At 45.6% G+C, this 72,089-nt stretch overlaps 1 protein-coding gene across 1 annotated transcript; it reads right to left on the minus strand.

Moving 5' to 3' along the window:
• Positions 1–15,597: 15,597 nt before the first annotated feature.
• LAPTM5 (lysosomal protein transmembrane 5) lies at positions 15,598–53,153 on the minus strand. Its single transcript, XM_090058282.1, has 8 exons — positions 52,977–53,153; positions 31,619–31,712; positions 27,775–27,851; positions 26,766–26,885; positions 25,297–25,431; positions 23,907–24,002; positions 17,447–17,539; positions 15,598–16,567 (listed from the first exon to the last, which is right to left on the minus strand). Exons 1-8 carry the CDS (start codon positions 53,061–53,063, stop codon positions 16,493–16,495), a joined length of 777 nt encoding a protein of 258 aa, XP_089914408.1. The 5' UTR covers positions 53,064–53,153; the 3' UTR covers positions 15,598–16,492.
• Between the last annotated feature and the right edge of the window lie 18,936 nt (positions 53,154–72,089).

The following is a 72,089-nucleotide window of genomic DNA, read 5'->3' on the forward strand; positions in this document are numbered from 1 at the left end:
AGTCAGCTGCAGTAAAGCACAAGTGTAGATGCACCCTGTAGGTAGTTGTCTGCATCAGGAACTGTTACAGTGATTTACCACTAGGTGGCAGAGGAGCCATTTACCATTCTGTTCACAAGATAAAAGAGCTGTGTCTGTTCCACAGTTTCACACTAGTGGAAAAGCAGATTACACCAGTGTAAATGCATTGTGTGTCCACACCCACATTATTCATTCATAGGAGGCTTGAAATTCTATATAAACTTTTGGTGAAAGGATGGAAAGAGGTGCATTAGTCCTTCTCAGAAAATAGTGTTTAAAAGACCACAGGTACCACGAAAATAGTGGTTCTCAACCCTCTAGCCCCACTGGCCAGTTGACTGGTATGATGCCAGCAGACAGGCCAGGTACTTTGGGTGGGGCTGGATCCTATGGATGGGGTTGTGTTATGTGCCCCACACTGCTCCCAAAGCTGAAAATTTGGTGGTGGGGGATTGGTGGTCATGGTAATTGCAACAGCTCTGGAATCCATGAGAATTAACGCTGCCACCAGCCCCTGCTGCCAAATGTATGGACCTGTGAGGACCCCAACAGACTTGATGATATAGCCCTATGGACTAGATTCAGCCTGTGGGCCAGAGGTAGGGTGACCACCTTTTCAAAATGGAAGGGCAGGACACAGAGCCAAGGGGAGGGCGGTGGAGGTGTATGCAGGCTGCCCACTGCAGGCTTGGGGCTCCCCACCCTGCTGCCTTTCCCACAGGAGTCTCACACAAGCTGTGCACCCCTACCTACATGGCAGCAGCCGGGGGCACAACTCCACACTGCTGTCACCCCCACTGCTGCCGGGTGGGCAGGGGGCACCTTGCCCTGGCAGTTCATTCAGTATGGGGCTCCTGGGGGCATGACACCAGGGTAGGGAGCCCCAAGCCTGCAACAGGCAGCCCATCCCACGTACAAATCTGGGAGTTCATATGCCCCCCCATTCCCCCTGTGGGTGTGTGCGCAGTGGCGGGGAGCCTCCCCCACCCATCCCATGTCCCCCAGACAAGCCGCCTATGGCTCTGTCCTGCTCCCACCCTGGACCCAGGCCCCATGCACTATCCTGGCTGGACAACACCCCCAGCTCCTGCCCCACTGCTGCCCTCACCATGGTGGCCTCGATCTGCTACCCCCCCCCCCCCATGCTCCGTTCCCCCAAAGACTTACCTGCACAGCGTTGCTCTCTACACTGCCTAGCTGTATTCCTGCCCACGTGCATGTGTGTGCAGGCACAGACATGCACGCGGTACCCCTGGTGCCTCATTCCTGGCAGCTCCAAGCAGCCTGCAAGGGGAAACCTGAATCCCTGCAGGACACTGGGAATCTGGAATAAATACTGTCCTGGAGTCATGTATCCCAAGACTCAAACTTGATGTTCCCATTCTGGGTCTGTCCTGCCCAGTTAGGGATGGGTGCTCTCACCCTAGCCAGAGGTTGAGCACCAGTGCCCTAAACAGCTGAGTTAAAAGAACCTTTATTTTGAACTTATGCTTATTGTGTGGGAAGCCCTTCTTCCGCAAGATGCATGAGCCACTATCCCAGCTACCTCCATGCAGGTGGGAGCAAGGCTTATAAGGGGAACAAGGTGGGAAGATGCAATAATAAATCAGTTTTTGGTCACAAAAGCATAGTAGCAGCATTACAGAGCAACTTAGTCATGTAAATCACATTATGTATTTTGCAACAGCTATGGCTATATACCCCGTATGAGTGGTCACTCTGCACATACTGTAGCTACCTAGACAGATCGAAAGGTTTTCGTTGATGCACTTGCCAACTTAAGCCATTAACAGACATAGCACAGGTAATGGCAGCACTGAAGTCATTGTCTAATCAATGTATTTTAACACTAAAGGGACTATTTTAAGGAAGGGTTTGGCAGGAAGGCTAAGGTGGAATCCTTGCTTTGATTTATTTTAATATCAATAGTAATAAAATGACACCTATACAAGGTTCTAGGCCCCAGATTCTCAAAGGTGCTTGGGTGCCACTGAAATCAGGGGGAGTCAGGCATGCAAACACCAGTGAGGATCTGCGCTTACACTTTCTAACATATCATGGACACTGAAGTCCTAGCGGCATTAAATAATCACGTCACCAGGAACACAGGCAGGCAGATACCTTCATAAACACCCTGATTTCACCAGCTGAGAAGCACAACCTCAGGGCACTTCAAAAGCTTGCAAACACACAGGCCTGTGGTTGTGATGTTGGGGTAAGCACATGTTCTAATCCCAGCTCTGCCACAGACTTCCTGCACACTAGTCATTTCCCTTTTCTGTCCATTAGCTTCTCTAACATGGAGACACCATTTCTAAGCCTCCTTTGTAAAGTACTGTAAGCTCTGCTGGGAAAATGCATCGTTATATAATGGTGCGCTGTTGGTGAACCCACATCATTTTCCGTCCACGCTCCATGCCTGCTATGACTGTTTGTCTCAGAGCAGTGCTTCAGGGCATTTCCAAGGTCTGGGTTCCCTGAACATGCTCTCAGATCCTTTCCATTTTCCACAAATGAACTGCAGCACTTCTATGGATGTCTGGTTCTTTCGGGCCTTTCAGTGTCTGTGGATTTGGCTTAAGAGCATCAGGATAAAGACCAATCAGATGGGTCATGCTCAGTGCCAAGCCCTTCCTTTTGATTCCAATGAGAGCTGAGTGTGCATAGCACATCCATGAGGCACCCGCAGCCTTGCCAGACTCCATTCCTAATGACTGGAAGAGGACCAAAAGCTTTTTTTTCTTGGCAAGACCCAGAGGCCTTCTGCTAACTTTGAAGTCATCATTAATGCATTTGGATGGGTTCCTTCCTTCCCCTCTCTTACTCCTTTAGAAAGGGAAATTTCAACTCAGGTCGTGTCAGATAAATGCTTTAATATTTTGGTTTAGATCATTTAAAATCTATGCATACATCATGCTGAAGAGACAGTATCTTGGGGGCAAACTATTACTACAAAATATAGTGTTTAATACTAGAATTGTCCAAAACATGAGATTTTCATTGCATGACAAGATTTACTATTTAGAATTCTTTCTTTATTCCAAACTGCGATATTTTGGGATCAGATTCTGTTCTATCTACTGGACTTCTAACTGGATTTAAATGTCAATGGTAATTCTTTTCCAGTACATTCAGGTCTCTGAAGATCCATGAAAGCATCTTCTTCTGTGGCATAACATCACCTGAACTTGAGTAGCAAAGAAGCAGCAAGGAGGAGGAGTCGCGCACCCTTTGCATGCACTTTTCTTCAGGCACTTGAGAGGGGTGCAATAGAATCTCAGGTGCCTCTCTTTGAAATTTGTAATATTATTATTTATTACTACAGTGCGGTAGATCAAAGTCAAATTGCCAAGTTGTCATGCCCAGTGCTGTATATATACATAATACAAAACCATTCCTCTTCTGTTTGTGCTGTCAATAGACAAGGCAACCAGAGTGTGGAGAAAATTAACTATTGTTATTCCCATTCTACACATATAGAACGGAGGGACAAAGAGAGTAAGCTATTTGCTCTGAGTTACACTGAAAAACCATAGGAGAGGTGGGAATTGAACTCATATATTCTGAAGCCTAGTCTACTGCTTGAACCATGAGCCCACCCTACTTACAAAACTGGCCATTTTCCCCTTGTTTAACAAACACGTCTCCCTTCCTCATTGGCTAAACTACCATCTGCTCTGCAAAACTGCTGTACACTCTATCTTTTCATCCAAAAGCAAAGAGTGTGCAGATATCACCAAAATGATATTCATCTTTTTTTTTTTAACTGAACCAGGTCCTCGGTGCCTCTTGGAGACCTGCACTTCAGTAAATCATATCAGAAAAGAAAAACAGGATGACAGTAGCACTTGAAAAGAGTCTTTTATCAGACTCAAAACCAGCATTGATACCACCATCGTTTGACTTATTAGCAGGCTTGTGTCAGCTTGTGTTTAGTTTGTGTTGGCCAAATCATCTAACATTTCAAAAAACCAAAACCATTTCCCGTCTAACACTCAGCCCCCCTGACCTGACTGGAAACTTACAATAAATCTATACATTTTATCAGATTTCATGGCTCTTTTGAGCGAGGCTTTCATGAGGGACTATTTTCAGTCCTGGATATAAAATAATATGCAGAACAGAATGACTGTCTGGCTTACTAAAATCCATGAAACATCAGATCCATTTATAAGGTCAGGTGCTCCGGTATGTGTCTAATTGCTGGAATCATCTTAAGCTATGTAATAAAATCCATCTTTGTGTGTGATGTATTGAATACATTTTAACAGCTTTAATTGCATTGTCAAAGATAATTAAACCAAGAGGCTTAGGAACTTTTAGCCCTCTTGCGGTAAAGGAACAGCTAGGAACACTTTTAATAGGAATTCAATTTGAACTAGGAGATTGTACTACTTAATTTTTTTTTTCAAAGAAGCGTTAGCTTAATTGAGCTGCACCGTGAGAAAGGAATTCTCTCTTTCTCTCTCTTTTTATCTAAAAAGCCAAATGAATCATTGACATTACTTATAATGCTATCTTCTTCAATTGATCTGGGTGATGGGACAATGCTTAATTTTATGGAGCTGAATCTCTTTCCTTAGACCTGCTTGTTTCTGGGTGTTGTTCCAGAGATGCAGTTCACCACATTAGAAAACACTTGACAAATCATTTTCCTTGGCATTAATTGTAAGAGGGTTCTAAACACCTTACCAAGGTAAGGTGAGAAGGATTATCTTGTAACTATTCACTGGAAGAGGACATCAACAGCAAATGCTCTGTACTCAAATTTCCTCTGTGACCTTCAGCAACCTAGTTTAGGCTAAATCCTCTTTCACCTTTACATGCATAAATCAGTAGTATAACTAGGCCTGGGTGAGCAGGGCACTAACTTCAGGTGCTAATGTAGGACGCATGCAAAAGTTGCAGCGGCTGCTGTAGTCCAAGGCACAAAAAACAATTGTTGTGTCTGTACTAAGTGGTAGCCACATGGGCTGCTTGTACACGTGATGGGGGGGGTTAGTTCCCCTGAATTGAAATGGTGGGTTTTTACTCATGGTGATTAAAAAAATCACCGTTTCAATTTATTTAATAGATTTTATAGATTTTAGGGTCAGAAGGGACCCATTAGATCATTGAGTCCGACCCCCTGCCATGGGCAGGAAAGAGCCACATAGGTGTGTGTCCCAACTCCTCTTAAATACCTCCAAGGAAGGGGACAGCACCATCTCCCTTGGAAGTGTATTCCATATTTTGGCAGCCCTCACTATAAATAATTTTTTCCTGATACCCAATCTAAATTTGCTGTCCTTCAGTTTGTGACCATTGTTTCTGCGCCCTGGTAAACATCATATCCCCTCTTTGCTGCTGTCCCCGCCTGATGAGTTTGTAGATGGCCACAAGATCACCTCTCAGCCTTCTCTTGCAGAGGCTGAAGAGATTCAAGTCCCTCAATTGGTCCTCATAGGGTTTTTCCTGTAGGCCTTTAACCAGATGGGTGGCCTCTGAACCCTTTCCAGGTTATCTACATCCCTCCTGAAGTGCAGTGCCCAAAACTGGACACGGTACTCCAGCTGCAGCCTGACCAATGCCGCGTAGAGGGGAAGTATCACTAGGCCTGTGCGAAGCAGTCAGCATTCACTTCAGATTCGAATTTGGACAATTCGGAGGACAGTGATTCAATTTAGTGATTCCAATCACTGCCCCTAATAGATTAGGTCAAATCTGATTCTCTGAATAATTGAATCACTGAATCTCCGAATCACCCAGGCCTATCCACTGCCTGATCTCCCAGCCTGGCAATGGCTACCCTGCCCACCCCAGCTTCTGGCTCTTTGAAAATAAAAGTCCTGACTCACCGGGTGCTTCTGGGTGGGGGAGCAATCCCCACTGGCCCCCATTGCCCCATACTGCATGGGGGGCTCTGCACGAGCCCCCTGCCCCAACCCCCGTGGTCCCAGTCCCCACATAGCTGCCCTGCCTGCCACAGCTCCGGCCCCCGAAAAAAAAAAAACAATCCAAAAACCCCAGACTCACCACTTCTGTGGCAGGGGTGATCCCCAATGCCCCCCACTGTCCTGTGCTGCATGGGGACCTCTGCATGAGCCCCTCAAAGCCCAGAGGCCACTGTAGGAGTGGTAATTCCTGGGGTTTTTCTTGCATTTTTTTTCTTAAAAGGCCAGAACTTAAAGAGGGGAGCAGCCATGGGGGGGCTCGGGGAGTGGGCGGGTGTTGGGGGCCTGGGGGAGCAGGCAGGGGATGGGTCCTGGTAGGGGTCCCCCCATGGTCCCCTCTCCCCTTCCCCACCCCCTATTTACTAGCTCTGAGTTCAGCTTCAGCTCCCTTCTGCAGTGGTCAGGGACTGTCCGAATCATTGAAGCTCTCGAATCAATTCATACCGTTTTTTTCGTCCCCTGATTTGATTTGGATTTGGAGATTCGGCCACCGAATTGGGCTGAATCTCCTCCAAATCAAATCGCCACCCAAAGTGTCAGACAGCCCTAAGTATCACCTCCCTAGACCTGTTTATGATGCACCTACTTATGCAAGAAAGAGTGCAGTTAGCTGTACTTGTTAGTTCATAACATTGGCGACTCACATTCATTTTGGAGTACTTCAACTCCAAGATCCCTTTCTGCAGTTGTGTCACTTAGAATGGTACCTTCCAGGCTATCTGCTGTGAGGACAATAGTGCAGTGCACAGGCAATCTAAGAAATTTTTGAACAATGCTGGGGGCAACTTCCTGGTGAAAGTGTTTGACAGGCCAACTAGGAGCCATGGTCTTCTTGATCTACTGCTCAGAAAAAGGGAAGAATTAGTGGGGAATGTAGTAGTGGAAGGCAACTTGGGCAGCAGCGATCATGAGATGATTGAGTTCAGGATCCTGAGTAAAGGAAGGAAGGAAAGTGGCAGAGTAAGGACCATTGGAGGTGGAAGGCCAGGGCTAATGAGGTTCAGCCCCCCCAAATGCAGGCAGTGGGTAGGGCCACAAGGCAGCTCAGCTGCAGGTTCTGGGTGGCTGCAGCAGGGGTGGCGAGGGGCACAGACACAGCCAGGACCACTGCCCAGCACATGGATAACTGGCTGCCCAGCATGGCAGGCAAGTATTGATCTATTCTATGAAAGGACAGGGCTCAGCTGGGAGCAGATCGAGACCCCCACAGTGAGGGAAGGAGTGGGGCACAGACAGAAACAGGGGTTGGGGTGAGTGGGGCCCTGGGTGGGCTGGGTGGTGGGACAATCAGAGCCTTGGTGGCTTGTCCAGGGGTGCGGGGACTCCCACTGCTGTGCACATCCTGGTAGAGGCCTGGGGGGCATGAGCCCCCCGATCTGTGTATGGGGCAGAGGTGGTGGCTGCTGCACACTGGGCTTCGCTGCCTGCTGCAGCTGCCCTGAGAGAAATGCAACGCCATGTGCCTGCCACCACTGGGCTTCACCGTGTCCCCTGCCCACCCTGTGGTGGGATGCACATGGCATCGTACAGCTCTCAGGACAGCTGCAGCAGGGAGCAAAGCTCAGCATGCAGTTGCAGCCACCTCTTCCATGCACACAGATCCAGGGGTCACATGCCCCCGGGCCCCCACTGGGCTGCATACAGTGGTGGGAGGCCCCCACACTTCTGGATGAGCCCCCCAGGCTCCAATTGTCCCACCACCCAGCCCAGCCAGGGCCCCATTCACCCCAGCCCCTGCTCCTGCTCCTGCTTGTGCCCCACTCCCTCCCTCGCTCCAGGAACCTCAATCTGCCCACCCCACCTTGGCCTTTCCCTTCCTCCAGCCCCTTCCTCCACATACTTACCTGCTGCGGGGGGAGGGGGTGCTGAGCCCCCCCCCCACCCCACATAATTTTTTATCCCTCCACCTATGGTAAGGACCATGGACTTCAGAAAAGCAGATTTTGACTCACTGATGGAACTAATGGGCTTGATCCCCTGGGAGGCCTGTTTGAGGGGGAAAGGAGTTCAGGAGAGCTGGTTGTACATTAAAGAAACCTTACTTAGGGCACAGGAACGAACCATCCTGAGGCACAGAAAAACTAGCAAGTCTGGCAGGAGACCAGCTTGACTTAGCAGGGAACTCTTCAGTGAGTTAAAACACAAAAAAGAAAATTACAAGAAGTGGAAACTTGCACAAACCACTAGGGAGTGATATGAGTATTTCCCAGGCATGCAGGGATGAAATCAGGAACACCAAAGCATAAATGGAGTTGCAGCTGATAAGGGAAGTGAAGGGTATCAAGAAGGGTTTCTACAAGTATATCAGCATCAAGAGGAAGATCAGGGAAAATGTAGGTCCCTTACTAAATAGAGGAGGCAACCTAGTGATAGATGATGCAGAAAAGGTTGAAGTACTTAATGCCTTTCCTACCTCAGTCTTCACAGGTAAGGTCAACTCCTTGACAATTGTTCCTAGCAGCACAGTTTGGAGATAAGGTGAGCAGCCCTCAGTAGTGCAAAAACATGTTAGAGACTATTTAGAAAAGCTGGATGTGTATAAGCCCATGGGGCCGGATGCAATCCACCTGAAGATGCTGAGGGAGTTGGCTGGTATGATTCCAGAGCCACTGGCCATTATCTCTGAAAACTGATGGTGATTGGGAAAAGTCCCAGATGATTGGAAATGGGCAAATATTGTTCCCATCTTTAAAAAAATAAAGGACGAGGATCTGAGGAGCTACAGACCACTCAGCTTCACCACAGTCTCTGGAAAAATCATTGATCAGGTCTCCAAGGAATCCATTTCTAAACACTTGGAGGAGAAGGAACAGTCAGCATGGATTCACTAAGGGCAAGTCATGCCTGACCAACCAGATTGCCTTCTATAATGGGATGACTGACTTCGTGGATGCAGGGAGTGCAGCGAATGTGACATACATTGACTTTAGCAAGGCTTTTGATATGGTCTCCCATAACATTCTTGCAAGCGACATAAAGGAAGTACAGGTTGGATGAACGAACTGTAAGGTGGATGGAAAACTGGCTGGATCATTGGGCTCAGAGGGTAGTAATCAATAGCTCGAAGTCTAGTTGACCGCCAGTATCAAGTGGAGTGTCCCAGGGTTGGTCTTTGGGCCAGTTTTGTTCAATATCTTCATCAGTGATCTGGACAATGGGATGGAGTGCACCCGCAGCAAGTTTGCAGATGACACCAAGATGGGGGGAATAGTAGCAATCTTCAGCTGCCTGAAGGGTGGTTCCAAAGAGGATGGAGCTGGACTCAGTGGTGACAGATGTCTGAACAAGGAGCAATGGACTCAAGTTGCAGCAAGAGAAGTTTAGATTTGATATTAGGAAAACCTTTCTCATGAGGACGGTAGTGAAGCACTGGAACAAGTTATCTGGAGAGGTGGAATCTCCATCCTTGGAGGAGTTTAAGACCTGGCTAGACAAAACCTTGCCTGTGATGATATAGCTAGAGATGGTCCTGCTTTGAGCAGGAAGTTGAACTAGATGGCCTCCTGTGGTCTCTTACAATTCTAATTTTCTATGATGAGCAAGAACTGAAGAGAAACAAAAGCACAAGTTGATTAATGAGCAACTGGAGAGAAAAAAGATAGCTGTATCTAACCACTACTCATTCTTCGGGAACAGCATTTGAATTGCTCAGGAGCTTCCTGTAGATCCCAAGCCATGTTTAGTCTACTCTTGATATATGAGCTGGAATGGTGCTGGAAAGTTTTGTGCCCAAGAGACCATCCCTCTGAATCCCAGTTCTTCCCCAGATGGCCTATACCACCCATAAATTAAACCAAACCTGCTTTAGCTACCATATTAATTAGGCCCAGCCAAGATCTTATCCAGCTGAACCACATGCACAAGGGCACCTAGGATGAGATCTAACTAGGAAAAGCATGGGATCTGGTCACGGACAGTTACTCCACGTCACAGCCCTCACAGAATAGCCTGTCATATTAGCCAACATCTTCCTTTCTGACTAGTCAGAAGTCCCTCTGTTTTAAGTGCTTCCTGACTCCTTTCCCCATCTCCATGTCAGTTCCCTGCACAAAGGCTCCTTGAGTCCTGGGCTGCTACAGAAGTGTTTTATTTCTCAATTGCAATTTTGGCACCAGATTGGGGAACTGTTTACTTTCCTAGCAATTATTTGCCTTCCTGGCACAGAAGTGACTGCCAGCTTTGCTCTTATTGTGTTTGTTTGTCTTTAAGATTGAAGGGAAAACAAAATATCAAAAGGAGAAATCTGACATTTCTTGCTGGCCTCAGTCCCAGGCTTGATTGCTACAGAGCATTGTGACAACACAAGAGGAGCGACCGGCTGGGATTGTGCATTCCAGTGGAAACCTTTCTTGCTCGTGTCATTGTAATGATTGATTTTTGACCTGGGACCAGTTTCCCATTGTTTTAGGTATTGTACAAACCTATAGTAAAATAACAACAAAACACCCCTCCCCAAAGTACTCAAAAACTAAAGGTTAGCTATTATCTCCCACATGGAGGTGGGAAGTTGACCCACTGATAGATGAAATGAGACAGCTTAGCCTGTTATCAAAGTAGGAATTATGCCTATGTTTCTTGAAGTCTAGGTGAGTTCCTTCTCGGTAGGATCATCTTTTCCCATAACTATTTACCTCATGAAAACATATTAGAACATAACTTGGTGGCTGTCATCCGTTCTTATTTTGGCAAGTCTCCTGCTGAAGCCAGTAAAAGTATTTGTCTGTGTTAGAACAATAAGAGGTGAATGAGGACCTCAGAGGTTGGCACATATATTGCACATGATGGTATTGTACTCAGTGTGCATGTCTACATGTTCATTAAAATACCTTTGCTACTGAGCATTAAGCTTATTAACTTTAATATGAAGTACTACATAAAGGTGCATTAGCTCGTGCTAATGCACAGTACAAAAGGCAAACTTTTTTTGTGATGCTTCATGTGCAGTAGACTAAATCTACTGCATATTAGTGCATTTGCATGGTTATTATCATGACACATTAATTCACAGTAGAATAGGCTGCAAATTACACCGCACATTATGGTGTCTCATATAGCCACATCCCGTGTTATGGAAAGAGCAAGACATGAGAGTGGAGGTCAGAAAGTTTATGAAACTATTAGAGACACAGATGTGTGAATTATGAAACCATTCCAGTGCTTAGAGTTTTCCCAGACAGCAGTGAAAAGAAACCTGGGTACAATTTCCAAAGGTCTTAAGTCACTTACTGTTTGAGTCACTTAGGCCTAATTTCTCAAAAGTATTTAAGTGCCCAGTTTCCTCTGCTTTCAATGGATGTTAAGGCCCTAAATACCTTAGAGGAGTTGGGACCTAGATGCTTTGGAAAATTTTATTCTTTATTAGCAATGACTTTAGCCTGAAGATGCTTCATTAAAGTAGCAAAGTACCATAATATTATCCCCTTGTACAGATGGGGCAACTTGAGGCCTAGGAAGTAAGGCATCTGCTTTGGTCACTAGCAAAATTAATCCTATTTTCAAATCTATAAGACATCCACAGATAATTTACTTTTTGTATCTCTTGCATTAAATGATGGCAAAAGCCAAACCCATTGACTGACCAGCAGGGTTTGAAAATTAGACTTTTGAAATTGAAAGCATCTGATGACTTCTTGGCAAGCTCCCGCCTATTCATTTAATGCAAAGCTGCAGTAGGAGTCACCACCTGCTTCCAAAGATATATCCCTGAAGGGTGCAAAGTTACATCCTCTTTTATCGTGGGTTACAAAGGGTAGAAATCCTTTTCTGTGTATTGGTATTAAGACAGTCTCCTCAGGTGTGAGCCTGACATATTTCAACATATGTCAAGTTTGATTTTTTTAAAACATTATATCAAGTTTATGCCTCTCCTCTAAGCTCTTTCCTATTTGTATTTGGTAGTCACAGAGTGATTTAGTAGCAAAGCCAAGAGACCAGTCTAGACCCCTGACACAAAAGATGGCATATGACTCATGCCAATCATTCATTGATGGCCAGTTCAAATAGCCATCTGTTCAAGGAGAGCTTTCAATTACATTGGCACCTAGTTCATAGTGGACAGCACAAGCAAGCAGCAATGTACCTGTGAATTACTAGCAGAGCCATAACCCATTTATCCTTGCTGCTGATTTCTAGGACTAAATTCTGCTTTCAGACATGTGTAGCCTGTAGCTTCAGCCAAGTGTTGAACTTGGGTCCTAAGGTGGGATTTTCAGAAACACCTAAATAAGTTAGGAACTCAGGTCCCAAATTAAGACAGTGTCCTTCTAAACCACTTTTGAAAAGCTTTCCCTGAAAATGCTATCTTCATCTGAACAGTGAGCATATCAGTGTCCTCAGGATCCATGCTTAGTGGGCACATCTATATATGCGCTCCAGCGCTGCACGAGTTGCTTCTGATGCTATTGCTCAGTAGCATCAGTGTCCTGGTTCATATCCACTGATGCCATGTCGCTGTACCTCATCACTACGGCAATGTAGCGCCTCGTGTAGATGCACCCACTATATCCTAATGTTTTATGCATCAAATGAGTTCAATTTCTTAGTTAAAAGATTTTCTTGCAACTGTCAACCCAGCAAACTCTTTCTGGGGTCCAAGTCATGTGGGATTCATGGCCTGCCTTGCATCCTCACTAGTAAGTAAGTTTCTCAGGGAAAAATGAAGCCTTTCGACACAACTCCATTCCCTGTAGTTTATGTTTTTCATGACATTTGATATCCCAGCCAAGATAAGGGCCTTATTACACTGAGTGCTGTATAAACTTGTAGCAAGAGACAGTTCCAACCCCAGAGCTTGCAAGCAAACTGATAAGACAGTTGAATGGTTAGGAAGAAAAACAGAATTGCAGAGGTCTTCTTGAAGTCACTCATCACTAGGGCTGGTCAGGAAACTTTCAGTGAAAGGTTTTATTGCTGTTGTTGAAAACTGATATGTTGAAACAAAACACAAATGCCCTTCCCCTTCCTTCCTCCCCAATCAATCAATAAATAAGCCAACATATTTTGTAGAAACATATCTGTTTCAACTAAACTTTGTAAGGTTTCTCAGGTCCAGACAAAACCAAGGTGGGCCCAGTTTTGCCAATACCTGAGTGGTCAAGTATGTAGAAGTTGCAGTTATAAGCCCTGTCGGGTGGAGAATCAAGGATCAGGTTACCAGGTTGAAGAGTCATAACATCAGCACCAGAATTGTAGCAGGCAGGGAGTCCAGGAACACGTCAAGCCAGAAACCAAGAGCTTAGCAGAGTCATCAGAGTCCAATCTAGAAACTAAAAAAACCTAGTCCCCACGTATTTTCTGTTTCTCTCCCTGGCCTTAACAGAGTAAGTGGCTGCTCAGGTGTTATGAATCAGCCATTTAAATCTGAGAGTGGAGTCTTGGGCATTGACAGAAGCTTAGGTGTGCTCAGCCAACATCTGGGAGTATCCCCAGTGTTTGATTGGGGAAGACTGCTTTGTTGGTCAGACCAAGCCCCATGTTCAAGGCTGCAGGCCTGATAAGCTCTTGCTCCAGTAGATTTGGAAATGGGGTGTGATTGGATTTCCCACTAGACTCTACAGTCACGTCTACCAATTAGTCCTTCAAAATGGAATGCCCTCAACAAAAGTGACCCCTCCAAGTGCACAACAGCCTGGTAATAAGACCCTTTTCTGGGAGATTAGAGATATCACCTCAGATCTTTACTACTAATTTGGTCGTGTCATACTGTTACCTTAAACCCAGGGCCTCAGCCTGCCTAGCATAGCCTTTCACCACTTTGTCTGATGAGCATCTAGGTGGACACAGGTGATCAGGACCTTCCACTGGGGCCTAGTCACCCACTCACTCCTGGTACCAAAGGATCAGCTGGCTGGGATCAGCTGACCCCTCTTAAATGGGTCCCTGACCCAGAAGAAGGCAACTTGTCATGCTGGGTTGTGGGTGGCCATGTCTGGGAATCATCCAGGGTCTGGAATAACAACCAAGATCAGAAAGTGCTCACAGAGCTCAACTATAGGAGAGCTGGGAAGCCAAATCTGCCCAAGGAGCTGAGTCAGAGATCTGGAGAGTCAGGCAGAGTACAGAGTCAGAAGACTAGCCAGGTCAGGTATCTGAGAAATCAAACTAGGAGTTGGGTTAGGGAGAAAAAGGGTAAGGCCAAACTTGGGGTCCATAGGCAAGCTGGATCGGGTAGCTGAGAGCCAGCAGAGGTCTAGGCGACAGGGTAGACATGTACCCAGGCTGCCTTGCTCTTGGCTCATGATAGGGCCAGGAGGGCTGGAGCTTGAACTGGCCAATGAGCTAAAGAGAAATCCCAGGGCTCCAGAGAGCTCGCTTTATTTATTGGAATTGCTCAAATATTCCTTTTTGTTTATGTTATTTGGGCAAATAATATTTTATGCCAGAAGAGCCTTGCTGCAAGGTGTAGGATGGCTTACTGGGGAGATGGGAGGGCATTGAGCGCGCTCAGGTGGAGTGTGGTGGTTCGTGTGGGTTTTCTTTAATTACTTGCTGGGGGCTACTGATGCGCTGGAGGGACTGATTAGGTGCAGAGGCCCAAGGCCTGATTTTGGGGCCTAAAGACACTACTGATGCGCTGGAGGGACTGATTAGGTGCAGAGGCCCAAGGCCTGATTTTGGGGCCTAAAGACACTACTGATGTGCTGGAGGGACTGATTAGGTGCAGAGGCCCAAGGCCTGATTTGGGGGCCTAAAGACACTAGGGAGACCAGCAAGTAGGTGAGGGAAGGTTCTGGCCGGGCCAAATCAAGAAAAGCCGGTGCTGAGCAGTGCAGAGAAAGCCACCCAAGGTGTCAGCCCAGGAGAACTGAGGGCTGACACCCAAGTAAGATCAAAGGCATAACAGGTGAGATCAAGGGAAGCCAAAGTAAAAATAGGTCAGGACTGATCACCAGAGGACATAAGCCCTATAACAGAACGTAAGACCAGCAACAACTTTACTCAACTTTGTTTGTACAGTGCCTCGCACAGTGGGAACCTGGTTTGTGAACAGGGCTCTTGGGCTCTGCAGGGTATTACTCAAAATACCCTGCAGAGCCCAAGAGCCCTGTTCACAAACCAGGTCCCCACTGTGCGAGGCACTGTACAAACAAAGAACGAAAAGGCTGTCCCTTTTCCCAGGTGCTTATAAGACAAAAGACAATGGATGTCAGGAGATTGGGAAACATACAGAAACAATGAGACATTATCATTGTGATTCATGCTTGGCAAAGAATAAGAAGCTGAATCGAGTCCAAGCATTATTACTGCTTTTGGAGAGTCTCATCTTACTGACCTCCGCTAGAAATGCCTTGTTGCCACACATCTTGCTGCCTCTCCACAGCTGGGAATGCGTGCTCTTTTTTCTGTTCCGCTCCTTCCTGTCATGGATATTCTTCTCCGCTGCATGCACAGTGTGTTTGTGGTCCTATTTTGGAAAAGCTAGTAGGTCTACAATGTACCATATCACTCAAGGAATCTGCTCTCGGCATTCCCCTGAGTTTCAGGTAATAAGCCCCTCAGTACCACATGATTGTTTTCACTCATGTTTACGCTTCAGTATTAACAAAGCTCTGGGAGAAGGATTCAATTTCCTTCTCACATATCCTCAAAAACATTGCTTACTAAATTCTGAGCTACCATATAACAGAGCACATTTTGACTGGTGGGATCTCTTTTATTGCGGGGGATATACAAAGGGAAGGAAACCAGCTAGACTCTCCAATGGCACATGAATTTGTAGACTGGCAGCTAGATGTAACATCTTTTTACTTGCAAATGGGGCACATCTGATCTGGAGTCAGTGAGCTACAATAAACCTACAACTCTGCAAGAGTGTTTTCACATAGTGACTTTTAAGAGGACAACTGCTAAATTGCAATGTGTTTCAGACTGCAAAGGATGACACTTTTCCAAAATGAGACAGCAAACGACTGAAGCCATTCCTTTTTTGGGTTGGTTTTTTTTTTATTGATACTTGTCTTTCAAATCACACACAAAAAAAGCAAAAAACAAACACTGAGGTGTGAAATGGGAGTGCAATATCATGACCATTCCAGCACTTCATATGTCCAGGGAACACACTGTTAATCAATGCCAGAAGCAAAAAGGCCAATAGCTGTTTTACCATGCGTTAAGGATCTTCAGCCTTTTGGTGATTCCTTTCCCTTAGGTCCTCATTAAAATACACTAATCAACAAAGCATCTTTCAGAATTGTGCTCTCTCCAGTAAAGGGCATTTTGGTTCTGCTTCCAATTCCCCAGGTCTGATTCTTTTCTCATCTTTTGTGCTGTAAATCAGCAGTACCCCTATTGAAACTAGTGAAGTTACACTGGTGTAAAATCACCGTAAGAGAATCAGGCCTGAAATTGGCATTTTCACATCACCCAGGAATTACTATAAGCTCAAGTCCACTAAAACAAACTGAGTGTGGTGCAATGAAAGCACGCTTTTGCCATAAAGGAGGAATTTCTCAAAGAACTGGAGCATCTGCTGGTTGAGGCACTAAAGCTAAGGGGTATCTGGAGCAGCGTAGACCTCTTCTTGTCTCAGAGGAAGGAGCTTAAACTCCTGAGTATGGTGGTGGAGACTCCTTAGAGGGCATTTCTAAGGCTTCATCATATGATGGCAGCACAACCTGGAAAGAGGAGAAGATCAGACTTACTCTGGAGAAACATGAATATTGATCTTGGTTTTTTTTTTGGCATTCCCTCATGTTTCTGAAATGGTCTCTCAGTATCTCTACACTCAGCCTCATGCGACTGTTAATATGATGACCAATGAAATGCATCATAATACTGACATTCAAATTAGACTTTGGATTTAACACCCCACTAAAATGAATAGGGATGTATCATACCTCAAAGGCTCCCATCCAGTAACATGCTTGAATTTGAATTGAATAGCTTGAATTGAAGCAAGAATATGCATGCTTGAATTTAAATGTGTACTTAAATACAAGCATGCAAGTCATCCTGAGGACTTCACTGGGATTCCTTGTAAGCTTAATCACATGCTTAAGTCCTTTACTGGATCAGGACCTTATTATTTTAGGTTTGCAGAAGGCATCAAGGCATCTCTGCATTAGTTCATACCAGATATCTTCTACAGAGGAGAAGATTTAATTCACCTGTGCATTATTCCAGATTTTACATTGCTACCATTATAATTCTATTGCCCTAAGTCATATTACATCACATGAAAACTGGAATAACACAGACTGAAGAAAGAGCAAGTTGGTACTTTATAACCTAACTTGTTCACAGAGGCATGAGCCTATTAAAGCTCATGCCTCTCTGAATGAGTTGGTCTATAAGGTGACACACTGCCCTGCCTTCTGCCTAACTTCATAGTAACATGGATAACTAACTCAGACTGTTTAATGTTTGTAAATGAAAACTTCTCTGTGGCTGACTGTGCTGCCAGAGGGGTGTAGGCAACATGGATAACATGCACTTCATCTATCTGTGTCCTGTCTTTTTGTGATGAAATCCAGGTGCCACTTCTCTGAACTCACCTTTGCAGCAAACTCTGGCACAAATTTCACCTCCTGTCTCCTGCTGGCCTTGATGTACTTGTAGCATCTCCAGACACATTTGAACATGAAGGCCTGAAAATGAAAGGGGAAAATACACCTGTCATCACATTGCTGCGTTTGGATGCCATGGCTTTGCCAGCTGCAATATCACCACAGACCTGCCATAGCGGGGCCCTCATCCCTGTGGATCAGAGCTGCCTTAAAAAGTGGGTGCTAGATAGTCTTACATCCTAAATCTCCTGCATCTGCCTAGGTATTTCATTTGGAAGATGAAAGCTATCTGTGTGCTGAGTAGCCCATAGATGGCTTGATTCTGCAAGATGAAGTCAATAGCACTACTTAGGGCGTTAGAGTCAAGCATGTGCTTAATGGCCTGGCTAGATCAAGGACAAAGGTGCTCAGAAAGATTGAGCCCAGAACTACGAGGAAAGTAAATGTGTTTCTGCTTTAATTTTACTTTTCTGAGTGGGCACTGGCCCAGGCATTTCAGTTGCAGAAAAGCACTGTGAACCATAAAGTCTACAACCCATCCAGTTAGCAGGGAGGCCAAGGCTCCCCTTCCTACAGGAACTGATTTGAAAGGTCTGCTCATTCAAGGAAATATTATATTTTCCTTAGTTCAACTGGTTTTTTTTTGTTGGTGAAATACCCTCTGCCCTTGGAAGGCGTTATGGAACACAATAAATAAATAGAGTTTTTTCTAAGAAAATGGATCAATTGACAGATGGTGGCACCAGAAAATAAGCAAGGCCTGTGAAACATACCTTATTAAATCAATATTTTCCTTAGTCTGTGTAGCGAGGCAAAGTCGTGTGCCTCTTATTTTTACTGGCATGAGAATGCATGTTAAAAAGATTAATGCTGGGATTTTCAAAGGAGCCTAAGGGAGTTAGATGCCCAAAGCATGAACCACTGAGACAACTGCATTTTTCTGTAACAATGCAGATCACAAAGCCCAAGATGAAGGGTATGAGAACTGGGGACAAATAATCTTGGTTGATAAAATCTGGCTATGGAACAAATTTCCAAAAGGAATGAAGCAATGTCAGGGTCTGGCCATCTTTAAGAGACATTGCAAAACCTTTCTTTTTAAAGAGGCCTTTCTACTCAAAGACTGTCATTCACAACAATGGTATTCCCACTGTCCAGTCAACTCAGCCAATCTGATGCTCCCCCCTCCCTTATTCTGAAACAAATGAACTGAAAATCAAGTAGGTAAATTAAATTAAAAGCCCATAAACCTGGCCCAAAAAGAGGGGTGTTTTTCCCCCAAAAGAGAGAGAACCATCAAGTCTACTAGGGATTTAATTTCTGCTAGGGATTTATGTGGAAGGAAGTCAGATGCTATGAGCTCCTATACAAATGCAGGGAGGCTGCTCCAACATGCTGTAATTACAGCACATCATATCAGACTCGACTAATCGAGTCTGTTGGAGCATGGTAATTACTGCGCTCCAGCAGACTCCAGCATCACATCTAACAGCATCCCCATGCTGAAAAATGGCAGTGGGGCGCTTTAAACCAAAGCTCATTTGCCGAGCTTTAGTTCAAAGCAACTCGCTGCCATTTTTTAGAGTGCGGACGCAGATTCACGTGACGGTACAAATGTTTCAATAGCACAGCTCTCAGAGCTGCACTAATTAAAGCACCCCCTTCCTCCCCACTAGCGTCCCAGAGCATGTCTATAAATACCCTATGGTGATAGATAGCACTAAAACAACCCTAAAAGAAAGAGAACAAGAGAGAGTGTGCTTCCACTGAAATTCAGGGTGTGCGTTCTTTTGACAACCTCAGCCTATTAGAGAAAATCTGCCAGTGACAGTACAGCTGAGGATAACTATAGGGAAGGTGGTGATGGAATTCGTCAGATCTCAGTCTGGTGTGGGTAACAATGGATTCCTAAACTGAAAATCAGCATCTCCTCGACAGTTATCCATGTGGCTAGTTGAGGAAGAGGGAGCCTTTGAATTCTTGATCACTGCATGTTTGGATAATTCAGAGAAAGGTAGATTTGAAAATCTGTCATTAGAAATTGAGTCAGAAATGTAGTTAAGGCGGGGCCACCAGAAATGGACTTGCAAGTGCCCATTGTTGGTGGCATCCTAAATCAGGACTTCTGCAACCTTCTGCTTGCAGTGGCAAGGGGTGAGCAGGTTTTGTGTTGGTTAACAATTCTATTAAGATTAAGTCTGAGTCTAACAGCTGTGTGAATACATACAGGATATTAAGTCTACAATTTTCAATATGATCAGAAGGAGTTAGGCACCCTTCTACCACTAGAATTCAGTGGGTTTGAAGATGTAACTCTTTTAAGCTCCCTAGAGTATGCCCATCTGAAATCCAGGACGTCCTTGTTTCTGTGGTGCATGAGGGAAGGAATGGTCCTACTCAAGGGCCTGGTCAGATGCGGGGAAGCTGCGCTGGAGGAAACGGTGGGAGGCAGGAAGCAGTGACAGCTGGGTAGAAGGAGGATGAACTGGGTGGGCAGTCACTACAAGAAAGGGAGGTATTATCATGGGCTGACAGAGGGCTGAAAACGTACTGCTTTCTGATGGTATGCTGAAAAGAGATAGGAGTTACAGGTGGATGAAGAAAGGATGCCAGAATGAGTGAGGACTAAAACTGGCTATGTCTAAGGCATTCAGATCCAATGATACTAAAAAGATATGTGCTCTATGGCTCATTTCCCTGCCAGTTACTGTGTCACTTGGAGCTCTACTAAAGCTGCCATAAGGCAGACAATCCCAATTAGTTACCTGGCCTACTCAACTCACCTAGCAATTGTGTGGCATTTGCAGTGTGAAGCAGTACAAAAGCACCATTCGGATCTTTGGATGGGCAAGGTGCTATCAAATATAATGGGACACGGTTCTCAGCCATCAGGCCCAGGTAGCATTGGACTGAACTGGGATGGAGGGTTGTGGGTGGAGGGGTGGAGGGGAGAGAGCAATTTCAGGAATAGAACAACAGGGCGACACCATGTCATATTATCTTCAGTGCCAACAGTGGACTGGTTGGGGAATGTCAAGATGGCAAGGCCTGGCCTCGTGATAATAATATTAGCAATACTCAATACTCACAAACGAATGTGAAAGAAACCCTTACTGCCTCCCATTCCCCACCACAAATCCTAGCTTTACTACTGACAAGTTTCTGCACCCTTTGTATTCTGGGGGTTAGGGGGCTATTAGCTATATGATGCAGTGTATTCACACTGCAGTATCTAAAGTATAGGTACATGGGGAAGCATCTCCTTTATGGTATGCCACACAGTCATTGCCTATCTCCCCTTTCTCTTGAAACCCTTTCGCTTCCAGAGAAATCAGTCATAATTCATCTGGGAAGTAGATCAGTTTTTCATGGCATGCTTGAACCTTGAAGGTCTATCAGGCTAACATAGGTAAGGCACACCTGAACAACGCAGTTAGCATTCATATTCAGCTACCTCAACTCCCTGGCTCAAGTGATCAGGTATCCTCTTATTGCTGGGTTAACAGGGGACACTTTTCAGCAACAGTTGTACCTCTGGAAACTTAACCATACTTCCAGCGTGTCTCTCTTGAGTCCTGTGCAACAGCAACAGCAGCCCTGAGTATGTCCAGGTGCTGTATAAGGGCAAAAGCCTTGTGCACTTTATATGCCAAAGTGGCATGGATACAGCCAGGTAACTGCAATTTTAGGCACATCCACAGTTCCAGGTTCTATTTCTCCCCATGGTGCAAGAGAATCACCCTGTGTATATACCTCCTGGAAACAAGCAAGTAGGGTAGGAGAAGGACCCTCCTATGTATGCTGGTTAGGGCACTTTTGCAGGGAAGAGAAGACCCAGTTATCAAGCCTTTCATGCAAAGGAGAGTGGAGGTGGGGGCTGAATCTGAATCTTGTGTTTCTCATCAAAGTGCTCCAACAAGGCCAGAGGATAGGTATTACCCAGATTACCTCCAGCCAGGCTGGCCCACTTCACCATTCATTTAATATGCATTGGATAAACAGCACTGGGAAAAGCTCCTGCCCAGTTGGGAGCACAGGCCCTGGCTAAAACCTGACACCCGCTCCCTCTGAGGCGGGCACACAGCTCATTGAATCAGATGCCTTCTACCTTGCCCTCTTTCTTCTGACCTTACACCTCTCCTCTCTTGGCTGTCTAGGAGGAATAGATGCCATGTGCTTGCCCCCCACCATCACTACCCAATCCCTCAACAGTCATCTGTATTTCAGTTCAGTGGGATGATTAGGCCCTTTACTGATCCTGTATTTCAGTAATGGGCCCTGCTCCTGATCACCCCGCCCCTGAATTTCCAGCCCTTGACAACCAGATGATATCACTCTATAGGCAAACCTGACCAGAAGGCCATATGTTTGACACCCTTGCTGTAACTAATAGCCTTCCTATAGGCTGAATTATGTTTTGGTATGGCACACCCATAAGAGACCTCAGGGGCAGTAACAGAAAGTTAGAAGTCAAACAGATGGCTCCAGATGTACAGAAACAACATTTAAATGGAAAGACAATAAAAGCCTGTAATGGGCCATTAAACAAGGCAATGGATACAAAAAGCTATGGGGCTGATCCAACATGCACGCAGATGCCATCCTATGAGGTACAGTGAATTGAAACTGATGGGCCTTAGTAGGTCAAATCGAAAACGTTTCAATTTGGTACTGTGTCCCTCATGAAAACTTTATCACACAAAACCAGTCTCTACTTCCAGTTGCCCTGGCTATCTGTGTTTTCACCTTGCCATCAATTCCTGCTGGAAGGAACTGAAAGGATTATCACCGCACTCAGACTGTGGAGCGCTGAGCAATTTCCCTTTGTGTGGTCCTGGGGGCAAAGTTGTGTTCTGCTGTCAGTTATCAGTAGGAGAAATTCAGCTGGCACTGCCATGGAGATCAGGAGCCCCCAGCGGAGGTGAATATAAGCTGAAATAACATCCTTATAGTGAGATCAATTAGGGGGAGGTATAGCCTTGTAGGGTTTTAGCATAACACCCATCTCCTCCATCAGAAACTCTCAATATTTTACATGTTACAGATGGAAATTTTAAGATCACCTCTTCCTTAGACCCTTAACCAAAGAGAGAACAGTCATGAACCCCGAAACGTACTTCTTCCGCCCTCACTGTAGATCTCAGTCCTCTGCTAATTTACATCTCTGTAATTCCACTGTTATCCTCCATGTGCACCATCCAAGTGCTTACTCCATCTTTGTTTAGACTTCTCTTGCGCACAGTGTGTTGTGGAGCAAACGACCATTTTAAATTCAGTTGCTACCGTTACACCTCCCCCCAGCAAAGAATGAGATACTCCCTGGGTACCAACATCATGCAAAATGTAAGAGGTAAATTATTGAGGCTGTTATAGGCCATATGTTCACCCAGTACAAACTGGCTTAGTTGCACTGAAATGTTATGGGTGTAACACACACATACTGGCACTATACTGGTCCAATATATTTCCTTTTCTGAAGAGTTTATTCATAATCACACCCCTTTCTGCCTATCATCTCTAGTATGAAAAGCCATGGTGTGTTACATACTCATCCAGTTATCCATGTAGTAAATTCATACTGATTTCTATTTGCCAGGATCATTAGGAATTCTGCTGGGAAGCCAGAAGTGCGGTGCCAGACAGGATTCTGGACCACCCCCAGACCCCAGTGCTCACCAGTTATGCAAATATTAAGAAATATGATGAAGTCATGTCTGGAGTGCAATCAGATAAGACATTGTGCTTCATACCAGCTAGTCTGGCTGTTTGAGAAGAATCTTAATAAAAAAATTCTCCAGCTTACAAGTAGCATTTTCATTCAGATAACATCAGATAACATCTGCTAGAATAGCTGAAGAAGTCTGTGGTTTTCTTCGCTGGTCTGAAAGCAGTCAATGAAAAATCTGTTCTCTGAGCTATCAAAGCAGGAAGAATAGAAAACTCCACTGTGAAATAGTTTTCTAAATGGTAAGAGGGATTGAGCAGCTTGTGGTTTTTAATTAAGTTTAAGGACAGCATAGCTGTCCTGACGTTGATGTAGTTGCATTGATTTTCCCCAGCTGAATATCTGACCTCCTGTCCATTGATATGATTTATTCTGGCATGCAACATCAGAATGGTTTCTTATCTTTGTTTCCAAACTCATTATGCCCCTTAAGGTTGACATCCTAGTGACACCTATAAATAGTGTAGAGAGAAAGAGCCTCGTAAAAGTTTTCTTTCATATTTGTTGTCTATGGAGTTATAGAGCAGAATAATGTGAGCAGTGACCCTCTCATATACGTATCTCTGAGGTTTAAGATCTGTCCTGATACACGTGACTCCTGTTAAACTAAGTGAGAGCCCTTCAGTGGCAAGATTTGAGAGGCAGAACAAATTCTTCCTGTTATAAGTCCCGCAATGGACATCAAACTTTACTCACAGCATACCAGTTGATATGGGCAGTTACCTTGAGGAGGAGGACAGCAAGGAATGCAATGGAAAAGATGATCATCACTTTGATATACTCCTCAGAAGACAGCTTCTCCTGGCTTGGCAAAAAGCTCTGTAAAGAAGGGAAGAGTCTGTAACAAGGTATATATAGTCATTCAGATGTCAAATGCGAAATTAGGTGTTGGCACTTTCAATCTGAGTCTTTGCTTTAGCAGATCTCATGGAAGGTTTGTGCGGCTTTAGGACATTTTGATTCATGTGAGGTGCTAATATAATAATTCAAGTGATTTTTTTTTCTTTTCCAGCTCATAACCATGTGTTTGCTAGAGTTTTCCAGCCTTTATCGAGATGTTTACTGACATCTGGCTAGATCTTCAAGACTATCTGCACCCATTCGGATAGGGTTGTGTGGAACAGTATGTCTAGAGGCAAAATCCCTTTCTCAGATCAGCCAAGGCAGATCTGGAGTTGGTCAGGATTTTCAAGGGCTGGTCAGGATTTCAGTGTAAATGTTTAGAAAAATTATTTTCAATGTAGTTACCAATGGAAGCATGTAAGGATTACCTCCAGTAGCTATGAAATCTCTATCCATGGAAGATTTTAAGAGTAAGTTAGACAGATACTTGCTTGGAATGGTTTAGCCAGGAATGATCCTGCTTTGAGCAAAGCGGTTGGCTAAATGACCTCTGGAGGGCCCTTCCAGCCCTATTTTTCTATGATTCTATAAAAGCTGAAAAATCTGAAATATTTCAGCTGAAATAATGCCTTGGTGCCTCAAGACTGTTGTAGTGGGTTTATCTTAACTTTCTCTCTTCTTCAGTACTACATCTCCCATGATGCACCACTAACATACCTCTCGGAGAGAGAAGTCAGGGAAGTACAATAGTTTCATCAGTACAGCATGACCTGGGAGATAGTCTGGCTGGGGAAAAGGGGGACATAAAGCACCATGGTGGCATTTCAGAATAGAAACAGATCAGTTTCCAGGTCAATATTTGGATTTCAGCTTAGCCCAGTCTCCCTCCATTGCAGATAGTATGCACTCACAAAATGTACACCAGCAAAATGTGTTGTAGCATTTAAGAAATGACTGCATAGGCAAACTCTCATTTATGCAGGTAAAGTGAACTGCCAATGACTTCTTGTCACTGAACAGAACAGGCCTTCTAATCCTGCTGCAAAAGCAAGCATTATAGTATTATGCACTTCTTTGCTATAACAGGAAACATTGGAGAAACTGTTTGCTGGCTTGCAAGATATACTAAATCAGGGGTTGTCAACTGGGGTCCCCCCCCCCTCACTCCATGTCCAGCCGCCAGGGGTACACTGATCCAAAATCCCTTGTACTAAATCATAGGATGACATGCATCACCCAGGCTCAAGATCACCGATTATTTATTACCTACCGAGTTGTTCATGGACTTGAAGCTGAGATATGCTGGTACCTCCATGTATGAACTGCAGAGAGTTAAAACACTCAGACAGAAATCCAGTAGCTGCATAGCATGGAAGGGAGCCTTTGTTTGTCCTTGCCGCAGGGACTGAAACATCAGAGATATCAAGGTATTATTTGGGGTTAAAAAAAAAATCACATTACTAGATCTCCTATAAATGGAAAAGCCTGATTTGCTCCAATCTGGCATTACTTCATCTATAACTGCAAATAAATTAAGCAAGCATGATAAATCAGCACTTCAGGTTATAGAAAATGTGATTAACATTAAATGATGAGCCCTCCATTAGGTTTGTGATTCCTTAAGGGCAGCTTCACAGGGGCAGAAGAATTCAAACAGGCTTGAGTGAAATCTGGCCTCGGTGAAGTCCACAGCAAAAGGCCCATGAACTTGGAAAGGGCTCAGCACCTTGACCCTCCCTACCAGGTTGGATAACTAAATCAAGTGGCACCAGGATATTTTATGACCCCACCACAACAGCATCCAAGCACCCCTCGTCTTTACGTATGGTCCTCCTCCAAACAATGCTGCCCCACCTCACGGGATTATCTGCCCAAATCTACAGGTAGGAAACTGCACCGCAGAGTCCAGGGCACAGTCGACATTCTGAAGTTTTGCCAGTAGAGCAATGGTAGGGAAAAGGGAGAAAAAAATCCCTTACTAGAATAGTTACGCTGCCAACAATACCATGGAGACACAGTCATACCATCAAAAAAAAAATCCCTTCGCTGGGATAACATATCCCATTCAGGAGTCTGATATAAATTGCACCAGACCAAGGACACATTTGCTGGTGTAAGCATTATCTCTACTAGGTAATGTTGCTTGTTGAGCTCTACCCACAATCCTGTTTAATTGTATACAAGCCCTGAATGACCTGCCCAAGATTACACAGGATGTCTTTGGCGCAGCTGGGAATCAAATACAGGGTTCCTAATCTCCAGGAAGTGCCTTTACTATTGGACCAGACATCATTTATTCCAGAGGCAAAACAAGCTGGTTCTGCACCCCGGGCAGCCGCCAAGGCTGGGTCAGCAGCACCAGTAGGAGTTGCCATTCTTATGTCTCCTCTAACTCAGTTCCCAGTTGCCCTCATCACCCACCCCTAGTTATGCTACTGCTGTCTCTTTTCTATGGCCGGATCTAGTTTACCAGGTCTGAAGTCCTTCCTCCAAAAGTGGACAATACATGAGCTATCAAAAAAGCACAAGCCACTCCATAAATTAATCTAAGCCAGTAAATGTCTTACTGCTCCTGTGCCATGTATTCTGGGGGTGCCATCACCTATGGTGCTACACACACACACACACACACACACGTACATATGTACATATAGATATAGATATACCTATGTCAGGGCCCCGATATATATGTATTGGGGCCCTGACATGCTAAAATGTGGTCTCATGATTTCTACCTACCATATGGCTAACAGATAGGATTGCAGGGACTTGTATGTAGGAACTGAAGATTGTGAGGAAGCTGAGGAGAAAATCCATGATTTGCAAAGCCATGAATGGAACCAGGAGGCGTTCTCTGTTCTGCAACAAAAGAAGCAGGCAACAGTTATTATTTCTCTGTCAAGTAGTGGCCTACAATTGAGCTTGAATGGCTGAAGGGGAAACTATTAATCTAAAGTGCTGAACAAGATGTGTATTATATGCACATAACCCCACCTTCATGATAGTGGTGTTAAAAACAGGCAGTAAAAGTGGTTGATATTTTATTTTTTTTCATGGAAAGTTTTGATTTTTGACAAAAAATTGAAAATAAAACCATTTCAATTTGTAAAAATATGCAGCTCCATTATGAGGTATAAGTTGGGAGCCTGTGTTTTCCCTTCTATAAAAGCCAGGGATCATGGCAAGACTCCATCTTCCATGACACACTGTGGTTTCTCTTCTAAAAAGGGGAGTTAGTTGCATGATGGCAGTTCTTGACTCTTGTATATTGTGGGCGATAGTCTAGTCTATCTCCGGAGCTTAACCCATAGAGGAGAATGAAGATATGATGCAATCAAGCTATACCTCCCACGAAGCACCATGATATCGTTGCAAATCAAAGTAGTGAAATCGCAGTGGAAAAATTTAATTTCTCAGTAGAAAGAAGACTTTTAATTTTAAAAGATGGCTTAAACAAAAGCCCAATTTCCTGTCAAAAGGTAATATTGAGAAAATATCTTGACTGCCCTACTAGATGTGTCCTGTCTGTGAATAATTTTGAAAGTGACTACTTCAGTGAATTTGACACTGCAAATGGCAGGTTTGTTTGTTTTTTTAAACACCTCTTTATAAAACTCAAAATATGTATTCCGGTCCTACCATATGGTTATGTTGCACAAACTTTTTCAGCAGCTCTCTCAGCTACCCTCTTTTACCCACAGTTTCTCATATCTTCCAAAATCAGTAGTGCTATTCAGAAATGACATACCTTCACCACACCAAGGAGAAGGTTGAGGCTGATGACAAAGAGCATGGTGATCAGCAGGAAACTGGTGGTGATATCAGCTAATAATAATAATAAAAAACGATAGTAAAACAACAGCAATGATCAAACACAACTCAGCACAAACACCCATCACTTAAAATTAAATGTCACCTTTGCATTCAGCAGGAGTTTTTGCTGAGTTAAAGGTTGAAGAACTTGGTCTAAGTCAAACCTTTTAATTTACCACAATGACTTCTACTCATATAGGGTTGATTTCAGGACCTCCAATACCAAAACCACACAAGCTAAAAAGGATGGTGTTTGTGTGCCAATGGGTTTGAATGGAATGATTTTTATTCCCAAAGACCCTCACTTAAAGGTAAGTATTCTAGCCCCCATGTACTAAACTTGAGTCCATATATGTTCCTCTATGATTTTTGAAGTGGGAATTTCTCCAGAAGACTCCTTCATGCTGCACCAAGGTAGGGAGCACTGATCTAAGTAATACAGGTAATAGTGGCAACAATATTCCCTAAATCTCTCTTTTCCTTCACAGGAATTATGCCTTGGGTCCTGCACTCCAATTTCTTTGGGGGTTTTGGCTGGCGGGTAGTAAAAGAAGGCAGAGTAGGTATGCTTGGAGAAGTACAAGCCAGGTTTCCTCTCCTTTCCCAGCCCTTAGCCAGCTCGTGCATAGTGCCATAGAAGACCTCAACAAATATCTCATGAGGATGTGGTCCCTCTGCACAGGACCTCCATTGGTGCAAGGTCTTCACTACTATCAGAGTGGTGTCCCTTCAGTGATTTATACAAATAAACAAGCCAATGGATGAAGAAACCTGGTGCATGTGTTTCTCTTTCTTCTGTTCTGTTTCTTTCTCTGCATCTCAGCTTTCTCCCACAACTCAGACTCCAGAGAAGCACAGGAATTTCATGAGCAGAGATATGTACATTATGTCATAAATGTCCATACACATGGCAAATGAGTACAAACAGCATATACCGTGGTGGGGTATGGCCAACCAAACTCATAGTAGGCCTCTGCCGTCTTAGCAAACCAGTTCTATTTGCCGAAAGTGTATTTTGATTAACTTCTGGCCACAGCAGAGTTTGTTTCCTGAATGTGGCCAGAAGGGACTTTGAATGCCTCCTAACATTTCCTTTGAATGCAAAAAGACCTGCTTCAGTTTTATGGCCCAATAAACTGGCCTGGTAAAGGCAAGCAAGGATCATAAAAGGGTGCTTTAACAGCCACACACTCTGCTTATTTGGAATGGGATGCTAAGGTTGATATATTGATGATGCGCAACAGAGTTGCTGCTGGACAACTGAATTCAAAGGAGGGGCAGGATCCACAAGAAAAATTAATCTGCTCATCTGTCAAGCCTGTTCTACTTCAGACAGGAGTGATTTTTAATTTTTTTTGTTGTTGTTTGCCTGTAGTAGGTAGTCTATTTATACTTCTTTCTGTTTAGGTATGGTACTTTTTTGGCTGATTCTATTAAAATTGTAATGACTTCTCTATTGTTCTCACCACATTGACCAATATGTATTTATTTATTTTAAAAAAGGAAATGAATGCACCCAAAAATTCATTAAGGGCATGTTGGAGATCCAACCTGGGGGTAGATATTGAAAGGCCCTAAGGCCAAGTAAGCATGTGCCTTAAAGTTGGTTGGGAAAGTTTTGACTAAATGTGGGGTTTTTTTCCATAGAAAATGACAATACAGTATATCAGAACTAAATCTTATTGCAGAAAGACATCATTTTAAGGATCCAAGATAAAACTGCCAATAGCCTAGCAAGATGTCCTGTGGGGAATTTGAACTTAGTTTTTCAAAGTTTCATTTTAGTGTCAAAGCCCCAGGCCTGTAAATCAGTCTCTCATATACCTTCTTTGGCCAAATGAATGCTTAATTATATCTACAAACCAGATCTTACATGAAATGGCAAACACTGTCATTATTTCTTCACAATCTAAGTAACTCCTTTTAATCTGGTGCAATATATGCATGGCAAGAACTAGGGACAAATAGAAAAAAAACTGGGTTTTTTTTTTTGCAGGGGAGTCACTCTCCTGAAACTTCGTGCACTTCTTCACTTGAAATTAGTCTGAAGATTTTTGCAATGCCTTGCTACATTGCCTCATTTCCAGTTTCTGGAACTAGAGTGGCTGCTTTTGGTGAATTCCTACTCTGACCAGAAAAGGAAATGCGAGAGAAATCATGAGCAGTGTTCTGTAAAATATTTGGATGGCTTGAGAGCACCTTGAAATGCAAGTGGCTTGAACTGTATTACAAATATGGAACATATTCCACATGGGGCGGGGAGGGAGGCAGGGGAGATTTGAATACCAAACTTGGCGTTTTTAAGTTTTGTTTTTCTAACACAGTACTGTTTTCAATCAAAATCATCCTATTTTTTGCAGAAAAATTTCATGACTTGTAAAATTTGATATTTTGGCTTGAACAAGCAGTGTATTTTGATATTGAAACCACATGAAAATTTGAAATTGCACAGTTTTTGGTGGGGGGGTTGCTTAAAAATAGTCTTTTCCTTAAGTTTGCATAACATGAAATAATTATTGGCCCTGAATTAATTTTAAATGTAAATGTTATTTGATAGAAAAAATTGCCAGTTTTACACAGAATTTTATGCAGAAATTCTGTGGAATGAATGTATGCATGAGATTCTGCAGGAATTGTATGCATTGGAACAATATTCAAATTTAAAGCATCTCAGACAATTTTGTTAAGCGAAAAACATGTATTTTACACATCATTTCTTCACAGCAAACCCTATACTCATGCCAGCTATTGCTGGCTGACAAACAGTGTATATAGAAATCCTGTTTTATTTGGCTTTCCTTTCTTTTCTTCCCATTCAGTGATGCATCTTCAGTCTCTCTGTGTATTGCATGCATTCTGGTTAAGGACATATTTACACAGCCAGGAACCAGTAATAAGTTTGCTGCCATTGCAGAAGCGAGTCTGCATCTTTGCAGGGTTCCTTTTTGTTCAGCTGGTAGTTATAGTTGGTTGCTTTCTCTGTTGGAGGCTGGTTTCTGGTTTATTAAAAGAAGTTCCAAAGCTGCATCTCAAACTGTGGTTTTACACTGGAAAGTGACTCTTTAAAAATAGTGCCCTGTGTTTCCACACGTAAAGTTTCTGAGTAAAGTCATGCTGAACCAACTCTCCTCCGGTAAAAAATTGGCTGCTATCTTTTTAAATGTTTCAGCCATAAAAAATAATCTCCTCCTGAGCTCAGACAGTCACGCAGGGTCCTTTCTGATGCAAGCAATAAGAACTTTGTTAATGAAGACACTTGTATTGCATGCGCTACCAACCCTGCTCTCTCTTCCACTGCTTACTTTGCTGTGAAATATAATGGGGCATGAGGTGTGGGTGGCAGATGGGAAAGTGAGAAATCCAGGGAATGAAAAAAAAGGGGGAAGGAGAGCGGGGGAGATGGAAACAATGTGGAGACCCGGGAAAGGGAGGGATACTAAAAGGAGAAGGTGGGGTTGAGGAAAGGTGAAAAGAACATTTCGGATGGGAGGGAGAACACAATAGATGAAAACTGGGAGGTGAAAGGAAGGCCCCTTTCAAAGACTATTACATTCAAAGGAAATGCAACTGCCATTGACTTCAGTTGCCTTTGAACCAGCTCCTAACCGTCAACCAAGATCCTTGGGATCCGAGGCTGAACTTTGCAGCTTGGACCCATCTGTTCCAAAAACCAGTCTCCTAAAACTGCCATGAGAAAGAGTGGGAGAGGAAACAATATTGGATTTCATTCACCCTCTCCAGCACAGACCCCCTCAGCTTCTCACCCACCTGCTACCTACCAACTTTATAGTAGTCCTTGCTGAGTTCTTTGCAGAAACCTCTGCCAATAGCCACTTCCAAAGAGTACTCAATCAGAAGTAGCAGACTCATGACCTGGAAGAGCAAATACAAAGGAGATGGTCAGGAGAGGCATCTGCCATTTTTTAATGAAGAAATGAGTTTCCAGAGAGTTATACAGTTTAGAACATCACTGTACAATGTTTCTGAGGGTCTCGGTTTGCTACAAGCAATACTGATGGATCTAGGGCCATATTCTATCCCACCTGTTAAGTATTTAAATGGACTTGGATGCCAAAGTGCAATTCTACTCCACTCTGTTCAAGTCCTGAAAATCCATGAATACATCTACTTTTTGTAACACACCATCAGGACTGAGTCCCAAAAGAGCAGAGAGGAGGAGGAGGACCCACCCATCTTTTCCATTAACTGTATTTCAGGGACTTAATAAGGATGAAATAGAACCACATGTAGGCAGTTAGACACCTAGGCATAAAAAACAGTATAATGCCTCCCCCTACACCACCCACCTACACACACATAATAGTTTGAGGTTTACACGAACAGCCCAAATGGGAAAAATCAAGCTTTAAAATTATTATTTAAGAAAAAATAGGCAGTTTGAAAACTAAAATTAGGCAGTTACAGCACCACAAAAGGCATTCACGATCCATTCCTCTCCAGATGTGACACTGACAGTCTCGCACAGCGTTTGCTGTAGAACTAGGACCCGAATTCAGTCCCAGCGCTGTGTTCCTGCCCTAATGTTCTGCTTCCTTCTCAAAGCTACATTGGCTCTCCAGGGAGAAATTCATTTTCAACACGACAAGTTTTTATCTCACTCAGACAGCTGTCCATCAGCAGATCAAAGTTCAGCTATTCAAAATGGAGTGGTTTCCATTTAGGCACATAAGAAATGACTGTATTGTGAGCCCATGGGGGCAGTAAGTCCTGCAGGATTCCAGCTGTGTATGCCAAACACCTGACCCTCTTGTGAACTAAGGGCGTGTATGGAAGTTGCTTTTCTCACCTTTTAATGCGAGTTATTGCTATGATTTAACAGGAGTCCACAGCTTTATAGCACTTTAAATTAACCCTTGTTAAATGAGGTATTGAATTTGGAGCACTGTATTTGACAGCACTTCAGCAACTTACCGCACTTTAAATAACTTATGTATGCTGGTCAAATGTCTGGCAATTCTGTGAGTATCCCATGGGCTTTGTGAGCTTGTTTAGTAATCCCTGGTACCACCGGGGAAGCCCAGGAGCACAAGCCAAGCCTGCAGAAGCCAGCAACCCACCTTGCTCTCACACCTGCTGCCAGAAACTATGCTGTCATGTGCTGTGATGCTGCTGAACTGGGGGTATGGGGAAAGCAGCTCTGTGGGCCAGACTGCAAGTGCCCCAGGAGATGGTCTGGGGGGAGGGGAGGCTGGGAGCTCCAATCAGGGCCAATAATTATTTCATGTTATACAAACTAGAGTCTGGAGTTGTAAGCCCCCCAAGGTGGGCTGCATGCACAGGCACTAGAAAGACCACAGGCTGGAGAGCTGGGCCAGATCCAGGGAACTGGCCACAATCCCCAGCTCTGCCACAGACTCCCTGCTTAACTTATGTCAGAGACCCTAACCCCTTAGTAACTCCTGGGTGCCTTGGGCCCTCCCTGGGAAGTGAGGACGTCCATTTGGAGTCCTCCAGGCCCCTCCAGGCCCAGTGTCTCAGATGTTTAAATACACCATGTGGGTAAGACACACACACTCATACTCTGAGACCCTGTGCAGCTGTGGGAAGGGGACCAGACACTTGGACATGCTCTGGGTGGGACACACACATGCATTCATGCACATACATACACACACACACATACACCCTGAAACCCTGCGTGGCTGGAGGGGACCACATGCTTGGACATACTATGGGTGGAACACTTACACACACACCCACAGACACCTACACACATGCACACCCTCACACAAATGCACACATACCCACACCCATACACATGCACAATGGCCTCCATGCACACATGCGTGTGTGCATCCCTACCCTCCACACTGCTCAGGACCCTGCATAGCTGGGAACCACAGGCTTGGAGCAGGGCTGGGTGAGAGCTGCTTCTTGGCCTCATGATGAGTGCGGTGGCAGCTCTCAGCAACAGGGGACATGCCGCAGGTAGGACACGCACACACAACCTGAGACCCTGCATGGCTGGGGACCAAATGCTTGGAGCTGAGCTGTTAGTCTACATGAGAGCTGCCACCTGGCTTGCAGTGCCTGCTCCCAGCATGGGGGTGGGGAGGGGGAGCGGGGAGCAGAATGAGAGGCTGAGTGACAGCCTCTAATCCCACCTCTGTCTTCTCCACTGGTCTGGTGCTGGCCAGGAGGCTGTGGAGTGCCCCTTGCCCTATAGTCTGGAAAGTGCAGGGGGGCTCAGAGGCCACCCCCCACCAAACAATGCACTTCTGTCACGTTTAAAAGTGCTGCAACTTTATAGTGCTACAAAAAGTGCTCTGTGGGCACAGACCGAAAAGCAGCTCCCCACTGTAACTCATAGCACTTTGCAAGAAGCTCTGTGAGTTACAATGATCCCCCAGACCCAATAAAAGTTCACTGTTGGGATCAGGAGGATTGGGAAATCCAGCTGCTGACTGCCAGCCTGCAGCTGGTCTCCCCTAGCAATGCCCGTCCTCCCCCCCAGCTCTGGCACTGTTTTCAGAATGGGAGGGGGGAAGGGGAGGAGAGGGAGCTTGTTTTAGGGGTTCCCCAGGCAGCACTGGAGGTGGAGTGAGTAGATAACAGCCTTCCCCACCTTGGGGAGGGCTCCAATACACCTGTCTGTCCTTGAGCACTGGCTAAAAACCCCCCAGATCGAACTCTCTGTGCTCCCTTTCCCCCCTCCCATTCTGAAAATAGAGCTGAGGCTGGGAGCAGCACAGACACAAGTTACTGAAGATGCTTTGGTTTGGAGCATCTTCATTTGAACCCTCATGCAATGAGGATTCAGATTTTCATGGGATTGGGCCCTTTTAAAGTGCTCTGCAGCCATGCACTTCTGTTTGGTCATAGCTTCAGAGTGCTGTCGGGGTATATCACTCGAAAATTGTTACTTCTGTCTGCCCCTTAAATTACAGCATAGAGCATGTGCCTGGAGCACTTCTATATGGTACACCCCATCTGTTTGATAAAAGCACCTCCTCAGTAGAGATTTTGGAGGCATTTTTAAATCCCAAAGACTAGTTCACTCTCAAACAAAATAATACCTACATTCCTGCTGTTTTCATTCCCAAATCCCTTTCTGGTCTCTACTGCCAACAGTTAAGTGAGAAACTAGTGAAGAATGATATCTAAACGACATCATAGTGACATTTTAGCACTAGAGCCTATGGATGGCAACCTGTAGCCTGCAGACTGGATCTGGCCTGTGGAACAATTGGATTTGGTATGTGGAGCAGGGACTTCACCATTCGGCGGTGGGGAGCTTAGCCTGTGACTTACCACAGCCAGGTGACTGGGCAGTGAGGCACTTCACTCATGTCATAGTATGGCTGAGCAGCAGAGAGAAACAGCTGTGGGGACAAGCAACAGTAGCTGGGTCCTAGCACTGGCATGCCTTGGATCTGAGCTGGATCATTCCAGCCTGCCACCAGAAAACATTGCTGACCCCTACCCTAAGAGAATTAAACAGGGAGCTCTGGGTTTCACACCACCTACAGCTTTTGTTTCAGGCTGCCTGTGGACTCAGCAGGCGTGTCACACAATTTATGCTGTTCACATTCAGAAAGCTTTCTTGACATTCACCAGGGTGAGAAATTTAGAAACTTAATTTATGCAGAAACTGAGTATGTCATATAGCATCAACCTCATAAATCAGCTAGATTATCTAGTACCAAGAATAAGCACTGGAGGTGCCCATGCACTGGAGTTGTATCAAACTACTAGATACAAAAGACTCCAGCCACTGCTGGAGTTTTGTCGAGAATGGAAAATGAGCAGAACCATCTTATCTAAACTTCAGAGATCTCTAAGCCTCCGGTCGTAGGATAACAGAACTTACAACAGATACAGAAAGAAACATCACAGCCCCCACTGAGATAAGTTAAAAATATGCATTCTATCTGGCTCAAACAGCTTTTCACAATATTTATAGGTGCTTTTTATTTCAAACGGGCTAGCTCAAAAACATGACGCAGATGTCGCCATACCAGAACTGTTGTGGTTTGTATGAGCGTTTGCAGTGCATGCATGCATGCAAGTGACAACACTGCAAAGGCAAACAGACAGCAGAGCAAGTTGAGAGATGGCTATATGGAAGACAAATACTCTTTTCTGCAGCATGGCAGTCCTCAGCGGTACTGTACAACTTTAGAGCACAGTTTAGGTGCTACATGTAGCTAAAGTCCTACACTGAAGAGCTGACAATCTAAGGAGATAAGAAAAAAAGTGGGGAAAAGAAAGGATTACCTTCCTATTTCGGCAACGGGGAACCAAAATTTGGAGACGTTCAGTGGGTGGCCTTGAGATTAGATAAGCAACTGCTGGCAGACATGAGAAACATACTCATGTTCCCTGAGTCATTCCAATTCCCCGAGTCCCAGCAAAAATACAGTCCTTTGATGTCATTACAATAAAAGGACTGCCTGTTGTAAAGCAATCAAGGAAGGCAGAGCTTGAAGTGTTATTGTAACCATGTTGGTCTAGGACTGCAGTTTTCAGTCTGTGGTCTGCAGGTCCTTGGGTTCACAGACTATGCCTGAGGGGTCTGTGAAAGATGGCTATGATCAATCAAAAGTTTGTGACTATCTACACTTACAATTCAAAGGGGCCTACATCTTCATTCAAAATATTTTAGGGCTGCACAAATGAAAAAAAAAGGTTGAAAACCACTGGTCTAAGATAGAAGCAAGAAACAAGGTGCTTTTTTAGGGGGGATCTTTTATGGGACCAAATGTATCACCGGGGAAAATGTTAAACAAGATTGTGGGCACAACCTTCCTCCCCCCCGACCCCAATCAGATCTGGGAAAGAAGTAATCTGGAAAGAATGAAAAAGGCAATTCGTGCTCATCCCTATGGGGACTGTCAGGAAAGTTGAAACAAGCCAATAGAAGCTGCAAAGTTAATGCGCATTGTGCCAGGGCACCTTTGGTGCCGTATACTTCAAGGGCAGAAAACAGGCAGCGGCCAGGTGCCTGATGAGGGCAGCCACTTTGTTCCCAGAGATATAAGCTGGGCTGCAGTGTGCTGCAGGAGGAAGGAGGGAACATCAGGCTGAGAGGCATCTCTGGCCTGGTCAGCAAGTAAGGGCAAGGGTATGAGGAGGAGGTGGCCCCTGTCCTGGGTGAGACATAGCACTCCACCCTTCCAGGGAAGGGTGGCCTAATGGGGCTCCTAGTGGCGTAGGAGCCCCCAGGAAATGCCAGGCCAGTTACCTCCCCTGTGAAAGGCAAGTCAAGGCGCCTCATAACCCCAGCCCCACATCCCTGGTGGTGAGAGGCCAGGGCTCGTTAAGGAGCCCTGAGGCAGACCTCAGGCCAGAGAAAGGACCTGGGGCCATGCCTAGGCAGCAGGGAAAAGCCTGGAGGTGCATGAGATAGTGCTGTGCAAAGCTTCGACTTAATCTTTGATTCAACAAATAGTCGACATATTCGACCTTGAAAAGTGAAAGTCAAGTCGAATAGCAGCTGGTCTAATAGCTGTTGAATCGAATACCAGAAGTCGAATATTAACAGCGTGGGTCGAATATTCTACAAGGCTTGAATATTGGACTTGCCTATACTGGATTCCTGGGGGGCGGGGAGGAAAGTAAGGGGTGGGAGGGGGAGGGGGGAAGGAGTTCTTTCATGACTGACATGTGTGGCTGGCCAGTGACCTGTCAGCATTCACTGAAGTCCCTTCCAATCCCAGTGCTCTGGGGGGGGCAGAGAAAATGCAGAAAAGGCAGCAGTTTTCAGCTCCCTGCTTTCTGCCTTGGGGTCAGTCTCTGCGCTGCTGGTGCTCTCCAGCACCTCCGCGTCAGACCACGGTGGCTGGAAGCCCTGATCTTCAACAGACTCCCTGCTTGCAATGCTAGCAACAGGGATTTCTGAGAACTTGGTGCTTTTATTTTATAACTACTTTTCATATTAGTTTATGCTTATATTGGATAGGGTTAGTAGTAGCCTAGGATCTATTCTATATATATTTAGTTTATATATATATATTTTTATACATCATTCATTCTTTTCACCACACCAATGCTTCTCAATATATTATCTACACACACAAACACATTTACATAACATCCAGAAATCTAACCTGCGGTGCACGGCACACTTAGAGGTTCCAGTTTACATACGAAGGAACGCATTATGAAGCGGGGTGGAAAGGCAGGTGGCCACACTGGCCAGCCTGCACAAAGGGGAGCAAGCGGGGGAGCTGCAGTTTCTCCCCCCACCAAACTCAGAAGCAGCCTCTTTCCTCCCACTACAAGGGATGAGGCTGCTACAAGCAGTAAAGAGGGGAGCAGCAGTGCCACCAGAGCCACTGCCTGTGCCTGAGACTCCCTCATGTCCAGACACGGCAGCCACAACCTCTCCCACCATAACTGCAACCAGCACAGCAGCGCGCTCCACCCCTGTCACTGCCGATGCTGAGCCTTCCTGCCCCAGAAGAAGAGCTGGCGCTGGACCTGGATCTCAGTGCCCTGGCAAGGGAAGTTCTGGGGAAGGAGGGGGAATCAGTCAAGTTTGTGCTTGACGCCCCTCAGGTTTTTTCCTTTCAAGCCACAAGGCCTTTCCCAGAAGGCACTTCAGAAGGTGCCTCTGTACAGGTGAAGGCAAGCGGCTCTGCTAAGTCCGCTCTTTCTCTCGCTGTGCCTCTGACTGCTGAAGAGGGGGAGAGTTCAGCAGCATCCACAGATGCACCCGCACGCCAGAGGGAAAGACCTAGTACTAGCATGGGCTGGGATCATTATGAGCTGGCAGATGATCCCGCGTTTGCTATCTGTGTGCACTGCCGAGCCAAAATCAGCTGGGGCAAGGGAGCAAAGCATATGACCACCTTGGGGATGCTGAATCATCTCCGCAGGCACCACCCCTTTGCCACAGGAACGGCCCCCACTCACTCCACAGCCCCCGTCCCCCCACAGCAGAGGCAGGGCACCCTGTAACATGGGGCAAAAGGGACCAGTTGCAAAAGCGAGCAACATCACCCAGACCATTGGGGAGATGCTTACTCTGGATGGCCAGTCCTTCACCTTTGCTGAGCGGACAGGGTTTAGGTGGCTCCTGGCACTGCTGGCTCCATCCTATCAGGTGCCCACACCCACCACCTTCAGCGGGACGGTGGTGCCCTCCCTATATGAAGCATGCAGGGAGCACTTGAGGGAGGAGCTGCACAAGGCAGGTCCATAGGTGACCGTAAACTTCACCTCGGACATCTGGAGCAGCCGGGGTGGAGATCATGCGTACCTCTCCCTCACAGGGCACTGGTGTGGCCAGTCAGGCCGTCGGTGGGCTCTCCTTCATGCCAAGGTGATGGATGAGTCTCACACAGCAGCAGAGATCAGGGGTTCCATGAACCGAATAGTGCAGGGGTGGCTGGGCATTGGGCAGGCTGAGCTCACCTGCAGCTTCATGGTCATCGACAATGGGGCCAATATGGTCAAGGCAGTCCGTGATGCCAGCTTTGCTGGTATTCGCTGTGTGGCACACAATTTACATCTAATTGTAAGGAATGCCTTGGAGGGGGACAGGGCTGCCAGTGATGGCGCCAACAACACCATCAGGCTCGTTTCCAGATGCAGGAAGGTGGCAGGCTACTTCCACCGGAGCATGAAGTGGGGTAAAATGCTGCGGGACAAACAAGCAGAGCTAAATGTCCTGCAACACAGAATCATCCAGGATGTGGCGACTCAGTGGGACTCCACATAACTGATGCTCAAGAGGCCGGTGGAACAACAGAAGGCCATCCATGAGCTGGCCTTGCTTGGGGAGATTGGGATCAGCGGCCCCCTGACCAAAGCTGAGTGGTATACCATCTCCCAGATCTTGCTTGTCCTCAAGCCCTTCCTCGAGGCCACTGAGACCCTCAGTGCTGCTGATGCCTTCTTCAGCCAGGTGGTCCCCATAGTGAAGGAGCACCGCAGCCAGATGGAGAGCTTTCTGGGGACCAGTGTTCCTGGCTGGGGTAGGCCACTTTCACCAGATGTGCAGGCACCGATGAGGCGGCTGAAGGAGGGCCTTAGGAAAAGGCTTGAACCCTTGGGGCCCAATACAATGCATATGCTGGCTGTCATCTGTGACCCAAGGGTGAAGGGCACCATATGTGGCAGCGAGACACTGAGTCACTGGAGGGAGGTACTTATTAAGAAAGTTACGGAGGCAGAACGGCAGAGGTGGGGGGAAGTGGGACACGGGGATCCACTGCTTGAACCCAGCCTGCCATCCATGAGCCAGTCTTCCCCTCCACCACAGGTGCTGCCAATATGGGCTAAGGCCATGGCAAACATTAGGGGGTCCAGACCCATCAGACCCCAGGATCAGGCAGACAGCCCTCACACTGTGGTGTCTGCCTATCTTGCCAGCCTGTGGAGCCCCTGGACTGCAACCCATTGGCTTACCGGGCAACCCACAGCCCAATGTGGCCGGATCTGGCCACAGTTGCCTGGGAATACCTGTCCTGTCCAGTGACCATTGTGCCAAGCAAGAGGGTGTTCAGCATGGCTGCGGATGTTGTGACACCCCACTGCACCTGCTTGGACCCTGGTTTGGTGGAGCAGCTGATGTTCCTCAAGGTAAACCTCCCACTGCCAGGGCTCCCCAAGCGCCAGGTGCAGATGGAGCAAATGCTGCCCTCCTCGCTCCATCTGGATCACGAGTTTTGTCTGTCAGCACCTAAGGTGCAGTTTCCCCCAAACCCCTGCACCTATCACCATGAAAGTTGGCAGGCTTGGTGGGCTCCTCAGAGAATAGCAAGCCTGTAGTTTTGAGTTCCCTGTGACTTTCCACACAGAAGTCACAGGAGGTTTTCTCTCAAGAATTTGGGGTGCTGTTACTCCGAACCCCCTGAACCTATCTTGTTGAAAGTTGGCAGGCTTTATGGGCTCCTCAGGAGCTACCATTCCTGCAAGGTTCATCAAGATCAGACATGCAATGCCAAAGTTATAGCCTGCTTTGACCTTCCCCATTATAGCCCATGGGGAAATCGAAGCAGCTCGAATATTTGACACAGCTTTGACCTTGAGTCGAAGCAGACCCACTTCAACTCAAAGCGGATGGTAAATCAAAGCAGGACTGAGTTTAATATTCAACACGGCTGTCGAATTGAATATTACCTGCTCTGCACAGCCCTAGCATGAGAGACCGTGAGCAAGAGGGGTGATGAGTAAGAGAGACCTTGAGTGAGAAGGGTGAATGAGGAGGCCCCGTGGGAGGATAGTGGCCCAACAAGGGGCAAGGAGTAAAATAGGCCTATAGTTATAGAATTGCTCAGTCAACACTCAGGTGAGGGCAGCAGGAGACACCCGACAGACTTGAATGGGACTGACTGAGGTGAGGAGAACTAAGCCCAAAGCTGGGTCAGGCTGGACAGGATGAGTGTGGGAGGGCACTGGTGGTGACTGCCACTTTAAGGGCTGAGCCAAACAGCCAGCAGATGCTTGATTATAGTGGCCATTTTAGGATCCTGGCTGCCTATATAAACAGAGCAGTTCGCTGCTGGCAGGCAGGCAGATACATTGCCTGGCTGCAAGGCTCTTAAAGAAACTTCCCTGGAAGTAAGGGCAGGAGCTTAGGGGGATGGTTTGGAGGCTCCTGGTCCTTGGCATGACCTAAAGCTGCACCCTTCTGGGGACAGGTGGCCTGGTGAGGCTCCTAGTGGTATGGGATCCCCCAGGAAATACCAGGCCAGTTACTACCCCAGTGAAAGGTGGGTTGAGGCACCTTAACCCCTAGCTCCCACAACACTGTGGGTACAAAGGGGCCAGGCATGGCTATGGCCACCTGGGCCCCCACTGGGGAAGGAAGTCCCGTGGCCCCAGTGAGGGAGGAAACCAGAGGGCTAGGAGCCCAGTATGTGTGTGTGAGTGTATAGAATTGCCCTGGGAGAGGCAAGGGCAAGCTTGGACCCAGTCGGGTAATTGACTAGCCACTACCCTGGTGTGGGTCATGGGAAAGGCCCAAAAGATGGTACATCTGCCAACCAAGGTGTGCACTAGGTAAAGCCTATGGCTGAAGGGGCTCGCTCCAAGAGGGAGCAAGGCAATACAAGTTGTCAATGAGTGAAAGAGTTGAGAAGGAGTAGAGTGTGAGAGGCCCTGGTGAGAGGAGGGTGGTATGAATGTGTGTGTGTCTGAGGCCTGACAAGGAGGGCTAAGCTTAGTGTGGCTGTAGGCAGGGAGCATTGTGTCATCTGGATGCCATCTGTAAGGCTTGAGATGTGGTGTAGGGGAGGAACGGAGCTGCACATAGCACCCTCTGGCATCAGGGGAAGAATAGACAGCCTCCCACCTAATTAACACCATAATTATATATCATCAAGGTGTGGCAAGACAGGAGGCGGGTGGTTGGCTCAGAAACAGCAGGAGGCAGGCCAATGACAGACTGGCCCCAAGCAAGCCCCCTTTTACAATGAGTGTGGCCCTTGAGAGAGGACAGCATGAAAGAGGCTGGGTGAGAGCCAGCAGAGTAAATAGGACCCCAGTGAGAGAAGGATGGCATGTGAGTGGCCCTCTGGGGCTGTAGTGAAGAGCCACAACTCTGTGCCCACTTTGCCTCAGACATAGGCCAGGGAAGTAACACCAGAGTAACATCTGCAAGGCATGGGGCCCATGGAGAGGAGATAAGAGCAGGTATTAGGCCCTTGTCAGCAGGGTGAGTAATGGGTAGCCTCCTGCCTTAGTAATGACTCTCATTTTTTTCCATCATGCCTGGCAGGAGAGCAAAGGGGGCAGTTTCCCCAGGAGCAGGGCAGTCAGCGGAGACCTGATGAGGAGGGCACCCTGTTACACACATGAATTATAGAGTGATTAGATGGCCAGCATAGGCTCAGATTTTGGTGGACAGCTAGACTGAAGGATTAACTTACAGCCATCTAAGGCCACCTGACACCTGAACAAGAACTTACACACTAGTTTATGCATCCTGAATTCAAACCATTGTTAATTCACTCTAATTTTCCTATCTGGGCTCACAGGGCATTTATACACATGCTCTGTGGATGGGGGCCCCTTTAATTTGACAGCCTCAGCATTTGTGTGTCAGCATCTCCACACTTCAGAATGACTCCATTTTGAAGGACCAAGATGCTGATACACAAGACGTAGAGGTTGACTAGAGCATGGTAATTACCAAGCTCCAGCAGACTCAGTTAACAGAGTCTGCTTTGACATGCTGTAATTACAGCATGTTGAGCAGTCTCCCAGCTCATGTACAGGCACCCACAGAGACAAGCCCTTGGTACCTCCTCCTCCTGTATTGCAGCTGCTAGGCCAATGCCTCAAATGTCATCATTTGAGGGAACAAAGGAGGAAATGACTATTTCAGTTTTCTATGATACAGGAAGCCAAGTGAAACAGAACCTCTGAGCCTCCTAGACATTAGGACAGCTCAAATCTAAATCAGAAATGGCACGGCCTCAGGATGCAAATCCAAATAATCCAATTCTTTGGACTCAAATTTGTAATGGGATCAGAAGCTGAATCCAGGCTCATCTCTAATTTCTGGAATATGGAAACTAAGACTGCAGGATAAGAAATCCTGATTCTCCTCTGGTTCATACTGGTGCATGTCAGTAAGAAATACCAAAGCAGAGAAAACAGTAGTGGTGTAAATCAGTACTTCTCAACCTTTGGGTCACAACTCAAAAGTGGGTCACAAGAATATATAAAAGGGTGGCGAACAAAACTATAAAAATGGATTTCTGTTAAAGGAGAAACACATGGGAAACTGGCTTTTCCCTTTCAGCTGGCAGAGTTCTAGGCTGCAAGGGGCAGCTTGGGGCTCCCCTTGCCACACACACCTACCCACCGCCCCACACATTGGGGGCTAGGGTCTGGGGGTGAGAGCAGTGGGTCAGGAGTGAGGGACACTGGGTCAGGACTGGCCATTGATGTTTACAAATGGGTCCTGGTACAAAAAAAGGTTGAGAACCATTGGTATAAATTATAATAGAAGTGTATGTCAGAGTAGAGTGCAAGATTAAGAGCCGGCTTCTCACTTACATTAGGACTTCCTAATGTTTAAAGAGTGATGAAAAAGGGCCTTTGTGTAAAGAATCAGGTCCTTACAATGTGATCTGAAGTGTGTCAATGCTATTTGATGATTGCTGGGTTTTAACCTTGGTTTTCCATTATAACCAGTAGAGCTTTAGTGGGTGACCTCTTTGTTTCAAGCCTCAGAGCCTATTTCCATATTGCTTGGCCCCTGATGGCAACATTTACACCTGAGGAGAGAAGGCATAAAAGGCAACCAGATCACAATCCCCCTTTGCTCAGGTGCAATCAACCATGAGATGCAAGGATAAAACCCATGCTTGAGGGGAAGAGGAAGCGGTGAAGGGTTCACATGCCACAAACGATGTTAACTCCCATATCACTAACATAGCTTGCGATAGATGGCACATAATGCTATGCCTGCAAAGTACTTTTGTTTCATATTTCCTTTGTCTCCACCATTACCCATATCTCTCTAAACACTGACAGGACTTCTCAAATATGGGCATCCATGAGCAGCAGATTAGTGTCTGGGAAATGAAGAAGGAAGCCAGCTGCCTGTAAATGCTTATCCTAGAGATATATTTTTTCTCACACCAGGTTGTGCCTTTATCTCCTCAAAAAACACAAACTTTCCCATTGCAGACGGAGACTGGAGGACTCGGCAAACCCCCTTCTCTCTGTTCTATTACACTTTCATGAAAAAGGAAATTAAAAAGTTAAAAATGAGCTTCCTTTCTTTGCAGCTGTTTCACAGTTTGTGTCTCATTGTACCATTTCTCAGCCCTTCCCTTCAAGCAGGCTTCCTTACTTCTCCTTGTTCCTCTTTTGCACCTTGCCTACTCTTCCTGTCACATTTTTAGTCCATTTTCTCGTTATTTTCACAGCAGTTTCTCAACTGCTTATAGGAAGTTTCAGGGGCATAACTCATGTCATTATTGCTTTGTTGTAATATAAGCACTTTCTAAATACTTGAAGCGAGGTGTGAATTTGGGCTTGATGATACACAGGAAGGGAAAACCCAGCATGGGAGGCAGGAGGTGGGAATTTTAGCAAAACAGCTCCCATTGTAGTCATGACCTCCAGACCAGAAGGTATTATCCCCTACAGCTTGAACTCAGGGACTATTCTGCAGACCCGTGTGCAATAACAAACTAGTGACAGGAGCAGGGTGGGCACAAAGGGGTCAAGAAACATCCTGAGCAAAGAGTGGATTATATGATTAAGAGTGTCTAAGGTACCTACCACCATTATATGAACACAGGTGATGTATATCAAAGAAGAAGCATCAAGTAATGCCCATGAAGACCATGACTTCACTGCTTTCTCTCCTCTCAGTAAGTATTTGGGAAAGGAAGAGAAATACATGGATAAATAGATAGATACATGGTTATTCAGGCTGGGGAGTCAAAGGTAGCAGGTCCATGACTTTTGTGTATGCCATTGGCTCCTGAAACTTGTGCGCTAGAATAGTTACTCTTCCACAATGGGTTGTTAGGTGGCTCTTCAACCTTGACATGAGTCACTGTGGTCTTTGGTGCTATTTTAGCCCAGTTTAACTAACTTGAGTTAAGAAAAAGTTGTGTTTTCTTTTCCTTTCTCATTCTCCACACTGAAGACCAACTCTTAAGGTGCCCTAAGACTTTTTTTGAAGGAATCTATTGGGAAACCTAAATAGACAGGTTGCTCACGTCTCCAACTTGTGGTTCACCTACTAATGTCATGCTTTCTCCTCTAGCGACCGTTCATATTTCATGTTTCAAAATCAGCATTAATGAGAGACAGCAAAGATGAGAAATGAATGGTGAGGTTTCCCATGCATTAGCCTTAAGTAATATGCATCTGCATGAGACACGTGCAACCCTTGCCCAGAGATGTGTGTGCTCTCCGGTGACCTGCTCCCCTGCATTGCAGTGTGAGTGTGGAAATAAAGTTAGTGTGGAAAATATCAGTGGGGAGAAAGAGAAATGCCCATTGGAAAGTCTGCAGAAATGTTTGGATAATGGCTGCAAAAACAAAGTAGAAAAAAGACCCAGCTCTGCTCTGTGTTTGGAGTGGGAAAGCCTCAGAATAACAAAGGCATCTTCTTATAGTATCACCTAAAGGCTGCAGTGTGCAAGATGCTATACAAAAACATTAATTAAAATACTCACTGCCCTAAAGAGTTCATAGTCTACATAGACCAAAGTATGGCTCTAGGGTGAACTTAAGTAGGCATGAAGACATGCCATTAGTCAACTGCCATACAGTGGTCTGGCTTATCTGAATCCAATTCTTAGGCAATGAATGATCCATCCCTAGCATGCTCAAACATCAGCCTGCAGCTGCCACCAAGCCTGAGTCCAGCTCCTTTAGGCCACAGTCCTGGCTGACAGAGCCAGGGAGATCTCCAGCTCCACTGCACACTCCTCTGGTTAGGGCTGACCAGACTCCACATTCACACTGCTTTCTCTTCCCCTTACTCCAGCCTCAAGTTTCCTTTTCCCTTTCCTGGGGTTTTCTGGGAGTTTCAGTCCAAATTAACAGTCAGCATGGCTCTGCAGAGTGTCCCCTGGTTCCTCCTTCTGTTACACATATTACAGCAGCTTAACTTGAAGGGATTTGAATTCACATCCTAGGAGGGTATCCTAACCAGCACACTACATACTAGCCTAGGTGAGAGTATGATCTACCCCTCTTCTTGAAGCTGAGCCCTGAGACAGCCAAGATTTTAAGTGGCATTGAACCAGCAGGACAGGACTATAAGGAGGCATGCAACCCTGAGCCAGTAGCTAAACATATAGGTATTTTAGTACCTAAGTGTAGGTGCCTAAGGAACTAATCTGAATCCTAGTATCCCAAATGCATTTGTGGATCTACATTGTATATCATGGGGCTGCAAATACCTATGTAGGGATGGTGCATAAAGGTTAAGTGCTGCAACACCCATATCATCCTCTGATTTTGGATTGAAGTAATTTAACCAAGGTCATCTCAGGAGTCTGTGGAAGTCTGTGGAGTTGACCCCCCACCTCTTCCATCTCAGGTGAGCAGTCATACCAGAGGATTCAGGGGTTAGGATTGGTTTTCTGACAAGTCCGTCCTCACAGAGCACCAGTCCAACAGACTATAAAAGATCTTTTCCTTCAGCCGTCTGCCTTCAGCAGACTGTCAGGCTATCAAGAGGTGCCAAGCTATCACATGGAAACTCCACTTTCAGCTCCACTCCAGGGTTAGTGGCCAATGGCTTCCAGCTGTTGTGCTTATCATTTGTTGGCAAAAGGAACAGGCCAGCCCAGCTCCCACTGCCAGTGCCAGATACTCCCATATCCCCAAAGGGATTAACACAGTGCTTCTTTTTAAAGCTAATCATTCATGCTTCTGCTGAATACTGAAGCATCTTACTCAGACTGTGTTGATCACAGGCCCTGGGCTCTACCTCTCACTCCTTCCTTCCTTTTTCTCTTTACCTATGCAATTAAGAACACCGAGGATTTGTTTTTACAAACTATGGAGAGATCAGCAAATCTAATTTATGGGAATACTAGACATCACCACAAAGCCTGAGAGCTGGTGTTTGATGACACTACTGTTGCCCACCGTCACTATGATTCATTGCTAGGAACCACAACAATAATTTATATTGATATAAACCAACAGTATTGATACAGCAAATCATCCAAGCACCTGTCTGGCTGTAAATCCTCTTGTCCCTCTTTTTTATGCTCAGCACAGAAATATGATCAAAAAGGTAGGGATGAAAAAAAAAAACCCTTGCCATGCTCATATTTTATCTCTTAAAGTGGTGAGACTGGGTAGCCTTTTCTGTAATGAAATGGCTTTCCATAAGGCTTAATATAAAAGAAACATACAGTGATGGAGCTGTAGAGCTGGGAAGGAATAGTAGAGCTGGGAAGCAATAGTTCAACTAGATACCTGGCTATAATAGTGACAGGAACTTCGTTAATTATCCCTAGATAGACATAAATTAGCAAGTATGGAGATAACTGATTGACAGGCAAGTAGAAAGAGATAGATATTAGGCTTGTGCAAAGCAGCAAATATTCACTTCGGATTTGGCCGATTCGGAGGACAGTGATTCAATTTGGAGATTTGAACCTCTGTCCCAAATCGATTTGGCCAAATCCAATCCAAAAGATTGAAAGAGCAGACACTGAGGTGGTGTCACAATTTACCACTTATTAAGTGCAGTCAAAATGAAAGCAAATTTATGTTCAAGCAGTTTAGATGCGTTAAGTGTCCTGGAATTGCAAAGTTGCTCCATTTCAGGTTAGGGTCATCTCCTAACACCCCCTAACTTCAATAAGTCCCTGCATTCCCATGATTTCCAGTTATTGCAAGTGAATATGTGGCGCTATGGATGCTATGGAGGTTCAGCCATAGTCTAAACAGGCAGCTGGTAAGTCTGTTGGGGTTGGGGGAGGAAGGGTGGAAGGGGCATGGGAGAGGGAGAGATTGGGGCTGGGGCTGGGGCTGGGGCTGGGGCTGGGGCTAGGGCTGGGGCTAGGACTGGGACAAGCTGCCCGGCTGGAGTGGGGGGCGCAGGACTGGAGGAGGAGGGCGGGGGGGATGTGGGCATGGCAGTGCTTGCAGCGGGGGCTCTGCCCTGCTTCTATTTCCCCAGCCGGAGGGTGGGAGGGGCAGGATGTGGGCACAGCTTGCTCTGCATGGAAGAAGGCAAGCGGCAGCAGGGCATAGCCCCCACTCCCAGCGCTGCAGTGCCTACACCCTATGCTCCCCCATGCCAGCTGGCAAGTGGTGACAGTGCAGAGTCCCTGTTCCAAGTTCTGATACGGGCATGGCAGTGCTGGGAGTGGGGGCTATGCCCTGCCCTCCTCCATCCAGAGCAAGCCATGCCTGCATCGCTTCCCCACCCCAGTGCTGGCTGGACAAGTGGCAGCAGGGCACAGCTCCCGCTCCCAGTCTGCCATGCCTGTATCAGTACTGGGAGTGGGGACTCTGCACTGTTGCCGCTTGCCAGCCAGCATGGGGGGGTGGGAGGGGGGGAATGGGATGCAGGCACTGCAGTGCTGGGAGCAGTGGCTATGCCATGCTGCCATGTGCCCCGTTCCACCCGGAGCAAGCTGTGCCCGCATCTGCTCCCCCCACCCCTGCCCCAGCTGGGCAAGCAGCATCAGCATAGCTCCCTCTCTGAGTGCTGTATGCTCCTGCATCCTGCACCCTCCCACCCCCATCCCCGAGTCCCATGCCAGCTTGTCCCAGTCCCAGCCCCAATCCCTCCCTCCCCCATGCCCTTTCCCTCCCCCAACCCCAACAGACTTACCAGCTGGAGGCAGCTGTGTCAGCTGCCTGTTTAGTCTATGGCTGAATCACCAAATCTTTTCCAAATTGTTTTCTGAATCAATTCAGATGCTTCAAATTGATTCAGAGTGTTTAACTGGTCTCCCGATTCAATTCTGAGTCAGAGATTCGGTCCCTAAAAGAGGGTGAATCTCCTCCAAATTGAATCAGCTACCAAAGCTTCGCACAGCCCTAACATTTACATATAGAGTGAATGAAAGAAAACATCCACAGACTGTCAAGAAGTGGAAGAAAAAGAAGTAAATAAGAGAAAACATTAATGAAAGAATAAACCATTTCCTCTATTATTTTGGGGGATCATTCTAACTTTTGGGGACTCTCTTATCTCTCATGATAAATCCAGGCTGTCCCTTAGCTATGTAAAAAAGTCCATCTTTGCATGATTTAAAATGTAATCACTGTTGAAAAAAACCCCTAGTATTAATTTGCAAGATAGAAAATTATAAGGAAAGTTTGATAACCAACCCAGTATGGTTTGCCCAACTCTTCCCTCTGTCACCACAATACACAAAGGTAGCTAGTTAAAGTACACCCAGGAGGCAAGATCTGTGGCTTTCGAAAAGCAGGCTTCTTCCTCTGAGTAGCAACTTTATGACTGATAAGGGGTAGCAGCCAGTTGTACTACCTCATAGAAAGAGCAGACACTGAGGTGGTGTCACAATTTACCACTTATTAAGTAAGTGCAGTCAAAATGAAAGCAAATTTATGTTCAAGCAGTTTAGCATGTTAAGTGTCCTGGAATTGCAAAGTTGCTCCATTTCAGGTTAGGGTCATCTCCTAACACCCCCTAACTTCAATAAGTCCCTGCATTCCCATGATTTCCAGTTATTGCAAGTGAATATGTGGCACCATCCTAACAGGAACTCAACTGATTCCTCTTCCATACCAGCTCATCAACTGAACTGGGCTGATTAGCACATCAGAGGCAGGCCAAGGCTACTAGTCTTTGTGATGTTACTGATTACACAGTACACCACACTGAAGGCACTTAACACAATAGCATCCACACTGCCACTGTCATGGACCCAGAGGAACAGACTTCCACCTTCAGCTTCCTCTGTGCAAAAATGAAATTTATTTCTCTCCATGGGGACTTTTTATCATCTTTAATTTGCCCTGAGCCTGAGGAAAGATGCTCAAAAGCTTGCAGAAAAAGATCTTCTTTTTTTTTTTTTGCAATTTCTTAGTTGGTTTAATAGAAGGTATCATCTCTGAATCAAGTTCTAAAGTTCTGCATTCACACACTGAAGCTTGTTATCTCACGCTAAGTGCCTTCTGAGCATCTCAAAGTTATGCAACTTCAAATGAGGTTAACTGTGGGCTGTGTTACCTAGCTTTTGTTAGGGTAACTTTCAATCTGCCTCCCAGAGATAAAACAATCAATTTGCAGTCCTCCAGTATCCCAGGATGCACCCCTCCTTATCAGTCCTGCTTCCCAGAGAAGGGTTAGAGCCCAGATATCCTGGTGCTTAGCTATGCCCCTGCTCACCAACAGTATTAACCCTTAACATACAACTGCTCACAGCATGTTCTAACTTTAACACTGATTAATGTTCCACAGATTTAGTGTTGTCTAAGTGTAATGTGCATCTTCAGCCTTAACTTGTTACCTGCCTACTCCCCACACAATGGCATTAAGCAGGGGATAGCAGCCTGCCTCACTGTTCAGGGTCTGCTGGTGCAGGTGACCAGAGGGGTATAAGGAAGTCCAACTTATGATTTTGAGTTGGTCAGAAAACTTTGAAAACAGTTTTTGAGCAGAAAATGCTGCTTCATCAAAATAAATAGATGTGAATGTTTTGAATCAGGACTACCAATTACAGCTTATAAAAAGAGAAACATGAGCATCCCTAGATGTCATCCAGAATGACTTTGGATGTGATACATATCCTGGTAGTGTCAGTGGCTGTCTTTCCATTGGCTTCAGTGAGCTTCAGTGGGGGGAGGGTGTCAACATTTGAAAAATTTAATGATTTTTGTCTTTGAACATTTGAAATCTTACATGTTCAGTTCAGTATGTCCAGTTCCCTGTTGTATATTTCTAATTGTGCATGTATCTCTATTTTTCTTTCACCTTCAAGGAACTGCCATTACCCTTTATACTAAGCTTCCATATATAAATAGTTTCTGGAGTTAGTAAATGATTAACAGATGGTTAATGAGGTTTTTTTTAAACAGCCTTCCTAAAGTTCTTTGAAAGTCCCTTAAATCCCTAGCCCTTGGAGTCATGTGATAGCATGAGTTTCTCAGGTTTCCTTAAAAAGAAAAGGAAGCGCATTTCTAGCCTCTGCAGTAGTAGAGAAAAGCTGAAAAGAATGAATAGAAGGTAGCCCCAAAGCTCAAAACTCAGAAGGCAAAATAAATAAATAAATAAGAATACAGAAAATATTATGTTTTCAGATCTCCTAGTTTTTAAAGCAGTGTCATGATATATTGGGCCCTGACATAATTTTTAACACTCAGCATTGGTAATATGAATATAGATCCAACTGGAGAATAAGGTTGCTTACAGCCACACGTTGTATACGCTTCTGGTCTACAATAATGCGTACTACTCATATCTGTAACACGCATGTAAAATTTCTTGTTATGTTTTTAGCTCTTCCTAATCAATTTATCTTACTCAAAAATATGACTCAAACAATTCAGGTTTGCAATGATATCCCCACAGTATAGCCCAGATCCTCGGCTGATGTGAGCCAGTGAAGTGCTACGGAAGTCACCCATCGATGACCTAGCCTTGTATTGGGGGTGTCACTCTGTCCTGTGAAATCTGTGTGTTGCTCCTAAGTCAGTTGTTTGTGTTGGGAGGGATGATGTAACCGTTGTGCTGAGGAGCTTGATAAGCTGGGGGAGGGTGGTGGGTAGAGATCATTCTTGCTCACAGGAAGTGTAATCATTACTGATAACAAAGTAGAGGGAGCTCAGCATAGAGGGGAAGTGAGCTGCACCCTGTGAGTGGGTATCAACAACGCGATTCGAGCAGCAAACTAGAGTGGGAAGCCAGAACACGCACTGAAGTGCCACCACCCTACCTCCTCCCAGTCTGATCAGTAGATTAGATGCCACAGTGTCTCACTGCATCTCGAGCAACCCACAGGAGCCCCATTCTGCAGCTTCCCACAAAGTGTAGAGTGTAGTAATTTTAGACCATATATATCCTCCTTGATGCCGAGCTAGCTGTGTGCCAAGCCTCCCCTTTGGCATAACTCAGAAACACTCAAAAACTGCTTTAAATTGTGCCACCGACCAGTATCTACAGCAGCTGGGTCTAGCAGAGCATGGGAAATATCATGAAGTAATTTTGCTTCTTCCCTCTACACCACAACGAGCCTCCCATAACAGCTAAATCAGCTAGTGGGCATCACTACAAAGCCATAGTATTCAAAACTAAACCATGTACAGTGCCTAGTAGAAGTTTGAGACATCACAAGGGACTTTTCCCTATGTACTGTTTACAGGCATACATACCTCCTCTATAACTTCAGCATTTTCACAACAATATGCAATGCACATTTCACAATCTCTAACCAGTTGACCCATAGTTATACTGAATGCATGCATGATTCACGCCACTGGCTGCACTAGCAAAATCTCATACATTAGCTGCAGAGGAAAAACAGGAAGTAAAGTGAATTTCCAACAGCTCTGACAGAGTCAATCATTTTAAAAAAGGTTAAGAAAACCAGCAGAACAGTAGGTTTCTTTTTTTCCTGCTCTTGTCTATCACCCTTAAATCATTGCCTCCCCCTCCCTCTCTTGGGAATATAGAAAAGTTAACAGTTTGGGAACACTTTGATCTGCAACATTTTACGGCTTTCCTATCTCACTCTGTATTTTGTAACTTACCACATGGTAGATTCCTAGAGCAACTGTTGCAGTCTTGATGTTGAAACAGCAACATTTTGGGGTCTCTGTGGATATCTGAGGAGACATTTTTGATCTGCTGAGACCCTTGTCGAGCTTGTGCTTGTGAATCCGAGACAACTGCACTGAACAAAGCAAGCAGTCCGCTGTACTCAACTTCCTTCCTGATCTTTAAATGTGTCAAGTCATGTCCAAAGTCACATGAGGGCGTTGAGTTCTTGCAAGTAATGTTTGTTCTAGCAAATCTTTAACTATTGCTCTGTCCTAGTTGGCAAGTGTGTTTACAAAAACTGCTTTTTGGAGACAGTCTATTTAGTATAGATGGTATGATATGGTTGTGTTGTGACCTTATAAACATGAAGCCAAAGCCATACAAAAACAAAAGCAAGGGGCAATACTATGAAGCTAGCCCATGCCCCCTAAATTTACATTTCAGCACAAAAATTAGCAACCTAATTCTCAAAGGTGCTGAGAACTGCTTAAAGTTTGCTGAAGCCATTGGAGCTGCAGTGTGCCAAGGACCTTTGAAAAATACTGTTCTGTAACAGTAATATAGACTTGGGAACCTGATTTGAATGCACACATTTGCAAAGTATAGCCTTAAGTTTAGAAATTACAGGCAATCCCCTTTACAACAGCCTTGAAGGTTAAAAAGAAAAAGGAGAAAAATGTAATTCTCCTTTTTCTCCCACACAATTTCACATGTAAAAGTAGATGAACTTTTTTGTATACAGATCAGATCAGCATTCAGACACACAGAACTAAAGTTGTTCCCAAGTCATTCACACACAGTGTGTTACTGAGCAGTATGGTGTCTACACGTGCATTACTGCGCAGTAACTAATCAGGTGTAAATCTGATACCTGCATGATGCTCAAGTCAGCATAAGTTGCCATATTAACTGTGCAGTACAGGCATGGACATGTCGATGCACACCTGTATTGCACAGTAATTTCAGTTACTGCACAGTAAATGTGCATGTGTAGACATACCCACAATTAACCGATTTGCATGGCAAGCACATTACAGTTTACTGTATTATTTTTCTTGGAAATTTGATCCTCTAAGATGCATTGCATCTGGGAACGATTGTTTTCTACTTGACCTAACATATATGTAGCACAATGCATGCAGATACTTTAGTGGTGAGCATTTTATATGTGCTCCATGAAATTGCTCTTAATAGCCATGATCCTCAATGCCATATAGTTTTTAGGGCAAATTCACGGCTTTCTTACTACCCTGGAGGGCAGGGTAAGAAGAGGCAGTGTTCCATCAAGTTGTCTTAGATCAGCTGGGTTAAAGCAAACTGGCAGGAAATCAGCCATAAATCCATCTCTCCACGTGGGAATCTTTGCATTGGTAAAAGACATTGCAGGGCAGATCGCACGTGCTTGGGACTTTTCATGGCTAGGAGGAGCCATGGTCAATATAGTTCCATAGTGTTGCCAAGTCTTAGGCTTGTATCAGCCTCGCAATATTTGCCTAATTCATTAAAGCCCCATCTGTAGGAGCTGTAAGATTTCAACAGATTCTCAACTTCCTCTTCCCTTTTTTTATTTTTAAGTAAGGAAGTTTCTAAATTTCCAGGCCTCCTGACTGTGGAGTAAAATGTAAAAACAAGTGCTGTGTGAGACCAAGAGCCATTAAAAAAACAAAAGACAAAGTCAGTCTCATAACACTTTGGGCTAGACTCAGGATTTCTGCAAGTTTGTGCCTGGCAACACTGGTCCTGTGTCCCCACAGTTCCCTTCCACCTGCAAGGCCTCACACAAATTAGGGCAGGCAAGGTTCTTTGAGTAGATGTGATATCTTTTATTAAAGCAACTGAGTAATTGGAAAAAAGGTCTTAGCAAGCTTTTGGGCACAGTCACCCTTCTTCAGGCATAGAAAGTCTCTGCTGTTCTGAGACTCTAAGAAATGAGAGCAGCTAAAAGTGTGGCCCAAAAGGTTGTCAGTGAGAATGTAAATAGGTAGAAATTAGAAAGACAAAAGGTAAAGCAGAGGGGCCGGGGACGAGAGCAGGAGGAAAAAGGCTAAAGGGAGACATTACAGTGATAGAATATAGGGTGGAAAAGAGGCCACCTTGGGTGTCAGTAAAAAAAAATGGAGATCAGGAAAACAGGAATGAGAAAAGCTCAAAGTGGGAAAGAATGTAGTGTAAATATAAATAGGTAGAAAGGAGAAACAAAAGGTAAAGCAGAAGATGGAGGGGGGGAAAGGCCAAAGGGAAATATTACAGAGGTAAACACACAGGCTAAGAAAGAGGCTCTCAATGAAGAAGAAAATAGTAGGAAATCAGAAAAACAAAGGGCAGAAAAGGAGGGGAGGGGAGGGGAGAAATGGTGGGGGAAAAGAGAATGTAAGAGGTCAGGTCAGGCACGTACCTGTTGAATTAGATGTCAGGCAGGTTGTAATGTGTCATAAAACCAACATCTATGTATTGAGTCCATGATTTTTTGTATCCAGTAGATTTATGAAGTGAAGTCCATAGGCTCGTCCACGGAAGGTGTTTTGTAGATTCCCTTCGAGGATTAGCACTGAGAGATTGGAGAGGAAGTGACTGTCCTGTGAGGAGTGTGCACCCACAGGAAATTGGTTATTCTTGTCTTTGATAGATTTTCAGTGTGCGTTCATTCTGGTGCACAGTTGTTTGGTTTCTCCTACATATTTTCCATCAGGGCATTTGGTGCACTGGATGAGATATATAACATTCCTGCAGGTGCAGCTGTAAGATCCAGGAATGGTGATGGCTCTGTTGTGGGGTGTAGTTATAATGGGGGTATAAACCTCATACAAATTAAAGCAGACTTCTGTTTCACACTTGGGAAAGGAACCATGAGCATCGTGGGCTAATACAGTCCTCAGCATCCTGTCTTTTTTCTGCTGGCCAGGGTGGAATGAGGAGGGGGCCTTGACTCACCCCTCTCCCTTTGAGCTCCTTCTGAGGCCTGGCAAAGGAAATCTTTGCTCCTTCTTCATGGAAGCACAAGCACCAGACCTGTGCCCAGCCTCCTGTGAAGAAACACAGGTTCTGGGAAAGCTGAGAGCAATGAAACTTTTATTTAGTAGGGCACTCTTCACACAACTTGCTTCCCAAAATGCCTTACAGCCTTATATCATATCAGAGAGTATGTGCTGTAAATGATTAGATATATTAGGATATAAAGGCCAAATGCACAGCAGAGACATTAAGACGTATAACTGCTTACAGGGGTGATCTTGGCTTCTGGTGCCAAAGACCTTGGTTCAAAACGTGGGGCAAACATAGAGCAGGAAATAAAAAGTATCCTACGTTTCATTAAAGAGGTCAGACTAGATGCCTGCAGGGGTCTCTTGCAGCTTTGAAACCTACAAATGCCTATTCACAGTGCCCCCAAACAACATATATCCACTAGCAAAGGAATTATGGGTAAGCCTAGGCTGTAACGTCAGCATGTCCCAGACCCCTGTTCCTGTTAACACACGGCAACCCCAGAAATGTTGCAGTGATGCTAAACCCTGGCTGACCTCCTGCAAACACCTTGAGAGTTACATCTCCTGTAGGTCTGTGAACACCTGCCAAGGATATCTCTGGGGCAGCCTCACTGATTCATTTCCAGGCTTGGCACATATGAGAGAAAGCAAGTGGGTGGGGCATGTTCAGGACTACCCCTTCCAGGGTACACCAAGGATGTGGCTCAGTTCTTCTAACTTGCATATCACTTCAGGTTTAGGGTATGAGCTTAGGAGCTGGCTTTAATTCCATGCTGTACTCCATGATCTCTGTATGACCTTAGGTAATTCATCTGGCTCTCTGGCCCCCAGCACCCACTTTGTATTATACACTTTAGAGCACTTCCTAGGCATGTCATGATGGTGAATGCAGTAAAGCTCAGAAGAAGCCCAGCTGCTACAGGTGAAGAGCCTGCTTAAGTACCATAAGCACTGTAAATTAAGGGAAGATGGAATCTATGGCCATGTGGAGACGAAACAAGAGGTGTGTGCGCACAACACTTCAAAGCGAGCTAAATGCTTTTGCACAGCTTTAATGGTGTTGGTGTTTGTGCGCCTTGGTGGCGTACTGTGCATTAATTCCAGCCACTGCAGGAAATTCGGTGGCATAATGCGCCTTAAATGACCTGGGGCACAGCAAACTAAATCTCCTTTAAGGAGTTTTAGTTTGCTGCCCTTATAGCCACCGAGCGAAGCACCAGGCTCTGTGCAGCTCCGTGGCTCTGCAGGAAGCCCTGCAGGCAGCCTGGCAGCAGCCCAGGAAAGCAGCTGTGCCCAAGAAAAGCAGCAAGCCTGACCTTTTTTTTTCTCACCCCAGACACCTGTATCCAGGTGCCTGAGCTGCATGGGGGCCTAGTGCTTCCCTCCAAGGTTGCAGTGAGCCCCCAGGACTGCCTGGGCTGGGTGCCTGCGGGCCGCTGCCCTGGAGGGAAGCACCAGCCTCCCCCCCGCAGCCCAGCGACAGCTCCACCTGCCCTCCCCACCAGAGAGGCAGGTAAGTCAGCAGTCTGTGTGCATGACACAGGGGTTTAATCAGCCCTAATTTGCAGCGGTGTTTTTTTAAAACCCACCGCTTCAGTTTAGGGCCCCTGTTTCGTCTACATACACCCACTATTAATTTGCCACCCATATATAAACTGCATTTATGGATGTACTTATCTATTCCCTCCCACCCTTCCCCGCCCGGAGGCGAGATGCATCCCCTTGCGCTTTTGCATCCAGCATTTTGGCCCGTTAGTTATATCCATTTATAATAGGAAGTTAAAGGGGTTGAAACTTCTGAAATTAATTTCCCAAGAAAACATAAAATACACTCTTCAAACACTAGGTGTCCCTGTGCCATATTGAAAGCTAGGTGAGAGAGTAGAGTCTCCTCAGATACAGAACCAGCTTGTTTGATTTGTAGTTTGCTTCTGTTCACCCTAGTAAATGTCTGTGGCTTAAGTGCCGTGGCTACATAGGAGCTATGACAACTTGCAAGGGCTCGGTTAAGAGGCACGTTGGCAGGGGAAGAGTTTAAATAACATAGTCTGAGTAAGCTGAAACTTGGAGCTTGAGTGCATGGAAAAAAGTGGAAGTTCCACTAATGCTCTAACGCTAACAAAGATTTCGGTCACTGTAGGGCAAATATATCTCTGAGCTCTGTGGTTCGGTTCACTGTGCTCCATTTAGGTTCATGGCACTCAATTTCAGTTGGAAGTTTTGTAACAAAGCCCAAATTAAACCACAAAACTTAGCCACCAGAAACATCTGCCCTTACGGACACAACACGCAGCTTTGCTGTGTTTCTTTCCCATGTTTTTTATTAGTGTGCCTACAACAGCTTTACAAAAGAAGGGAAGCAATGTGAGCCCAATTTTACAAATGGGGCAATGGGAATAGAGAGGTGAGGAGATGTGCTCAGGACTATGTAATGGCAAAGGAACTTCATCTACACACACCAACTCTAGGCCAGCCAGTGCCTGGTCCATGAGATTGCCCTTCACTTGAAATCTCAACACGAAGTCCGTGGAGCTTGAAACGTATCATTTAGACAACGCTTGGCTAAAAGTAATCTTCCTAAAAACCGGATCCCAGAAACTGTGACTGGCTTCAGATTCCAAGAGTAAGCTTCTGGATAGCACTCGGCTGAAGATGTGTTTTGAATCACTCCTCCTTGCCGTGCATGTTTTGATATTTTATTTCCTCTTCGGGAAATAAGTCCTACATAGCAAAGGAACCCTATCACCATTGCAGTTAAAGAGAAGTCGGGATGTTACCTGAAATATATTACCGGTGACCTATTAGATTACTGAAAACTGAAAGAACTGGAAGAATATCATTCAATTTTTGCTAAGTTGTTGCTTTGATTTGTTAATTTCTCTGATGTCGGGCAAGGGAAAAGAGGCCATTCCATTTCACAGTTGTTTATAGGCATTTTCTCACCAGATTCCTTTGCAGGTTCATACACGGTATTGCAATGCTGCCACGTTTGAGTTGCAAACACCAAAGAAGAATCCTTTTTTTCTTGAACAGTAAACTGTTGACACGGAGTTTGGCTTTTTTAAAGGAATAGAACCATTATGAATATTCTTGTCTAGGATTTTTTGAGGCCACCCAAGGGATTTACCTTCCATTGCTTTTCATGGGATCATTGCCTTTTCAAAATGGGCATATCTCTGGGACACAAATGCATGACTTGAAAGCCAAATGCCACTAACAGTTGTGTATCAACTTAGAGAACTTCAGTGCATTGTGTCTCTTAATTTTTGCCTTAATTTCCTTAAATATAGGGTGCTGACTTGAGCAGCAGAGTGGTCAAGCCACAGAACGGAGACTTTGCAGACTGCATTCTCGTCCAGATTCTGCTGTCTGGCCTAAGATAAGCTGATTTTTCTTTTTCTCCCTTTCTTCTCCCTTGTCTATTTAGATGATAAATTCATCAGGGCCTGAAATATGCCTTACTACACATCTTGTACAGCATCTAGTACATTCAAGTCCTGATCTTAACTGGACCATCTAGATAGAACAGTAATGTAAAAAACAAAAAAATTAGAATGGAAGGGTGCTTTCCCCACACTGTTTGTTTTACAGCACAAAAGTTGTGCTAGTGCAAATTCCTAATACATACACATTATACCAAGATAAAAAGTGCTTTACACCAATGCAACCAATCCTGGTTTGCCTCTAATGGGCACATCTCCAAAATCATCTACACTGAGCAGAATATAAAAGACGAAGGTTCTTCAGAAGCCAAACCTTGGATTGGAGAAACCAAGTGATCTATGACTAATCTAGGATAATAATAGCCAACTTTTCCAAAGTCACTTTAATGAGTTTGGTTGCTCCAGTTTTGGAGGAGTGCTGTGCACTTTCCATAAATCCACGCCATTCAACCTTTTCCAGAAACCAAGGAACCCCAAGCCAGTAGTTACTCTGAGCTTTTAGGCCAAGAGTTGCAGAAACCACTTTGCAATAACGTCCAAGCAGGTGAGTATTATCATCATCATCCCCATTCCACAGACAAGGAAACTGAGGGACAGAGACACTGCGTTGCTTGCCCAAGGTCACACATCAAGTCAATAGCAGAAGAGGGAATAAGGAATGTCCTCTGAAGCTGAGTGGACTTCCTTAGCTACCGGACAAAAACCTTCCTGCAAAGTTTTTGTGATGACTGAAGGAGAGCTTTGATTACATGTATCGTGCGTCTAAGTAAACCCAGGTGCCAAAGCGAGATGCTATTCCACCTTGCTCAAGTCCTGAAAAATTTATAAGTGCATCTAGTTTTGTAATGCACTATCATTTTAATCTTCAGATTGCATCACAAAAAAAAAGCAAGGAAAAGGAGGACTCACCCTCATTTGCACCAACAGTTTGTCAGGGACTTGAGCAGGGTGGCACAGAATCACATTTTGGCACCTAAATCTGGCCCTAGATGGCTACTGTTCACATCGCTAGCTCTACATTCCTTCAAACACGGGGGAAATTCTGATCTCTCTGACACAAACACTAAAACTGAGGGTAAGGTCAAACTCTCCTAATTTTAAACGTCCAAGCTGATAGATTGAATCCAACCATGATAATGGCATCACTGGGAAAGGATAGAGTCTAGGCTTGAGTATCTTGGTTTTTTGGTTGTTTTTTTTTTAAAGCATTGATCTATTCAGACTTCATCCATCTCAAAATCGGTTGCAGATGCAGATGTTTTTGCTCCCTCATATGAGGCTTTTATTTTCTTTTGGGGTCTCCCTCCCTGTTTCCTTCAGGCCAGTTTTTGGGCCCATATGAATTAAGGGGCAGGAAGAGCAAGTATTTCCTGATAAAATAAAAAGCTTGTTCATAATCTGAGCCTAGCTTCCCTTGAAAAGTATGTTTTTAGTTTGAAATCCCCTTGTCCTTTTAGAGGTAGACAGAGGCTGGCTTGTATGCTGGACCAAGCTCGTACATACCATACCCAAACTTAGTTCACAACGTGTAAAAACAAATAAAAAGTGTGGCCTGGGCTGGGCCATTTGCTTCAAATAGTCCAGCACTGACTGAATGCCACTGAGTATTTGGACTATGGCATTATTCTGAGTGATCCCTTTCAGTGGTCTGCATTCCTAGGCGTTCAGACACCCAGGCTGTCGCTGAAAGATCAGTGTGGTAGGAAGTCAGCCTGGGCCGAGGAAACACAGCCCTGTTTTTTGTAGTAATAAGGATATACATTTTATATGCTCTTTAAGGCCTGCTATTGACTCCTACCTGGAAGGAATTCATAATGGGCTTTCTCAACAGAGGATGGCCTTGGGCTGAAGTTGAATCAATGGATGCCTCAACCTTCGGGCATCCCCCTATCAAATCCAGTCAGAGGGTATACAGCCTGAACAAATGTCCATTGAATGGAAGTCTACAGTTGGACTTTTGGTGAGAACTGAAGAGCATGTGCCTTAGGAATGAGCTATGGCTTGAGGAAAGAGTATATCCACTCTCAGTTTACAGCACCATAAATAAGCCTGGAGTCTGACCCAGTCCCTGTGACTAAATCAGAGATGCGAAGTTGCCTTGATAACTTTGGAAAAACTTAACCAAGTGCCTTTCTTTATTTTCCTGTTTAAATCTATATGCATATTTCATAAGTATTCATGTGGCAACATCACTCTGTGTAGGGTGACTCTGTGAGACAGCAGGAAGTAAGTCTACACCACGGCCCTGATGTGTCTGATGAGGAACACCCCCTAGCACTCCCCCTGCTCCCACTCATATGCCAGACCTGGAAATTCAGTGCTGAGGCCACTCTGGTGGTACCTTCAACATCTGATCAGGGCTGCTGTCTCCAGTCTTCTTGAGGGTGGCTAGCTGCAAGGAGTAACCTTAGATTGACTTCACTGCTGCATTTCCAGGTTTGGCACATGTGAGTAAGAGCAAATTGGCAGGGTGTGCTTGAAAACATCCTTAGTGCTAAATCCTGTATCACTTTACCTGCCTGAGTGGTGAACATGTAGCCATGTAACTGCAGTTTTTGGCACTGACACACAGTTTGTTCAGTAATGCTGTGCTCCAGCCAGGCAGCAGCATAAAGAACAATCTCCTACCTATATGCAGAAGACTGGGTAAATCCTGAAATTTGATGTCAGGTGAAGACTATGGGTGAAGGAGGACCTCCCATCCTCCAGCGCAATTGTTAGGAGACTCAGGAGTGCTCTAGGCCTCCCTAATCTAGAGAGAGTTTAGAAACTGAAGCTCCTATGTCCCACCAAAGTTCTCCAGCCACCAGGCCATGGGTCTGACATTGCCTCAGCCCTCCTCTTGATGCTTGGCCAGTGGACGGCCAATAGAGAAATATATGTGGGAGCAAATAAAACTTGTAAACCAGTTTGTGTGGCCGGTGAGATAGGAGCTACTCTGGAATGAAGGCTTCTTTTGGGTTCTAGCCTGAACCCCTGCCTGAGGTTGGGCAGGAGCTTTTCCCAGTGCTGTGATTCATTTTAACCAATAAACATTAAATGGAAGGTGTTGTAGTGGTTTAGCTTGAAAAGGAAGGCTAGAAAGAGCTCTGGACAATGGCTAGCCTGTGGCATCATGGGTAGGGTTCTTTGCTGGTGCTCTGCATTCAAACCCCTGTGGGCGAGGGAGGCTAGACCCTGGATCTCCATCCTGCTACAACTGATTGGACTGCACTGAGACAAAAGCTCAGCAAGCCATGGGAGTCCTCTCACACTTCTCAAAGCAGAGGAGGGTACCTTTAATTTCCACATGAGGCTGCATAAGAGTCTGAATGTGAATAATCTGCTGAGCTTGAGGAAAATTATCATTATTCAGCAGCAGTGGCAGTCCCCCGATTCTAGGATGATCTCACTGATGAATCTTGATGTGACTTAAGAGTCCAATCTTTGAGCCATAGATCCACCCACACAAGTTGCAGATCTGTCCACAGGGAAGAGTAGGCTGCAGGCTGGGATTTGTCTACTTTTCCTTCCTCCACACTCTATTCTGTGCTTTGGGGGCAAGATGCTTTACCTCAAAATGAGTTGCTGCTCCATTGAGATTGCATCTGTTGGCATCTGTTTTCTTGAGGTTATTATAATAGCACTTAGAGGCCCCATTCAGGATCATGACCCTGCACAAACATGTACACAGGACAACCCCTGCCTGAAGGAGCTAACAGTGGAAGGAAAGAGGAGAAGTGATTCAGGCGAAGTCACAGAGCAAGTCAATAGCAAAACCTCTGCACTAAGAAGGCTGTGAGCTATGTATTTCCCCGCTATCTGCTGCAACCGTTTACTGTACTAGGAAACTTGAGGAGGCAGGAGGTATGAAGAGAGGGAAGACCCTCTATATTGTATTCCCAGACAGAAGTGACATTCATCTGGAGCTGAGGCTCAGAGGGCCTATTGAGTTCTTAAGGAAAAATAATTGCTCAGAGTCCTTCACAACTGGCCCCAACACTCATCCAAGGGCCTGTATAGCAAGCAAGATGAAACCCAGAAATGTCCCCAACACTGATAAGAAGAAAGCTCACCCCAGACTCCAATATTAGCCCTCAGAGTACCAAAAACCCTGAGGGAGGAGATATGCCAGTTATGCAGTAAGCCCTGAAGGGCAACAGAGTTGGCTTAATTTGGCACAAGAAGAAAGGAGGGAAAGTTAATTCTGTAGTAGATGGTGCCTTCTGAAGACCATGCTATCAACTCAATCTCTCTAGTACTGACTGGGGCTCCATGGGACAAACATCTTCTGCTAATCTCAGTTGTAAAGGTGTCTCATGGACAGAAAGACCATGTGCCATATAGGTACATTCCAGGCCACTTTGGGCTAGCACTGTAAGCCCTCTGAAGAAATCAGCAAGCATCCAGTGGAGGCAAAATGGACAATGATTCCTATCTACCTCTGCTCTGGTGCTTTTCAGGGTCTTCAGTTGTTGCTGGTGTGGCAGAAGGCCACCTCTGTTTCTCCCCAAAAACTGCTCCGTGATAATTTGGTTAAGATGGGCCCTGCAGAGGGTATACACCTTACCCTATCTCTTTAGGTAACCTGAGCTGGATACATTCCTGATGGAGGGGGAAAGCTGCTCCCGCTGCCTGCGTGACTGGCATCACATACCTGGGTGAGGGGCTTGCTCCCTGGGGAGCTAGGAACTGCCAATCTGCCCAGCAACTAGCCATGCATGTCAAATTGGTTGGCTGACAGCCAACAGGTGCTGGCCTCCATTGGGCCAGGTAAATGAGGTCATAAGGGCTACAGAAGTTAAGGACTACTCAGGAGGAGGAAGCAGCAGCCATGAGGAAGACTCAGAGAGAGAGAAGAGCTGGACCATCTGAAACTTGCTCTCTCTCTCAAGACTCATGATCAAGGAACTGCCTGCCTCCAGAGGGAATCTCCACTTGCCTCTGGGTGATACTTGTGAGTGATCCACCTGAGATCTAACTAGATATATAGCTTGCAGTAACTAAGATGCATGATCAAAGGCTACCCAGCTGTGCCAGTTTGCTCCATGGGATTTCTCTGATATTGCTTTACCCTGTACCCTATTCCAACCCTACCCCTTGTAACCAATACAGTTCTCCTTTGTACCTAGTGTGGGAGACTTATTAGGAGTGGGTCTAGATTATGCCTTGGGGTCCCCTTGGTTTGGCTGACTAAGGGAGACCACTAACTGTGCTTCTAACTGAAGGAAGCATCCCAAGTTCCTGAAATGAATCAAGTACCCTCAGGGGCTACTAGGCCTCTGTTTTCCAGGGTACACAGAGCCAGAATCAAGCCTATCCCTGGGTGGTGGCAGTGTTACCCCCAAGCTAGCGGGTGTGCTCCAAGAAGGGGGTCAGCCAGACGTCAGGCACCCCCAGGAAGGCACTCGGAGCCTGGAAGGTGGTCGGGCAGAGTGAAGTGGGTGGTTCAATGCAGGAACACCCCCTACTGGCCCAACTGGTAACTCGTCTTGCCAGGGAAAAAAGAGGGGCAAGCCATGACAGTGTTCACCTTTGGCGTTTCAGAGTCATGCCAATGCTCTCTCCAGCAGCCATTCCAAGAAGCTGTAGCCCCACTGCCTGAGGTGGGCAGTCCAGACTGGGAGAAGTCCTGCAGGCCAAATCTGACCCACAGGGCCAAATAAGTTGGACAGGCCTGATCTGAGGGGAAACATTTTGCTGGAAATTTTCCATTACACCTACAGTACTTTTTAAGTCCTCCTTTTGCTGCACCCCATTCAACAGGCTGTATGCTCTCTGACAGAAGGAGAATATTTCATTCTATATTCTTCATTCTGTGTTGTTCTTGTTCTAGGGCAATGGGATACTTGTCCATCAGTGGGCCTTTGTTGTGTAACTGTAATACTAATAGTAATAATTATTCTAATATTAAGATATGTCTTCATTCCCCCACACTAGCTTTCCTGAAATCTAGTGCTCTTGTCTTGCTATATTCTCTGAAGCCATTCTTTCCCATCTGAACTTTATGTAGGTTATTCTCATGGCTTCCAGGTTTCCCATCTGTTCCTCCCTTGAGCAAATGCTAGCTAAGCCCAGCAACGAGGGTTTTAAATGGGACGATAAGTTTTAGCAAAAGATATTTGGAAGTGTCAGACATTATTAGTTTCAGATCAATGAAACTGCAACCCCCTCACCTCACTCTTGCCTACCAAGGAACCCTGTCTAAGCTCAGAAGACAAAAATGATTGCATCGGTTACTCTGTGACAAGAGTGATCTATCTATTAATGTGACTTTCATCCATCAGTTCATTATGCTTTATGTCTATGCTGATGTGTGTTTTACCATTTGCTACTTTTTTATCTCCATTATGTGACATGCCTTATTCATTTCACTAGGATTTATGTCTGATCTGTTACAATCTTTATTCTTTCATTATATTTTATATCAATTTTGCTGTGCTTTGTGTCCATATAGTTATAGTTTATATATGCCTCACTATATTTTATACATTGCTGTACATGCTTTCTTCTTTACACAGATGAAAAAAAAATCTGCACATATTTAAGTGCTCATAAAAGTAAGAGGCTATTGTTTTAAGTCAGATAATGTTCAGGAAGATGCTATGTTTTTGTTCGTAAAGTCATACTATGCTTAGCATTTATATAAGGTGGCATTTTCATCTCCAAAGTGCTTCATACATAAAGATGATCAGCTATTGAATAGTTGCTACTATTTAACTATTACTTGTATTAGTGCTTAGGGAACACTGAAAAAAGCAAGACATAGGAATAAGGTGACCGTGCTCTTAGGTGCCAGTGTGCTAGGCACTGTGCAGGGTAGCAGACAGAGTAAAAGAAAGGGACAAACTATACAAGTGAAGTGAAGTGAAGAGAGGCTTGCAATTATACATATTTTTTGTTTTTAATTCTCAGGGCACGATGCATTAGGAAGGGGCTAACCAAATGGAAAGCCAAGTCAAGAGGAGCCAAGAGCTTCCCCCAGTGAAGTAAACACATTTATGTTGTTATTTATGTTACAAAAGGACTTAAGATCCCAACTAAGATCAGGGCACCACTGTTCTAGGTGCTGTACACAGTCCTGTGAAGTTGGAGTATTCCTCCACAAAGCACTTGTAATATGGATACATAAAGAGAAAACAGAAGCAGAAAGAGAAAATGTGTGCATGCAGTCTGATTAGAGCCAAGGTATCTTGAATGCCATACCCATGTTCTTCCTATCTGGACATTTTTTCTATAGCTTAAATTGAATAGTTACTAGGGGTATGCACAGAAGTGCGGGGAGGCACTTGCAAACAGGCTGTAACTTTTGAGCTCTAAACAAAGAGCTTTGTTTAAATATAACGGCCATTTGGTGTTTGGTGGGGTGGGCCCAGAGCCTCCCTGCACAGTGGAGGCCAGGAGGCAGGGGGCACTGCCACATGCCCCCCAGCAGGGTCTGCAGGCTCCAGGGGCTGTTGGAGACTGCCAAGAGCAGCAGAAGGGGCTAGCCACAGCTAAGCAGCTTGTCTGCCTGGGACTGCTGTGGCCAGCTCAAAGACAGCTTCTCACCCCTGACCCTCCTTCTCTCTCCAACCAGCTGAGAGCCACAGCCTCGGGGCAGGGAAAGGGGAATGGTGTCTCTCCCCACAGGACTGGAGGAGCTGGCAGCTAACCCAGACATGTTGTAGGAGGAAGGAGTCTTCCCCCCTGCTTGTGCCCCTGGGACTGGGCAAGCAATCAACCTAGCCAGCCTGCTTGCTCCCCCAGTTCCAGGGGAGCAAGCAGGGGTGGAGAGACCCTTCCCCCCCCACAGCACACCCAGGCTGGCTGCTGGGTCTCCCAGTCCCAGATGTGCTTCTGGGAGAGAGACCCCTCCCCACCTCACAGCGCACCTGGCCAGGCTGCTGGCTCACCTGCTCCAGGGGCACTGCAGGGACAGACACTGTCCCTCCTTCCCTCCCCTGGGCAGGCTGTGGCTCTCAGCTGGCTGGAGAGAGAAGGCAGAGCTTGAATGAGAGGCTGTCACTGAGCCCAGGGGCTGGGCCGGCCCAGTGCTCAGGCAGGCAGAGGCTACAAGCTCTGCCTGCCCAAAGCTAGAGCACAAAGGTGCATGGGATGCAGGCAGAATTGTGCAAAATAAACCTTGCTGTGAACCTGTCCAGAGGTTCACTAACCTGCTCTGCCCTAGAGTGCCTTCATCTCATAGCTCATCACATGAGTTCAATTTTCATGTGACTGGGGATCTTATCACATGAAAAATGCCATCTTTGTACACACCCTAGGGAAAATATAAAATCAATGGGAGCATAGGCCAGAACCCTAGTCTCATCTTTCCAAAATGAGCCTTGTATTTCTTTCTGTGCCCCCCTGGGCACATATAAGAGTGGCAGCGACATGCCCAAAGGAGGAAATAGAATCACTCCTACGCTTTCGCCATCACGGTGGCAAGCTGCATTTTGGTTGTCCGGCGCAGAGGAATAGAATTCTGCTCCACAGGTATTTTTGATCAACATCTGGATCTTCTTTAACACAGAGGGAGAACTTTGGCTTGGTTCACACCAGGACAGAGGCAAGATCAAAAAGGTCAAGGCCAGAACCAAATTCCCTCTTACTTGAGAGAGATATTGTCTCAATCAAGCTGTTTGGTTCTGTACCCATTCTTTTGCAAACCGTTGGATATTTGTCCAGCTCTGGTTGCAATTTTTGGAATCCTGAGCCAAAAAATCATATACTTGCTATAGTGATGGGAAGTCAACATTACATGACCAGTACCATTACCTTACATTCTTGTCTCTGGCAAATTTTCCCTCCCCATCTTCGTTCAGAATCTATTCTGATCGCTGTTTGCAAATATCTCCAGCTCCCTTTCCTGAAGAAGGTTAATTATTTTTGTTGATCAGCCTCATTCTAAATCCTACCTCAAGACTCTTGCTCCCAAAAAAAAGCACTTGGCTCAAAAAACAAACAAACAAACAAACAATGGGTTATTTAGTTGCAAAAGGGAAAAGGAGGAAATTGTTGTCAGCTGTTACGTTTGCAAACTCCTGAAAGATTTATTAGGCGACACCGAAAAGGTGAGTGCTTCCTGCACAAAACTTGGCAGAACATACTGTATGAATAACTGAATGACCTTTCAAATATTTATGCCTACATAAAGTCTTGTTTGGAGGCTGTCTCATGCTCTTTTACTTTCTTGAAACCTTCAAAACCAGAAATGATAAACTCATTTATAGTCACTAAACAACCCTTTTTTCCCCTTTTTTTTTAATGAGTTAGCCACCGCCAAGTACAATAGGGGAGAAATATAAGAAAATACAAGGCACATTTGCTCAGCAGATTAGAGCCCTTTTTGTGCCTGGCATGTCAGTCCGTACTACCTCCAGGAACATAGAGAGCTTTTAGGTGTTAGCCACACTGTTGCCTCTTGTGAAGGAAAAGGGGAAAATGTGGACCATAAGGCTCCCATTGGTGTGGGTGGAAAATAACATGTGCAATTCTAAACCAAAGCATCTTAAAGCGAATTTATCTGCTTCACCTGCTTCATTCTGCACTGTAAGTGACTCTTCTGTGTAGTCAGAATATGCCCAGTGGCAACAAGAGATGAGGTTTATTATGAGCTATCTGGGTAGAGACTTTGTGGTATATTTTTACATAGCAGCTAGTACAGCTCTCATTATTAGTATTAGAATTTAGACTAATTATTATTGGCATTAGGGTCTACTCGTGTAGTAGAGTAATATAGTGCTCTCGATATAGCATTTTCAGTATTTCAGAAAATACTGATGGGCATCGGTGAGAGTGATTACTAATAGGACTGGATGATGGAATAGTTTGCGGGAAGAGAGACAACTTGGCAAGGGACAGGAGAGAGGCCTATTCATAGAATCATAGCAAATGAGGGTAGGAAGGGATCTCAGGAGGTCATCTAATCCGACCCCCTGCTCAAAGCAAGACCATCCCCAACTAGATCATTCCAGCCAAGACTGTGTCTAGCTGGGTCTTAAAAATCTCCAAGGATGGAGAGTCCACAACCTAGGAAACATTCATAGGAAAACCATGAATATTATGGGAAAAGTGAACAGTGACCTGTCATTTACTATACCTCACAGCAAAAGCAGTCAGGGGCTCTTGATGAAATGTGTAGGCAGCAGGTTCATAACAAGCTTGAGGAAGCGGTTTCTTACACAGTGAATAATTAACATATGAAACAGGATGTTGTGAAGCCAATAGCATAAGGGGGGTTCAAAAAGGGACTAGACAAATTTATGAAGGATAAGTCCCTCAGGGGCTATTATTAAAAATCATTAAGGATGGTACATCCTGTTTGTGGCCGGGAGGATATAAATGGAAAAGATCGCTCTACACATTTATAATAGACTTTCTCTAAAGAAGTGTTACTCAGCTTCTTAGAGCAGTAGGCCAGGTATTTGTATCCAGGCTGCACTGTGGGCCACCACTCCCCTCTGGAAAGGGAGGCAGGAAGGGATATGAGTACCAGTGTCAGATGGAGGAGAGGGAGGGAGGAAGAGAGAGCCTGCCTTTGGGAAGCAGCACCTTCCTAGCGGACAGGGGAGAGCGACCGAAAGGGAGAGAGTAAGTAATGCCTGCTGTAGGCAAGGACAGAGGGAAGGTAGGACGGTAGAAGGGATCAGGGGCACAACACAGGGCAGGGAATAAGACAAGCTGGGTCAAAGCTGCTTGCCCCTGATCTCCATACCGTGGGCTGGATTCAGTCACTTTGGAGGCTGGATCTGGACTGCAAGCCATAGATTGAGCACTCCTACTTTATGGGGGTGTCTATACATGTCCCTATGATGCCATTGCTACTGTGCTGTCATAGAATCATAGAAAATTAGGGGTGGAAGGGACCTCAAGAGGTCATCTAGTCCAACCCCCTGCTCAAAGCAGGATCATCCCCAACTAGATCATCCCAACCAAGATTTTGTCTAGCTGGGTCTTAAAAGCCTCCGAGGATGGAGATACCACCACCTCTCTGGGTAACCTGTTCCAGTGCTTTACTATCCTCGTGAGAAAAGTCTTCCTAATATCTAACCTAAACAGTCTAGGGAACACTGAGAACAGTCCAGCTCCATCCTCTTTTGAACCCCTCTTCAGGTAGTTGAAGGCTGCTATTAAATCCTGCCTCAATCTTCTTTTCTCCAGACTAAATAAGCCCAGTTCCCTCAGGCTGTCCTCAGAAGTCATGTGCCCCAGCCCAGCCCAGTCATGTCTTTCAGCCCCCTCACCATTTTTGTTGCCCTCCACTGGACTCTCCCCAATTTGTCCACATCCTTTTCTTGGGGTGCCCGAGACTGAACAATACTCCAGATGTGGCCTCACCAGTGCTGAACAGAGGGGAAGAATCACTTCCCTTGACCTGCTGGCAACACACCTACCAAGGCCGCCCAGAATGCTGTTAACCTTCTTGGCAACAAGGGCACACTGGTGGCTCATATTCAGCTTATTGTCCACTGTAACCCCCAGGTCCTTGTCTGCAGAGCTGCTGCCCAGCCAGTCAGCCCCCAATCTATACTGGTGCATGGGATTGCTCTGTCCTAAGTGCAGGACTTTGCACCTGTCCTTATTGAACTTAATGAGATTTCTTTTGGCTCAGTCCTCTGAATTGTCTAGGTCACTGAATCCTAGCCCTACCCTCCAGCATATCTACTACTCCCACCAGCTTGGTGTCATCTGCAAACTTGCTGAGGGTGCACTCTGGGCCATCTTACATGTTGTTGATTCAGACATTGAACAAAACTGGCCTGGGGCACTCCACTTGATACCGGATGCTAACTACACATTGAACCATTGATTACTACCCTCTGAGCCCAGTGCTCCAGCCAGTTTTCTACCCACCTTACAGTCCATTCAACGAGCCTGTATTTACTTAGCTTGCCTGCAAAAATGTTGTGGAAGTATTAAATGACAGTGCAGTAACAGCCTGTACTGCGCTGTCCACAGAGTGCATCGTTGTTTTTAGCCACTACATCACCATAGTGACACACTATACCAAAGCAGTGTGTCACTATGGTGACGTGCCTGTGGCAACACGGTTTTTGCCTGCCAGCGGTTTCATAGTTTCATTGTAGCTAGAGTCGGAAGGGACCTAGGTAGATCATCTAGACCGACCCCCTGCCTTGGCAGGAAAGAGCACCGGGGTCAGATGACCCCGGCAAGGTGCTCATCTAACTTCCTTTTGAAAATCCCCAGGCTAGGAGCCTGCACCACTTCCCCTGGAAGCTGGTTCCAGGCCCTAGCCGCCCTGACTGTGAAGTAGCGCCTCCTAATATCTAATCTAAACCTACCCTCCGCCAGCTTGTGACCGTTATTCCTGGTCACTCCTGGCAGCACACGGGGGAACAGGGACTCCCCCAATACCTGCTGATCCCCCCTGACCAGTTTGTAGCAGGCCACAAGGTCCCCCCTTAACCTTCTCTTGTGGAGGCTAAACAGGTTCAGGTCCTGTAGCCTCTCCTCATAAGGCCTGCCCTGCTGACCCCTGATCATACGAGTGGCCCTCCTCTGGACTCTTTCCATATCGTCCACGTCCCTCTTGAAGTGTGGCGCCCAGAACTGGACGCAGTACTCCAGCTGCGGCCTGACCAGTGCCGCATAGAGGGGGAGGATCACCTCCCTGGACCTGCTCGAGATGCATCTGTGGATGCATGACAGGGTACGGTTGGCCTTCTTGACTGCCTCCCCACACTGCTGGCCC

The sequence above is a fragment of the Crocodylus siamensis genome, chromosome 7 (genome assembly GCF_052110815.1).
Source record: "Crocodylus siamensis isolate JL-2025a chromosome 7, ASM5211081v1, whole genome shotgun sequence".
NCBI classification, from domain to species: Eukaryota; Metazoa; Chordata; order Crocodylia; family Crocodylidae; genus Crocodylus; species Crocodylus siamensis.

Coding starts and splice junctions, on each gene's coding strand:
- LAPTM5 (XM_090058282.1), bottom strand. CDS start 53,063: ATGTCTCCTCAGATATCCACAGAGACCCCAAAATGTTGCTGTTTCAAC. Junction 26,886..27,774: donor TTCTCCTTGGTGTGGTGAAG/GTATGTCATTTC, acceptor CTTTTGTTGCAG/AACAGAGAACGCCTCCTGGT. Junction 24,003..25,296: donor TCAAGTCCATGAACAACTCG/GTAGGTAATAAA, acceptor CCTTCTTTACAG/AGCTTTTTGCCAAGCCAGGA.